We start from the raw sequence: 72,089 nt of genomic DNA, 5'->3' as shown, positions 1-72,089 counted from the left end.
ATGGCTGCCGGGCCCCTCACCCTCAGGGCACCGTCCTGCCTGCCTCCCATGTATATGGCATCTATCTACCCTGACCCATGAGGCAATGGCTGCCGGGCCCCTCACCCTCAGGGCACCGTCCTGCCTGCCTCCCATGTGCATGGCATCTATCTACCCTGACCTGAGGCAATGGCTGCCGGGCCCCTCACCCTCAGGGCACCGTCCTGTCTGCCTCCCATGTGCATGGCATCTATCTACCCTGACCTGAGGCAATGGCTGCCGGGCCCCTCACCCTCAGGGCACCGTCCTGCCTGCCTCCCATGTGCATGGCATCTATCTACCCTGACCTGAGGCAATGGCTGCCGGGCCCCTCACCCTCAGGACACCGTCCTGTCTGCCTCCCATGTGCATGGCATCTCCATCTACCCTGACCTGAGGCAATGGCTGCCGGGCCCCTCACCCTCAGGGCACCGTCCTGCCTGCCTCCCATGTGCATGGCATCTATCTACCCTGACCTGAGGCAATGGCTGCCGGGCCCCTCACCCTCAGGACACCGTCCTGTCTGCCTCCCATGTGCATGGCATCTATCTACCCTGACCTGAGGCAATGGCTGCCGGGCCCCTCACCCTCAGGACACCGTCCTGTCTGCCTCCCATGTGCATGGCATCTCCATCTACCTTGACCTGAGGCAATGGCTGCCGGGCCCCTCACCCTCAGGACACCGTCCTGTCTGCCTCCCATGTATATGGCATCCATCTACCCTGACCCATGAGGCAATGGCTGCCGGGCCCCTCACCCTCAGGGCACCGTCCTGCCTGCCTCCCATGTATATGGCATCTATCTACCCTGACCCATGAGGCAATGGCTGCCGGGCCCCTCACCCTCAGGGCACCGTCCTGCCTGCCTCCCATGTATATGGCATCTATCTACCCTGACCCATGAGGCAATGGCTGCCAGGCCCCTCACCCTCAGGGCACCGTCCTGCCTGCCTCCCATGTATATGGCATCTATCTACCCTGACCCATGAGGCAATGGCTGCCAGGCCCCTCACCCTCAGGGCACCGTCCTGCCTGCCTCCCATGTGCATGGCATCTATCTACCCTGACCCATGAGGCAATGGCTGCCGGGCCCCTCACCCTCAGGACACCGGGCTGTCTGATGCCCTCACACAAGGACCAAGGATACGTTTTCTGGGGGAAGGGTCTCTCCAGCCGCAGTTGCTCTGTCTCGGGCCCCCGGGCTTCACACCTCGGTCCATCCATTCTCGCTCCCAGAATCGCCCCCCTCTGCCCCTGGAGCGGATCCGGCCCAGTGTGTCATGACTGCGCTCCCAGAAGGAAGGCCTGGGGCAGATGTCCCCCATGGACGAGGGCTGCGGGAGGCGGGGAGGCAGCCGGTACTGCTCCTTGGGCCTGTAGACGTGCGGCGTGGGCAGCAGCGGCCGTGATGAAGGACGAGCCCGGTACTGGTGCGGCACTCCGCGGTTACTGGGCCGGTGGCGGACGGGCTTCGGGCTGTCGGGTCTGACGCTGTCATCGCTGATCTCGCCGTCCTCCAGCTCCCCCTCTTCTCTGGGAGAAGCCGAGCGGCCGGCTGGCTGGGTCATGGCTCACAGCTGTCTGAGGCGGCGCACGGAACAGTCGGCTGCTACCGCGACCAGCGAGCTCCCGAGTCCAGGCCAGACTAGCGGAGCTCTCGCGAGATTGCTTCCATCCCCGTGACGTCACTGCTGCGCTGAGCGATGGACTTCCCGGTGGATACCAATACGTCACGTCAGGCTGCAGAAATGAAAGCGAGAACATTCCTGCTCGTCCTCACCCCGCGGCCACAGGCATGGAGGACTTAGGAGAGCAACTTATCACACCTGCCGGCATGGGGGGAGAACTCACACATCAACTGCATACATTATTAAACATCTAGACCTGATGAGATTGGTATACTTACTTTACACATCTATGTCATAATGGTTGTGTAATCCTCACTTAAAGGGACTCTGTCACCCCCAAAATCAAAGGTGAGCTAAGCCCACCGGCATCAGGAGCTTATCTACAACATTCTGTAATGCTGTAGATAAGCCCCCGATGTAACCTGAAAGATGAGAAAAAGAGGTTAGATTATACTCCCCCAGGGGCGGTCCCGCTGCGGTCCGGTCCCGCTGCGGTCCGGTCCGATGGGTGTCGCGATTGGTCCAGCGCCTCCCATCTTCTTACTATGACGTCCTCTTCTTGTCTTCAGGCTGCGGCTCTGGCGCAGGTGTACTTTATCTGCCCTGTTGAGGGCAGAGCAAAGTACTGCAGTGCGCAGGCGCCTGGCCTCTCTGACCTTTCCCGGCGCCTGCGCACTGCAGTACTTTGCTCTGCCCTCAATAGGGCAGATAATGTACGCCAGCACTGGAGCTGCAATGTGAAGACAAGAAGAGGACGTCATAGCAAGAAGATGGGAGGCGCTGGACCAACCGCGACACCCATCGGATCGGACCACAGCGGGACCGCCCCTGGGGGAGTATAATCTAACCTTTTTCTCATCTTTCAGGTTATATCGGGGGCTTATCTACAGCATTACAGAATGCTGTAGATAAGCCCCTGATGCCGGTGGGCTTAGCTCACCGTCGATTTTGGGGGTGACAGGTTCCCTTTAAAGCAGTGTTACTAATCCGCGTGTGACTGAATAGGCTCCGAGCCACGGCCCGGGAATGGCCACTGACCAGTGTGTGACGCTGCTCTATAATACTGCATTCCCGTCATATGTCGGACCCCACCAATCTGACATTGCTGATCCACCCTGACAATCGCTAGTCATGATGATGGACAACTCTGCTAAACCTTTACGTAGGGGTTATGCAGCCATGACATGGCTAGTTGTACATTGTGGTGTGGCCAGAGCCATAGCGGTCTCCACTCTTCCTGTACATAGCCATAGGAGGCTGGGGCTTCTGTGAAGTGAATTGTATATTGTGGTGGTGCCATTTAGTGCTGCAAACAGTTCAGTCAACACAGTGGCATTTGTTTTGTTTTTTTGGATGATTGCAAAAATCAGCGATTCTGCAATTGGCGCCCTTTATTTTTCCATTGCTCCTTGGCTGTTCTTCATAGGAGTACCAAGATGGCAGCTCCAGGCCTTCAGCAGCGATACCTGGTATTTACCAGCAGCCACAGTGGTAATCTGCAGATAAATACTATTTTCCACATGTGGTGATCTACCTGGAAGGAAACTGAAGTCCCCCTGCAGTGTCCTTTGGGTTAGTGAGCAGTCAGTGCTCTGTACCGAGTGCGTCCCTCCATTATCCCTGCTCCATGACTGGCATCCTGCCCTGTACACACACTGTAGAGGTGGATATTCCTCTGGAACCCTCCAGCATTTCAGAGAAATTATCCTCTACAGTCAGACGGCCGTATAACACAGACGACGTTCACATCGCAATGCTCGGACTGGACGGCGGCCCTCCTGATCCGAGCGGGAGTGCTGCATAGAAATACATGCTGTCACGCTGGAGTCAGGAGGGCCGCTGGCCAGTCCGAGCATTGCAATGTGATCGTTGTCTGTGTTATACAGCCGTCTGACTACGCCGTAAAGATCTTGCCAGCGCCGCTGCAGATTGGCACGTCTTTCACTATGGCAGAAACCTGGCAACGACGTACAGCAGCGCTCGGAGGATCCAGCCTAGTCTTGTCTCCGGCTAAAGATATTTAGGCTCTGTGCCCACGAAGAGTCAAAAACGCAGCGGCTTACAGTTCCAGTACAGTGGATGGGATTTATAGTAATCTCAAGCCCCCGCTGCTTCTTATTACTCGGCGTAGACTGACCGGCGGTACGTGTGTCACATCCGCAACATGTCAATTTCCCCAGCGGCTACGATGTTTTCTGTGCAGATTTCCCCCACATCATTGCATTGGGGCAGAAAATCCACAGGTAATAAAGGCATATGCATTTTTAAAAGTTTTTCAGCTGTAGAAGAAATGCCTGTAATCCGCACATGACTGTATCAATAAAGTTTTGCCAATGCCAAATAACAGAAAGTATCAAAAACAAAGCAACTTTATTTGTAAGCATGACATACCAACAAGAGAGGAAAACAGCAGCAACAAAGAGGCAATAATCGGTGCAGACATTCTGGGACATCAAAAGCTCCTTGTGGGAACCTAGCCTTAGGCTACGTTCACACATTGCGTTTTTCCAGTGTTTTTTTTCTGCAGGGAAAACCTGCTCTCTTGGCAGTAAAGATGCTGCTTAGGCCGGTTTCACACGTCAGTGGCTCCGGTACGTGTGGTGACAGTTTCCTCACGTACCGGAGACACTGACTCACGTAGACACATAAAAATAAATGTGTCTCTGCACATGTCAGCGTGTTTTCGTGGACCGTGTGTCCGTGTGCAAAACACGGAGACATGTCAGTGTTCGTGGGAGCGCATGGATCACACGGACCCATTAAAGTCAATGGGTCCGTGTAAACACGTACCGCACATGGATGCTGTTCGTGTGCCATCCGTGTGCCGCCTGAGGACCACACGGACCGTGCAGGAGAGACAGCACTACAGTAAGCGCTGTCTCCAGAGTGTGGTGCTGAAGGCAGCATTCATTTCTTGTCCCCTGCAGCGCTCGTAAGAGAGAAGAGATGAAAAATCCTTTATTTTATTTTTTTGTTAAAAATAAAGTTTAGGGGTCACCTCCTGCCTCCCACCCCCCTTGCGCCCGCCCGCTTGCAGAGAAATACTCACCCAGCTCCCGCGATGCCTTCTCTCAGCGCCGGCAGCTTGTCCTGTGTCAGCCATCACGTGGTACCGCTCATTACAGTGATGCATATTCATCACTGTAATGAGCGGTTCCACGTGACCGCTCACACAGGACAAGCTGCCGGCGCTGAGAGGAGGCATCGCGGGAGCTGGGTATTTCTCTGCAAGCGGGAGGGCGCAAGGGAGGTGGGAGGCGGGATGTGACCCCCAAACTTTATTTTTAATTAAAAAAAAAGGATTTTTCATCTCTTCTCTCTTGTGAGCGCTGCAGGGGACAAGAGATGAATGCCGCCTTCAGCACCACACTCTGGGGACAGCGCTTACTGTAGCCCTGTCTCTCCTGCACGGTCCGTGTGGTCCTCAGGTGGCACACGGCTGCCGCACATGTGCCACACTGATGTGCCACATGAGCACACGGACACGGATAACTCCGGTACCGTTTTCTCCAGTACCAGAATTATCTGGACGTGCGAGACTGGCCTTACAAAAAGTACCGTAGGTTTTACTGCATTTTTGTAGTCTCTTGTGCATGCTGATGGAGTTTAGCGCCCCCCCCCCAAAAAAAAAAAAAAAAAAAAAAATCATGATGCGGCGTCCTCTAGGCTTTTACACCAAAAAAGCAGCAAAACCTTATACCTGCATTTCTGCACTTACTTATTGCTTCCTATGGATGAGAAAAAAAGCTCTGCAAACGTGCTGACGAATGTGACATGCTGCAGTTTTCCAATTCAGTCAGGTAAAAAAAATGTGTGTATGAGATTTCTGAAATCTCAGACTTTGCTGGTACTGTAAAACGCAACTTAAAATTTCCAGCAAAAAGGAAGGAAAAAACGCAGCAAAAACGCAACGTGTGAACATAGCCTAAATGTACAATTCAACCAAGTTTTGATTCTTTCTGCCTGTGGTTTGGGCAACATGAATCAGGTGATAGTGTTGGGTAGAACAATTAATAAAATGTTCACTTCAGTTGCCTACTCCTGGCCTAATGGATATTGATCAGGTGTACACTAAAGAAATAACATATGACACACACAGTCAGATGTAAATTCTCCTAGATCAATCAATGGCTCAGCTCCAAGAGGCTTTATTCCGTCAGGACACAAGTTTATATATCCCCTGTAAGGGGGGCTCGGTTAGCTTTAAAATGGGAGTGATCGGATGCATTCCATTGGTTAGTGGGTTGGGCAATGAGCAAGTCCATGGGAAGATCCATGAGGTCATCAGGGTGGGTTGGTCCATGAGGTCATCAAGGTGGGCGTCACTGTGGGTAGATCCATGAGGTCATCAGGGTGGGCGTCATCTTGGATACAAGCATATGGCTCTGATATAGGAAATGGCAGCCATCTTTTAGTGTCTTACTTTCATCTGAAAAAGCTTATGTAAGGTTAAACAATACACGTTATGGGTCGCTTCTCTCAACCTCTTATGTCTTGAGGTTAATTATGGCTCTCCTCAACAATAGTTCCCTTTAACCACGAAGCTTTTATCGTTTTTGCATTTTCGTTTTTCACTCCCCTTCTTTGCAGAGCCATAACTTTTTTACTTTTCCCTCAATTTGGCCATGTGAAGACTAAGGCTATGTTCACACTTTGCAGATTCCACTGCGGATTTTTCCGCAGCAGAATTACAAAATCCGCAGTGAAAACCCGTCGCGGTTTTTACTGCGGATTTATCGCGGTTTTAACTGCGGTTTCTTCTGCGGATTTTCATCTGCAGTTTTCTATTGGAGCAGGTGAAAATCCGCAGAAAAGAAGTGACATGCTGCGGAATGTAATCCGCAGCGTTTCCGCGCGTTTTTTTCCGCAGCATGTGCACTGTGTTTTTTGTTTCCCATAGGTTTACATTGTTCTGTAAACTCATGGGAAACTGCTGCGGATCCGCAGCGGTCAAATCCGCTGCGGATCCGCAGCAAAATCCGCAAAGTGTGAATATAGCCTTATTTTTTGCGGGACGAGTTGTACTTTTGAACGACACCATTGGTTTTACCATGTCGTGTAACAGAAAATGGGAAAAAAATTCCAAGTGCGGTGAAACTGCAAAAAAGTGCAATCCCACACTTGTTTTTTTTTTGTTAGGTTCACTAAATGCTAAAACTGACCTGCCATTATGATTCTCCAGGTCATTACAAGTTCATAGACACCTAACATGTCTAGGTTATTTTTTATCTAAGTGGTGAAAAAAATTCCAAAGTTTGCTAAAAAAAAATTAATAATTGCGCCATTTTCCGAGACTCGTAGCATCTCCATTTTTCGTAATTTCAGGTTGGGTAAGAGCTTACTTTTTGCGTGCCGATCTGATGTTTTTAATGATACCATTTTGGTGCAGATACGTTCTTTTGATCGCCCGTTATTGCATTTTAAAGGGAATCTGTCACCACTTTTTTGAGATATCAGGTAAAAATATCATTCAATTCAGTGTCCCCTATGCATTATACCAGAACTTGTAACTCCCCACCTATGAACCATAAATACCGTTTTTATTCCTCCCGCGATGTATGTAAATATTCTCGGTCCGGTCCAATTAGTGGAGCTTATTGTCCATCTCTTCTCCCCCTCCTGGCTTGCTGTACGCATTCTTTTCGGGGAATTTCTGCATTCGCTTATAGTTTTGGCGCATGCGCATTCAAATGGCCTCTTGCGCGCATGCAGTATGCTTTGCCCAATAGAGGGCAAAGCCAAAAATCATTATTGCGCATGAGCCAGCATACGCCATGGCTTTCTATGACCCGGAAGTATACAAGTATACTTCCGGGCCACAATGCAATCGCGTATGACCGCGCATGCTCAATAATATTTTTCGGCTTTGCTCACAGTTGGTCAAAGCATACTGCGCACATGCGAGAGGCCATTTGAATGCGCATGCGCCAAAACTATAAGCGAACGCAGAAATTCCCCGAAAAGAATGCGTACAAGCCAGGAAGGGGGAGAGATGGACAATTAGCCCCGACCATCGGACAGACCGAGGATATTTACATACACCGCAGGAGGAATAAAAACGCTATGTTTCAATAGTCTCCATGAGAGGCTAGAAGCTGCCACAACTTGATCAGCTCTGCTACATAGAGGCGATGTTCAGATTGGCTCTATGTAGCAGAATTACAGCCTTGCTATGAGCGCCGACCACTGGGTAGCGCTCACAGCAATCAGGCATCAACAGCCATCGAGGTCTCAAGGAGACCTCTGGTTGTCATGCCGATGCACCAATGACCCCCGATCGTGTGACGGGGTCACCCGTGCACGCTTTCCCGGCCGGATGGCCAGAAGCGCTTGTTAAATGCCGCTGTCAGAGTTTGAGAGGCATTTAACTAGTCAATATGCACGGTTGGATCGCGACTCCACCCGCGCCTATTGCGGGCACATGTCAGCTGTTCAAAACAGCTGACATGTCCCGGATTTGAGGTGGGCTCACCACCAAAGCGGGGGAAACTGACATCAGCCGTACTATCCCGACCGATGTCAGTAAGAGGTTAAATTATTGATGACATGGTAGATTAAAGTAAAAATGTGATCAAAATTCTTTAACCCCTTCAAGACCCAGCCTATTTTGACCTTAAAGACCTTGCCGTTTTTTGCAATTCTGACCAGTGTCCCTTTATGAGGTAATAACTCAGGAACGCTTCAACGGATCCTAGCGGTTCTGAGATTGTTTTTTCGTGACATATTGGGCTTCATGTTAGTGGTAAATTTAGGTCAATAAATTCTGCATTTATTTGTGATAAACACGGAAATTTGGCGAAAATTTTGAAAATTTCGCAATTTTCACATTTTGAATTTTTATTCTGTTAAACCAGAGAGATATGTGACACAAAATAGTTAATAAATAACATTTCCCACATGTTTACTTTACATCAGCACAATTTTGGAAACAAAATTTTTTTTTGTTAGGAAGTTATAAGGGTTAAAATTCGACCAGCGATTTGTCATTTTTACAACGAAATTTACAAAACCATTTTTTTTAGGGACCACCTCACATTTGAAGTCAGTTTGAGGGGTCTATATGGCTGAAAATACCCAAAAGTGACACCATTCTAAAAACTGCACCCCTCAAGGTACTCAAAACCACATTCAAGAAGTTTATTAACCCTTCAGGTGCTTCACAGCAGCAGAAGCAACATGGAAGGAAAAAATGAACATTTAACTTTTTAGTCACAAAAATTATCTTTTAGCAACAATTTTTTTATTTTCCCAATGGTAAAAGGAGAAACTGAACCACGAAAGTTGTTGTCCAATTTGTCCTGAGTACGCTGATACCTCATATGTGGGGGTAAACCACTGTTTTGGCGCACGGCAGGGCTTGGAAGGGAAGGAGCGCCATTTGACTTTTTGAATCAAAAATTGGCTCCACTCTTTAGCGGACACCATGTCACGTTTGGAGAGCCCCCGTGTGCCTAAAAATTGGAGCTCCCCCACAAGTGACCCCATTTTGGAAACTAGACGCCCCAAGGAACTTATCTAGATGCATAGTGAGCACTTTGAACCCCCAGGTGCTTCACAAATTGATCCGTAAAAATGAAAAAGTACTTTTTTTTCACAAAAAAATTCTTTTAGCCTCAATTTTTTCATTTTCACATGGGCAACAGGATAAAATGGATCCTAAAATGTGTTGGGCAATTTCTCCTGAGTACACCAATACCTCACATGTGGAGGTAAACCACTGTTTGGGCACATGGTAAGGCTCGGAAGGGAAGGAGCGCCATTTGACTTTTTGAATGAAAAATTATTTCCATCGTTAGCGGACACCATGTCGCGTTTGGATAGCTCCTGTGTGCCTAAACATTGGCGCTCCCCCACAAGTGACCCCATTTTGGAAACTAGACCCCCCAAGGAACTAATTTAGATGCCTAGTGAGCACTTTAAACCCTCAGGTGCTTCACAAATTGATCTGTAAAAATGAAAAAGTACTTTTTTTTCACAAAAAAATTCTTTTCGCCTCAATTTTTTCATTTTCACATGGGCAGTAGGATAAAATGGATCATAAAATTTGTTGGGCAATTTCTCCCGAGTACGCCGATACCTCATATGTGGGGGTAAACCACTGTTTGGGCACTCGGCAGGGCTCGGAAGAGAAGGCGCGCCATTTGACTTTTTGAATGGAAAATTAGCTCCAATTGTTAGCGGACACCATGTCGCGTTTGGAGAGCCCCTGTGTGCCTAAACATTGGAGCTCCCGCACAAGTGACCCCATTTTGGAAACTAGACCCCCCAAGGAACTTATCTAGATGCATATTGAGCACTTTAAACCCCCAGGTGCTTCACAGAAGTTTATAACGCAGAGCCATGAAAATAAAAAATAATTTTTCTTTCCTCAAAAATGATTTTTTAGCCTGGAATTTCCTATTTTGCCAAGGATAATAGGAGAAATTGGACCCCAAATATTGTTGTCCAGTTTGTCCTGAGTACGCTGATACCCCATATGTGGGGGTAAACCACTGTTTGGGTGCACGGCAGGGCTCGGAAGGGATGGCACGCCATTTGGCTTTTTAAATGGAAAATTAGCTCCAATCATTAGCGGACACCATGTCACGTTTGGAGAGCCCCTGTGTGCCTAAACATTGGAGATCCCCCAGAAATGACACCATTTTAGAAACTAGACCCCCAAAGGAACTAATCTAGATGTGTGGTGAGGACTTTGAACCCCCAAGTGCTTCACAGAAGTTTATAACGCAGAGCCATGAAAATAAAAAAAAAAATTATTTTCTCAAAAATAATCTTTTAGCCTGCAATTTTTTATTTTCCCAAGGGTAACAGGAGAAATTTGACCCCAAAAGTTGTTGTCCAGTTTCTCCTGAGTACGCTGATACCCCACATGTGGGGGTAAATCACTGTTTGGGCACATGCCGGGGCTCGGAAGTGAAGTAGTGACGTTTTGAAATGCAGACTTTGATGGAATGCTCTGTGGGCGTCACGTTGCGTTTGCAGAGCCCCTGATGTGGCTTAACAGTAGAAACCCCCCACAAGTGACCCCATTTTGGAAACTAGACCCCCAAAGGAACTTATCTAGATGTGTGGTGAGCACTTTGAACCCCCAAGTGCTTCATAGAAGTTTATAATGCAGAGCCGTGAAAATAATAAATACGTTTTCTTTCCTCAAAAATAATTATTTAGCCCAGAGTTTTTTAATTTTCCCAAGGGTAACAGGAGAAATTTGACCCCAATATTTGTTGTCCAGTTTCTCCTGAGTACGGTGATACCCCATATGTGGGGGTAAACTACTGTTTGGGCACATGCCGGGGCTTGGAATTGAAGTAGTGACGTTTTGAAATGCAGACTTTGATGGAATGCTCTGCGGGCGTCACGTTGCGTTTGCAGAGCCCCTGATGTGCCTAAACAGTAGAAACCCCCCACAAGTGACCCCATTTTGGAAACTAGACCCTGAAAGGAACTTATCTAGATGTGTGGTGAGCACTTTGAACCCCCAAGTGCTTCATAGAAGTTTATAATGCAGAGCCGTGAAAATAATAAATACGTTTTCTTTCCTCAAAAATAATTATTTAGCCCAGAATTTTTTATTTTCCCAAGGGTTACAGGAGAAATTGGACCCCAAAAGTTGTTGTCCAGTTTCTCCTGAGTACGCTGATACCCCATATGTGGGGGTAAACCACTGTTTGGGCGCACGTCGGGGCTCAGAAGGGAAGTAGTGACTTTTGAAATGCAGACTTTGATGGAATGGTCTGCGGGTGTCACGTTGCGTTTGCAGAGCCCCTGGTGTGCCTAAACAGTAGAAACCCCCCACAAGTGACCCCATTTTAGAAACTAGACCCCCCAAGGAACTTATCTAGATATGTGGTGAGCACTTTGAACCCCCAAGTGCTTCACAGACGTTTACAACACAGAGCCGTGAAAATAAAAAATCATTTTTCTTTCCTCAAAAATTATGTTTTAGCAAGCATTTTTTTAGATTCACAAGGGTAACAGGAGAAATTGGACCCCAGTAATTGTTGCGCAGTTTGTCCTGAGTATGCTGGTACCCCATATGTGGGGGTAAACCACTGTTTGGGCACACGTCAGGGCTCGGAAGTGAGGGAGCACCATTTGACTTTTTGAATACGAGATTGGCTGGAATCAATGGTGGCGCCATGTTGCGTTTGGAGACCCCTGATGTGCCTAAACAGTGGTAACCCCTCAATTCTACCTCCAACACTAACCCCAACACACCCCTAACCCTAATCCCAACTGTAGCCATAATCCTAATCACAACCCTAACCCCAACACACCCCTAACCCCAACACTAACCCCAACACACCCCTAACCCTAACCACAACCCTAATTCCAACCCTAACCCTAAGGCTATGTGCCCACGTTGCGGATTCGTGTGAGATATTTCCGCACCATTTTTGAAAAATCTGCGGGTAAAAGGCACTGTGTTTTACTGCGGATTTTCCGCGGATTTCCAGTGTTTTTTGTGCGGATTTCACCTGCGGATTCCTATTGAGGAACAGGTGTAAAACGCTGCGGAATCCGCACAAAGAATTCACATGCTGCGGAAAATACAACGCAGCGTTCCCGCGCGGTATTTTCCGCATCACGGGCACAGCGGATTTGGTTTTTCATATGTTTACATGGTACTGTAAACCTGATGGAACACTGCTGCGAATCCGCAGCCAAATCCGCACCGTGTGCACATAGCCTAATTCTAAAGGTATGTGCACACGCTGCGGAAAACGCTGCGGATCCGCAGCAGTTTCCCATGAGTGTACAGTTCAATGTAAACCTATGGGAAACAAAAATCGCTGTACACATGCTGCGGAAAAACTGCACGGAAACGCAGCGGTTTACATTCCGCAGCATGTCACTTCTTTGTGCGGATTCCGCAGCGGTTTTACAACTGCTCCAATAGAAAATCGCAATTGTAAAACCGCAGTGAAATGCGCAGAAAAAACGCGGTAAATCCGCCATAAATCCGCAGCGGTTTAGCACTGCGGATTTATCAAATCCGCAGCGGAAAAATCCGCAGAGGACCAGAATACGTGTGCACATTCCTAACCCTAACCCTAGCCCTAACCCTAGCCCTAACCCTAACCCTACCCCTAACCCTACCCCTACCCCTAACCCTAACCCTACCCCTAACCCTACCCCTAACCCTACCCCTAACCCTAACCCTACCCCTAACCCTAACCCTATTCTAACATTAGTGGAAAAAAAAAAATTTCTTTATTTTTTTATTGTCCCTACCTATGGGGGTGACAAAGGGGGGGGTCATTTATTATTTTTTTTATTTTGATCACTGAGATAGATTATATCTCAGTGATCAAAATGCACTTTGGAACGAATCTGCCGGCCGGCAGATTCGGCGGGCGCACTGCACATGCGCCCGCCATTTTGGAAGATGGCGGCGCCCGGGAGAAGACGGACGGGACCACGGCTGGATCGGTAAGTATGATAGGGTGGGGGGGGACCACGGGGGGGGGGATCGGAGCACGGGGGGGGGGAATCGGAGCGCGGGAGGGGTGGAACGGAGCGCGGGGGGCGTGGAACGGAGCACGGGGGGGCTGGAACGGAGCACGGGGGGGTGGAACGGAGCACGGGGGGGGTGGATCGGAGTGCAGGGGGGGTGATTGGAGCACGGGGGGGTGATTGGAGCACGGGGGGAGCGGACACGAGCACGGGGGGGAGCGGAGCACAGGGCGGAGGGGAGCCGGAGCAGTGTACCGGCCAGATCGGGGGGGTGGGGGGGCGATCGGAGGGGTGGGGTGGGGGCACACTAGTATTTCCAGCCATGGCCGATGATATTTCAGCATCGGCCATGGCTGGATTGTAATATTTCACCCGTTATAATGGGTGAAATATTACAAATCGCTCTGATTGGCAGTTTCACTTTCAACAGCCAATCAGAGCGATCGTAGCCACGAGGGGGTGAAGCCACCCCCCCTGGGCTAAACTACCACTCCCCCTGTCCCTGCAGATCGGGTGAAATGGGAGTTAACCCTTTCACCTTATCTGCAGGGACGCGATCTTTCCATGACGCCGCATAGGCGTCATGGGTCGGATTGGCACCGACTTTCATGACGCCTACGTGGCGTCAAAGGTCGGGAAGGGGTTAAAAAAGCAACTTAAGGGTATGTTCACACTGGGCGTTTTTGCTACTTTTTTATGCTAATTTTCAGCTGCTTTTTACAGCACCAGCAAAACCATGAGATTTCAGAAATCTCATTCACACTCATTGTTTTTTTTTGTCATCAGGATTCTGTGCTTTGCTGCTTTTTTTTTTTTTTTACACAGAGCATATCACTTCAGCGTGTTTGCAGCGTTTTTCAACCATTGACGCAGGTTGACTTTTTTGCAGCGTATTTGCTGCTGAAAAGTCAAGGAGCAGGATGTGACCTCACACCCAGCTCTGCTACATCTAGATGGCAGGTTGCATGATGCGACCATACAGCCCTTCATCCAGCAGAAACACTGAGCAGCGGACTCAAACCCCATTCACTTGAATGGGGGGCTCGACAATACAGTGTTTGACAAGCTGTCATGCATGACAGCACGGCTTGTGATTGGCAGTGAAACCATCCCCACCTGTCAGAGAGCCACAGTTCCCACGCTGTATAAAGTTTACCTCCGGTCACTGATGTCAGCTGATGGGACTACAGCTTCTATCAGCCTACACCTGCTGCCGCTAATAACAGTGAGAGCAGGAGTGACTGGTGGGTGTATTCATCAACCACTCCTGCACTGTAAAAAAAAAAAAAAAACAGCCAGGCAAAACTCACAGCTTGGGGCTACAACCCTCAGCTGTCAGTTAGCTAAGTTGGTTATCAAAAATAAGGGGATCCCCACCGTTTTTTAAAGGGAACCTGTCACCCCGAAATTCGCGGGTGAGGTAAGCCCACCGGCATCAGGGGCTTATCTGCAGCATTCTGTAATGCTGTAGATAAGCCCCCGATGTTACCTAAAAGAGGAGAAAAAGACGTTAGATTATACTCACCCAGGGGCGGTCCCGCTGCTGGTCAGGTCAAACGGGCGTCTCCGGTCCGCTGCGGCGCCTCCTATCTTCATTACAAGACGTTCTCTTCTGATCTTCAGCCACGGCTCCGGCGCAGGCGTACTTTGCTCTGCCCTGTTGAGGGCAGAGGATAGTACTGCAGTGCGCAGGCGCCGGAAAAGTCAGAGGCCCGGCGCCTGCGCACTGCAGTACTTTGTCTGCCCTCAACAGGGCAGAGCAAAGTACGCCTGCGCCGGAGCCGTGGCTGAAGATCAGAAGAGGACGTCTTGTAATGAAGATAGGAGGCGCCGCAGCGTACCGGAGACGCCCATCCGACCTGACCAGCAGCGGGACCGCCCCTGGGTGAGTATAATATAATGTCTTTTTCTCCTCTTTTAGGATACATCGGGGGCTTATCTACAGCATTACAGAATGCTGTAGATAAGCCCCTGATGCCGGTGGGCTTACCTCACCCGCGAATTTCGGGGTGACAGGTTCCCTTTAAATATTTAAATAATTTAAAAAAAACGGTGTGGGGTTCCCCCCATTTTTGACAAGCAGCCTCGCTAAAGCAGACAGCTGGGGCTGGTATTCTCAGGCTGGTAAGGGTCCATGGATATTGACCCCCCAGCCTAAAAATAGCAGCCTGTTGCTGCCCAGAAAAGGCACATCTATTGCCTGGCTCTTCCCACTTGCCCTGTAGCGGTGGCAAGTGGGGTTCATACTGTAGTTGTAGGGTTGATGTCACTTTTGTATTGTCAGGTGTCATCAACCCCACGGTTTAGTAATGGAGAGGCGTCTAGAAGACACCTATCCATTACTAATCCTATAGTTACATGGTAAATAAAAACACAGCCAGAATAAAGATCTTTATTTCAAATAAAACAAGTTTTTTTTTGTTTAAAAATAACCAACACAGTTATACTCACCAAACGCCTAATTCCACTGAAGCCCTCGTCTCCTGTAATAAAACTAAAATACAAAACGACATCACTCACTTGTCCGTCATTGTGTCCCACGCCGTAAGCTATGTCTGGAGATAAATAGTTTTCAACCTGGACAATGCCAAGATGTGACCGTCCGTGCTGAGAACTGTGGTGAATTACAACTGCGGTGAACTCGCCTCTGCACTGTTTGACTTTCTCACTGTGCTAGCGGGGATCTCACCAAGGTCACTGCAGTTAAGCCCGGCTGGGAACGGAGCCTCAGTGACTGGAGGTAACCGCGAAGACGTCACCGCTAGTCACTGAGGCTGCGCTTTCTCAGCCTGGATGGTCGCATGTTGGCACCGTCCAGGTTGAAAACTATTAATCCCCCAGACATGGATTATGGCATGGGACAGAACGATGGACAGGTTAGGGATATGTATTTTTATTTTAATTCTCTTGGAGGAGACAATGGCATCGGTAGAATAGGCGAGGTCATAAGTATGGTTTAATTAAGATTATTAAAGGAGTCTGTGTCATTCTTTCAATTAAAGGACTGTTTTCTGGGTGTTTGTTTTTATTCGATAACGACTATGGTGTTAGTAAGGGGGCGTCTTATTGACACCTCTCCATTACTAAGCTCGGGGCTTGATGTCACCTTACAATACAAAGGTGACATCAACCCCCCCCAACTATAACCCCACTTGCCACCGCTACAAGGAAAGTGGGAAGAGCACTTTCCGCTACAGGGAAAGTGGCAAGTGCAGCATTGGTGCATCTTAGAGATACGCCATTTCTGGGGCAGCTGAGAGTTTGTTTTTAGCCTTGGGGGGGCAGTATTCATGGCCCCTTCCTAGGCTATTAATATCAGCCTGCAGCTGACTGCATAGCCTTTGCTGGTCATTAATTATACGGGACCCTATGTCATTTTTTTAGGGTCCCCCTATTTTAATAGCCAGTAAAGGCTAATTATACAGCTGTGAGCTGATATTAATAGCCTGGGAAGCTCCATGGGTATTACCCCCTTCCCAGGCTATAAACATCTGCCCCCAGCCGTTGGCTTTCCCTCTGCTGGTTACAAAAATTGCAGGGGAGCCCTTGCCATTTTTTTCTGAAAAAATAATCTTTTATTAATTAACCCCTTCACGACATGCGCCGTACTAGTACAGCGCATGCCGTGTCACCCCCTTTGATGTGGGCTCCGGCGGTGAGCCCACATCAAAGTCGCGACATGTCAGCTGTTTTGTACAGCTGACATGTGCGCGCAATAGCGGCGGGTGAAATCGCTATTCACCCGCCGCTATTAACCTGTTAAATGCCGCTGTCAAACACAGACAGCGGCATTTAACTACCGCATCCGGCCGGGCGGCCGGAAATGACGTCATCGCCGACCCTCGTCACATGAACGGGGGTCGGCGATGCATCAGGAAGGTAACCATAGAGGTCCTTGAGACCTCTATGGTTACTGATGCAGGCCTGCTGTGAGCGCCACCCTGTGGTCGGCGCTCACAGCACACCTGCATTTCAGCTACATAGCAGCGATCTGATGATCGCTGTTATGTAGCCGAGCCGATCAAGTGGTGCCAGCTTCTAGCCTCCCATGGAGGCTATTGAAGCATGGCACAAGTAAAAAAAAATGTTTTTAAAAATATGAAAAAAATATAAAAAATATAAAAGTTTAAATCACTCCCCTTTCGCCCCATCCTAAATAAAACAATAAAAAAAAAATCAAACATACACATATTTGGTATCGCCGTGTTCAGAATCGCCCAATCTATCAATTAAAAAAAAACATTAACCTGATCGCTAAACGGCGTAGCGAGAAAAAAATCCGAAACGCCAGAATTACGTTTTTTTGGTCGCCGCGACATTGCATTAAAATGCAATAACGGACGATCAAAAGAACGTATCTGCGCAAAAATGGTATCATTAAAAACGTCAGCTCGGCACGCAAAAAATAAGCCCTCACCCGACCCCAGATCACGAAAAATGGAGACGCTACGGGTATCGGAAAATGGCACTTTTTTTTTTTTTTTTTAGCAAAGTTTGGAATTTTTTTTCACTACTTAGATAAAAAATAACCTAGTCATGTTAGGTGTCTATGAACTCGTAATGACCTAGGGAATCATAATGGCAGGTTAGTTTTAGCATTTAGTGAACCTAGCAAAAAAGCCAAACAAAAAACAAGTGTGGGATTGCACTTTTTTTGCAATTTCACCGCACTTGGAATTTTTTTCCCGTTTTTTAGTAAAAGACATGGTAAAACCAATGGTGTCGTTCAAAAGTACAACTTGTCCCGCAAAAAATAAGCCCTCACATGACCATATTGACGGAAAAATAAAAAAGTTATGGCTCAGGGAAGGAGGGAAGTGAAAAACGAAAACGCAAAAATGAAAAAGGGCCGCGACTTGAAGGGGTTAAATACATGCCCAGTAATTTGCACACACACTGTGCTAATTGTACTTGTCACTGACATCTGTATAACTATCTATTCTATTTATATATACTGTATGTAATCCATCTCTTCTATCCTGTTGGCTCCTGCAGTGATATTTCAGAAGCCGGGAGATGAATTACCGTCTTTTCTTCTATCTATGTAATACAAATACATATGTATGTGTGTGTGTTACTGACATCTATATACTCTTTGTGTATACTTCCTGTCTGGTGCCGGTACCCAAGACTTCTTCTCCTGCAACCCTAAATGACTATCGTCCTGTAGCCTTAACATCTCACGCTATGAAGGCCTTGGACAGATTAGTGCTTGCTCACTTAAGACCAAGGGTCAATGCTTTTATCGATCCCCTTCAGTTTGCCTACCGACATAGATTGGGGGTGGATGATGCTATCCTTTCTCTGTTACATAGGGTACATTCATTTCTGGAGATTGACGGAACCACGGTGCGAGCGATGTTCTTCGATTTCTCGAGTGCATTTAACTCCCTGCAGCCACTTTTACTACACAAAAAGATGACTGATATGAAGGTGGAGGAGGGGATGAGAAATTGGATAACTGACTACCTATCAGATCGGCCACAGTTTGTACAGATGGGAGCAGTGGTGTCAAGCAGATTACTGAGCAGTGTAGGTGCCCCCCAGGGAACGGTGCTTGCGCCATTTCTATTCACACTGTATACTTCAGACTTTCAGTATAAATCTGAACTTTGCCACCTTCAAAAATTTTCGGATGACTCCGTGGTTGTGGGATGCATTAGGGGAGATCCGGGGGATGTGGAATACAGAAGGGTGGTGTCGAATTTCGTGGATTGGTGCAATGGTAACTATCTACAACTAAAGGTACCGTCACACTAAGCGACGCTGCAGCGATACCGACAACGATCCGGATCGCTGCAGCGTCGCTGTTTGGTCGCTGGAGAGCTGTCACACAGACCGCTCTCCAGCGACCAACGATGCCGGTAAGCAGGGTAAACATCGGGTTACTAAGCGCAGGGCCGCGCTTAGTAACCCGATGTTTACCCTGGATACCGTCCTAAAAGTAAAAAAACAAACGCTTCATACTTACCTACCGCTTTCTGTCCCCGGCGCTCTGCTTCTCTGCTCTGGCTGTGAGCACAGCGGCCGGAAAGCAGAGCGGTGACGTCACCGCTCTGCTTTCCGGCCACTGTGCTCACAGCCAGAGCAGAGAAGCACAGCACCGGGGACAGACAGCGGTAGGTAAGTATGAAGCGTTTGTTTTTTTTACTTTAACGATGGTAACCAGGGTAAATATTGGGTTACTAAGCGCGGCCCTGCGCTTAGTAACCCGATGTTTACCCTGGTTACCAGCAAAGACATCGCTGAATCGGCGTCACACACACCGATTCAGCGATGTCAGCGGGAGAGCCAGCGACGAAACAAAGTTCTGGACTTTCTTCCCCGACCAGCGATATCACAGCAGGGGCCTGATCGCTGCTGCCTGTCACACTGAACGATATCGCTAGCCAGGACGCTGCAACGTCACGGATCGCTAGCGATATCGTCTAGTGTGACGGTACCTTAAATGTTAAGAAAACCAAGGAGTTGGTGGCCAACTGTAGCAGGATAAAGATGGAATGCTTACCGATCACTATTGCTGGTCAGGAGGTCGAGCAGGTGGAGAGTTACAAATATTTGGGGGTCCATTTGGATAGCAAACTGGACTGGAGATGCCACTCAGAGTTTGTCTACAAGAAGGGGATGAGCAGATTGTATTTCCTAAGGAAACTGAGGTCTTTTAAAGGGAACCTGTCACCCCGTTTTTTGAGATTGAGCTATAAATACTGTTAAATAGGGCCTGCGCTGTGTGTTCCTATAGTGTATGTAGTGTACCCCGATTCCCCACCTATGCTGAGATATAACTTACCAAAGTCGCCGTTTTCGCCTGTCAATCAGGCTGGTCAGGTCGGGAGGGCGTGGTGACATCGCTGGTTCTTCCTCAGCTTTACGTTGGTGGCGTAGTGGTGAACAAGCAGCGCGCGATCTGCGCTGTAATCCCTTGCATCGGTGGGGGCGGCCATCTTCCTGGGGCCGCGCGTGCGCAGATCGAGTGCTCTGCTGCACGGGGCTTCAGGAAAATGGCCGCGGGATGCCGCGCGTGCGCATTAGAGATCGCGGCGGCCATTTTCCCAAAGCCGAGTTTGCATCTCGGCTTTGGGAAAATGGCCGCCGCGATCTCTAATGCGCACGCGCGGCATCCCGCGGCCATTTTCCTGAAGCCCCGTGCAGCAGAGCACTCGATCTGCGCACGCGCGGCCCCAGGAAGATGGCCGCCCCCACCGATGCAAGTGATTACAGCGCAGATCGCGCGCTGCTTGTTCACCACTACGCCACTACGCCACCAACGTAAAGCTGAGGAAGAACCACCGATGTCACCACGCCCTCCCGACCTGACCAGCCTGATTGACAGGCGAAAACGGCGACTTTGGTAAGTTATATCTCAGCATAGGTGGGGAATCAGGGTACACTACATACACTATAGGAACACACAGCGCAGGCCCTATTTAACAGTATTTATAGTTCAATCTCAAAAAACGGGGTGACAGGTTCCCTTTAATGTGTGCAGCAAAATGTTAGAAATGTTCTACCAATCTGTGGTGGCAAGTGCCATCTTTTTTGCAATCATGTGCTGGGGTAGTAGTGTGCGGGCCTCTGATGCTAATAAGCTGAATAAGATTATTAAGAAGGCAAGTTCTGCTGTGGGCTGCAATCTGGACTCTTTTGGGGAGGTAGTGGAGAGAAGAACTCTGAAAAAGTGTATGGCTATTATGAACAATAATGCACATCCACTATATGAGCTATTCATGAGACAGAAGAGCACCTTCAGTAACCGGCTAATACTTCTGAGGTGTAAGAAGGAAAACTATAGGAAATCGTTTGTGCCAACTGCCATGGGAATGTACAACAATAACATGAGGGTTAGGCCATGTTCACACAGTGCGTTTTTTACTGCGGAACCGCAGCGGTATTGCCGCTGCGGTTCCGCAGCAGTTTTCCATGCAGGGTACATAACAATGTAACCCTATGGAAAACAGTCACTGCTGTGCACATGGTCCGTAATTTCGTTTAAAAAGCCGCGCAGAATAGCTGCGGCAAAAAAGAAGGAGCATGTCACTTCTTTTTCCTGAACCGCAGCGGTTCTGCACCCATAGACCTCCATTGTGAGGTCAAAATCGCAGTAAAACCCACAGATCAAAAATATATCTGCGGGTTTTACTGCGATTTGATGTGCAGAACCGCTGCAGCAGGAAGTGCGGGGGAGCGGGCGGAAGTGCGTGGGCGGAGTGTGGCTGCCCCCCCGTGCTCCGATCCCGCCCCCCCGTGCTCCGTTGCCCCCCCCCCCCCGTGCTCCGATGCCCCCCCCCAGTGCTCCGATGCCCCCCCCGTGCCCTAATCTCCCCCCCTTATACTTACCCGGCGTCCCGGTGTCCGTCCGGCCGTCTTCTCCCTGGGCGCTGCCATCTTGCAAAATGGCGGGCGCATGCGCAGTGCGCCCGCCGAATCTGCCGGCCGGCAGATTCGCTCCAAAGTGCATTTTGATCACTGAGATATAACCTATCTCAGTGATCAAAATAAAAAAATAGTAAATGACACCCCCCCCCCCACTTTGTCACCCCCATTGGTAGGGACAATAAAAAAAATTAAGAATTTTTTTTTTTTTTTTCACTAAGGTTAGAATAGGGGTAGGGGTAGGGTTAGGGGTAGGGTTAGGGGTAGGGTTAGGGTATTTTCAGCCATTTTAGCCCTAAAAAGCTTCCTAGGAAACACACAGTCTCTGCATAGAAAACTGCATAAAAAAAGGATAAAAAAAACGCATCAAAAAACGCATCAAAAAAGGACAAAAAAAGGACCTGCGTTTTCTGCCAAGAGCTGCAGTTTTTTAAAAAAACTGTCCTGAAAAAAAAAGGATGGAAATCCTGAACGTGTGAACATACCCTTAAACCACCAAGGTGAATGTCTACTTATTTCTCTACATTTCAGTTCACTCGTTGTGTATATCCTATTCTAATGTATAATGTTCTTCTGTCAACTCCACTGTCATGTCAACTATGTAATTCCTTTATGATTTTTATGATTTAAGTTGTGCTGCTGTGCTACCATAATTTCCCACGGGATCAATAAAGTGTATCGTATCGTATCGTATATCCCTAAGGCTACTTTCACACTAGCGTTAACTGCAAACCGTCACAAAAACGTCTTTTTGCTGAAAAAACGGATGCGTCAAAAAAGTGCAAAATGTATGCAACGCATACAGCATTTCGACGGATCCGTCTATTTGGGGATGTCTGGCCAATTAGCTAAAAAAATCCTGTTTCTGAGCATGCTCAGTAGAAAAAAACGTGTTGCAGCGCTGCATTGCGTCGTACGACGTGTCTCGACGCATCCGTCGCTCATAGACTTTCATTGTAGCCAAAGACGCATGCCGATGGATGCGCCGAGACACGTTTTTTTGTCGGAGCCAAAAAACGTTGTAATCTACGTTTTTCCAGACGACGTGTCGCCTAATTTCGACGCATCCGTCGAAAGACGTATACCGACGTATGCAAATCCGTCGCAATGCGTCGCCAATACAAGTCTATGGGGAAAAAACGCATCCAGCAAAATATTTTGCTGGATGCGTTTTTCTGCAAAACGACGCATTTTAACGTATTGCAGTTAACGCTAGTGTGAAAGTAGCCTAACCTGGCAGTGTGATTTTACTGGACGCGGCACATGAATTACCGGCTCTGTAAAGGATCTCGAGGTACGGTTCTACAGGAAGTATAGTTTTCCCTCTGGAGGTACTCCACTTTATTAGCATGCACAAAGTGACACAAGTTAGCCCCCAAACCGCAAACAAAAAACTGCGTTTTTTGCCGCAGCTTCTTCCCTGCCAAGAAACCAGGCTTTGCTGCAGAATAATACACGCACCAGAAAACGCCCTGTGTGAACCTACCCTTATATATCGGCTTTTTTTTTTTTAATGTGCTTTATTTTCACCAACATGCACAGAGCTTGACTGTGAGAGCCACAGATACCGCACGAATCACGCATTCCATCCGCAGGCTTCCAGCAGCCTCTCTCTGACCCTGTAGTGTGCACAGAGCTCTCTGAAGGCAGAAGCCGCCTGTTCCTACGGTTACGGAGAGAGCACCGGACACGGTGTCACCACCGTAGTGGATGGAGATGAATCCCGGCGAGCACGTGACCGGTACACCGCGTGCACTCTCCGTCCTCACGTTCCCGGCCCGCACTGTGCTGCTGAGGGGCGGAAGTGTCGGCCTGCTCCGCCTGCTGTGACCGCTAGGTGGCCGGAAGTGTTCCGGTCAGCGTGAGAGCCGGGGAGCGCCGATTCCGCTAGTATACACCACATGTGTGACGAGCAGACATGGCGGCTGTTACCGGGGCCTGGACGTGTCCTCAGCGCACACTGCGAGTCACGGTGAGACACATTGGGAGGAGTAGTTATCTGCCCGGTGACTGAGGGCTCATAGCTCAGCTTGGCAGGTGTCAGGCTGCAGGTGGTGACCTTACACCTGGACATGGGGCCCTGTGTGAGAGCTCCCGCCGCCATACTCCCCGGTCTGATGGCTGGCTGACCCCCCATCACTGCCAGGCTGACCACCCATCACTGCCAGGCTGACCACCCATCACTGCCAGGCTGACCACCCATCACTGCCAGGCTGACCACCCATCACTGCCAGGCTGACCACCCATCACTGCCAGGCTGACCACCCATCACTGCCAGGCTGACCACCCATCACTGCCAGGCTGACCACCCATCACTGCCAGGCTGACCACCCATCACAGCCAGGCTGACCACCCATCACTGCCAGGCTGACCACCCATCACTGCCAGGCTGACCACCCATCACTGCCAGGCTGACCACCCATCACTGCCAGGCTGACCACCCATCACTGCCAGGCTGACCACCCATCACTGCCAGGCTGACCACCCATCACTGCCAGGCTGACCACCCATCACTGCCAGGCTCTCCTGCAGATCGGACCTGGCTGCTCTGGACAATGGCCGTGGATTACTATAATAATCATATAAAGCACAGTGATCTGTTCCATCAGTCATCTAAGAGGAAGCCCCCCGGATCTATGTATTATTATGGGGGCTGTTTTTAAAAGAGGATTTTTTTTAGATCAGAAAGTAAAACATAAGCGAGACGGACCCTATTCTTGTCAATGGGGCTCCTCTACTTTCTTCTGCAGAACTGATGGAAAATATCACTTATTGTTTGCGTCTAAAGCCGTGTTCACACTGTGTTTCACCCTCTCGTCAGTGGCTTTCATCTGAAACCCTGGAGCGTGACGCGGGTGTGTGCACCAACAAGCCATTGTTAATGAATCAGATGGAATCACAGTGTGCTCGGTTGTACATAGGTTTCATCCATATCCGCCTAGTTGAGGCGAGTACCAAGAGGTAGTCGGCTGTATCTCGGCACCGCCTCATGTCGGTGTGTGCGGCTATAAGTTATGTATGAGAGCACACTGTGACTGCAGCGTTACAGATAATGGCCCCCCTTTAGCACATACACCCAAATCCCATTTTGCAGGTACTCATGCGCTTGCCCTGACAGAGCCGTAGATCATAGGCCAAAACGCCATGTGAACATAGCCTAAAGCAGAGCAGACGGCCATAATGTATGAACGGCTGCGCCACCTTACCCTTCTCTCTGGACGTTTGAATGGTGGCGGATTCCGACGTGTGTGAGCATATCCATATTTAAAGAGACAGTCTTGTAAAAACAAGCTTTTCCTGGAAAGAAGCTGCCAGTAACCATGTTTGCCATGTGTTGTCACTGCTGCGTGTAAGGCCTCTATGACACTTCCGTCTGTCATAATGCGTCATTTTGTGAAAAAAACAGATCCTGCGATTTTGCCCGCAGGATGCGTTTTTTCCTCATAGACTTGTATTAGCGACGGATGGCCACACGTTTCATCCGTCGTGCACTGGATCCGTAGTAAAATTGCTGTCCGTCGGGCAGAGAACACGTTCAGAGGATTGTTTTTTCTGCACTTTCGCTGACTGAAAAGCAGGAATCCAGCGACGGGTCCCGTCTTTTCAAACGGAGCATGCGCGGAAGGGAAATTCTCTCTCACTCTCTCTCTCTTCTTACTATTGATGCTGCCTATGCAGCATCAATAGTAAAAAGATATAATGTTAAAAAAAAAAATCGCAATATTCTAACCTTCTGGCGTCCCGCACAGCGTTACCAATTCTCGCGATGCTCCCGGCAGCTGGCGTTCCCAGTAATGCCTTGCGAAATGACCCGATGACGTCGCGGTCTCTCGAGACCTTTATGTCATCAAAGGTCATTGTAGCGCAAGGCATTACTGGGAACGCCAGCTGCTGGGAGCATCGGTAATGCTGCACGAGATGCCGAAAGGTGAGAATATTGCGATTTTTTTTTTTTTTTTTTTTTTTTTTTTAAATTTTTTTATTTTTAACATGGGTTGTGTTGTGTATGTGTTTTTTTGCAGCGGAAAACCGCTTCGAAGATGCATATACAACAGGTGCACATAGCCTCGACGGGTCCGTCAGAAAAACAGGCCCAGTGCACCTGTTTTTTACAATCTGCACATGCATTTTGCTGCATTTTTGGTGCTAAAACCTGATGAAGCTGAATCAGATTATTTTTTTTATGCGCTAAACTTTATCAACATGCAGAATGTACCCTGACAAAATCACAGTAAAAAAAAAAACACACCAAAAACATATTAAAAAACAGCAAAGACTAAGCAAAACCTGCTTTTTTTTGTAAGCGGCTTAAACTTTGCATAAAATAACGCAACATATGAACATAGCCTTAGGGTATGTGCACCCGTTCAGGTTTTTTTGCAGTTTTTTTCGTGATAAAAACTAATTAAAAACGCATACATTATGCATCCTATCATTTAGAATGCATTCTGCAATTTTTGTGCACATGATGCATCTTTTTCCGCGAAAAAAACGCATCGCGGTAAAAAAAAACAGCATGTTCATTAATTTTGTGTGTTTTGTCACATTTTTCCCGCTATTCTATGCATTTGGAAAATAACGCAAAAAAGCATCAAAAACGCGCAAAAAAAACGCATGCGGATTTCTGGCAGAAATGTCCGTTTTTTTTCAGGAAAATTTCTGCCAAGAATCCTGACGTGTGCACATAGCCTTATGGTTTCCTTAAGTTTTGAGGGCGAGTATAGTTCAGATTGGCGAAGTATTCTTGCCGCAAGAACTATTTTGGATCTGTTGGTCACGTTTCAGCTCCGTCAATTGTCTGACAGATTCCGTGCCCACCATGTGGTATGAGAGAGCCGTGATGCCAGTATACACTGTTTTCTAGCACAGTTTCCCCTCCTTTGCCGTCTGTTTCCTCTGAATCGTGTGATTTCTGTTAGTGGCGGTGATGAGCGTGGAGCAATTAGTGATGCCTTATCCACCAGTGGTTACACAACACATTCGGGCAGATTATGCCATCTGTATAGTGCCCGCTCATTCTGCTGCTGAGTAAAGTCCAGTCAGAGGGGTTTTCAAGGACTTAAGGTCAGTGGGGTCTTACTTTCGGCATGCTGCCCAGCTGTTTGAGGGGCAGTGTCCCTCCAGCGGGTGATACCTCTGCTTTTTTTTCCTGGGCAGACTTTGAGCTTGCTGTTATTTTCACTACAACTGATGGGGGCTATAGGTGGATTGTGCGGGGTTTGCTGCCCCAGTCGTTGTGGGAATGCTGCAGTTTCCATCAGTGCTGCATACCCCATATACCAGGTCTGTGGTGTTGGTTACATCTGCACTGCGGACTAACACCGGCTTTTTTACCTCTCTTTTTAGGCTTGTTGAGCTGCAGGTATGCTGTTTATTCGAGACGACATTTATAAGGAATACGCAAACATGATGATGAATATTTTCATTCTGTCCATGATCCTTTGCATATCCCTGTCCTTCTGGATTATATCAATTACTGCCAGTACATATTATGGTAAGCTCCCTGACGCGGGATCGGCTTTCTAGCTTGGTTATTTCCCCATTTCCGCTTCCTCGTTCTGCAGCAGTAATGTCTGTGGCCAGTACTTACTATTGCCATGACACGGCCGCAGCCATTGCAGACCATAGTGACATTGTCATCCATACCAGAGGCCTGATATCCTGATATCATCAGTTCTATTTAGGGGATTTGTCTGAACCTCAGACCATCCCCTTAAAGGGACCCTGTCAGCAGGATTGTGCTCATTAATCTAGTGTCAGGTTGGCGCTGTTATACTGATTAAAAGATGGTGCTGGCGGTGCCTGTGCAGTAGCATCTGTCGGATGGCAGGTAGATACTACTGCACAGGCGCCACCACCGGCACCATTTTTTTTTCTCTTATCAATATGGCGGCGCCTGCGCAGTAGCATCGATCACATTCCGTATAATGCTGCTATGCAGCTTCCAGCGCCATTTTGATGAAGATAAATTTCTTGAGGAACAAAAAAATGACAAAATCAAATGAATATATGGATATTATAGATCCGATCATGCTAGAGCGCAGGCGCCGCCGCCTGCATGATGTCATTTTTTTTTTCTTCAAACAATAAGATATGCAGTATGTAAAATAGGAGAGGCAGGTCAGTGAGGGATCAGTGACCTGTCATAAGCCATCAGTATGAATTCCTAAGCAGAGCACCACATGAAGACCCCCACAGGCCACCCGGGGGCGCGGGCATATGATTAACACAAAACTGGAAATAAAGATTAAACAACAACCACAAGACTGACCAGGTATCATTGTAATCAGTATAACAGCGCCAACCTGACACTGTAGGTTACTGTGCACAATCCTGCTGACAGGGTCCCTTTAAATAATTTTTTATTAGGGTAGGACTAATTTTATTATATATTAGAGACGAAGCACTAAACCTGCGAAGCTCGTCCACCAGGTATGGACAAATGGAAAAATGCAATGATTTCATTGCATCATCATACAGACTATATATATATATATATATATATATATATATATATATATATATGTATATGTATATATATATATATATATATATATATATATATATATATATGTATATATATATGTATATATATATGTATGTATATGTGTATATATATATATATATATATATATATATGTATATATATATATATATATGTATATATATATATATATATGTATATATATATATGTATATATATATATATATATATATATGTATGTATATATATATATGTATGTATATATATATGTATGTATATATATATATATATATATGTATGTATATATATATGTATGTATATATATATATATATATATGTATGTATATATATATATATATATGTATGTATATATATATATATATGTATGTATATATATATATATGTATGTATATATATATATATGTATGTATATATATATATATATGTATGTATATATATATATATATATAGTCATGGCCAAAAGTAATAACACCCCTGCAATTCTGTCAGATAATACTCATTTTCTTCCTGAAAATGATTGCAATCACAAATTCTTTGGTATTATCTTCATTTAATTTGTCTTAAATGAAAAAACACAAAAAGAATTGTCCTAAAGCCAAATTGGATATAATTCCACACCAAACATAAAAAAGGGAGTGGACAAAAGTATTGGCACTGTTCGAAAAATCATGTTACTTCTCTAATTTGTGTAATTAACAGCACCTGTAACTTACCTGTGGCACCTAACAGGTGTTGGCAATAACTAAATCACACTTGCAGCCAGTTGACATGGATTAAAGTTGACTCAACCTCTGTCCTGTGTCCTTGTGTGTACCACATTGAGCATGGAGAAAAGAAAGAAGACCAAAGAACTGTCTGAGGACTTAAGAAACCAAATTGTGAGGATGGATGATCAATCTCAAGGCTACAAGTCCATCTCCAAAGACCTGAATGTTCCTGTCTCTACCGTGCGCAGTGTCAAGAAGTTTAAAGCCCATGGCACTGTGGCTAACCTCCCTAGATGTGGACAGAAAAGAAAAATTGACAAGAGATTTCAACGCAAGATTGTATGGATGTTGGATAAAGAACCTCGACTAATATCCAAACAAGTTCAAGCTGCCCTGCAGTCCGAGGGTACAACAGTGTCAACCCGTACTATCCGTCAGCATCTGAATGAAAAGGGACTGTATGGTAGGAGACCCAGGAAGACCCCACTTCTTACCCCGAGACACAAAAAAGCCAGGCTGGAGTTTGCCAAAACTTACCTGAAAAAGCCTAAAACTTTTTGGAAGAATGTTCTCTGGTCAGATGAGACAAAAGTAGAGCTTTTTGGGCAAAGGCATCAACATAGAGTTTACAGGAGAAAAAAAGAGGCATTCAAAGAAAAGAACACGGTCCCCACAGTCAAACATGGCGGAGGTTCCCTGATGTTTTGGGGTTGCTTTGCTGCCTCTGGCACTGGACTGCTTGACCGTGTGCATGGCTTATGAAGTCTGAAGACTACCAACAAATTTTGCAGCATAATTTAGGGCCTAGTGTGAGAAAGCTGGGTCTCCCTCACAGGTCATGGGTCTTCCAGCAGGACAATGACCCAAAACACACTTCACAAAGCACTAGAAAATGGTTTGAGAGAAAGCACTGGAGACTTCTAAGGTGGCCAGCAATGAGTCCAGACCTGAATCCCATAGAACACCTGTGGAGAGATCTAAAAATGGTAGTTTGGAGAAGGCACCCTTCAAATATCAGGGACCTGGAGCAGTTTGCCAAAGAAGAATGGTCTAAAATTCCAGCAGAACATTGTAAGAAACTCATTGATGGTTACCGGAAGCGGTTGGTTACAGTTATTTTGGCTAAAGGTTGTGCAACCAAGTATTAGGCTGAGGGTGCCAATACTTTTGTCTGGCCCATTTTTGGAGTTTTGTGTGAAATGATCAATGTTTTGCTTTTTGCTTCATTCTCTTTTGTGTTTTTTCATTTAAGACAAATTAAATGAAGATAATAATACCAAATAATTTGTGTTTGCGATCATTTTCAGGAAGAAACTGAGTATTATCTGACAGAATTGCAGGGGTGTCAATACTTTTGGCCATGACTGTATATATATAGATGTATAGATATATGTATAGATATGTGTATGTGTATATACAGTGGGGCAAAAAAGTATTTAGTCAGTCAGCAATAGTGCAAGTTCCACCACTTAAAAAGATGAGAGGCGTCTGTAATTTACATCATAGGTAGACCTCAACTTTGGGAGACAAACTGAGAAAAAAAAATCCAGAAAATCACATTGTCTGTTTTTTTAACATTTTATTTGCATATTATGGTGGAAAATAAGTATTTGGTCAGAAACAAACAATCAAGCTTTCAGGCTCTCACAGACCTGTAACTTCTTCTTTAAGAGTCTCCTCTTTCCTCCACTCATTACCTGTAGTAATGGCACCTGTTTAAACTTGTTATCAGTATAAAAAGACACCTGTGCACACCCTCAAACAGTCTGACTCCAAACTCCACTATGGTGAAGACCAAAGAGCTGTCAAAGGACACCAGAAACAAAATTGTAGCCCTGCACCAGGCTGGGAAGACTGAATCTGCAATAGCCAACCAGCTTGGAGTGAAGAAATCAACAGTGGGAGCAATAATTAGAAAATGGAAGACATACAAGACCACTGATAATCTCCCTCGATCTGGGGCTCCACGCAAAATCCCACCCCGTGGGGTCAGAATGATCACAAGAACGGTGAGCAAAAATCCCAGAACCACGCGGGGGGACCTAGTGAATGACCTTCTGAGAGCTGGGACCAATGTAACAAGGCCTACCATAAGTAACACACTACGCCACCATGGACTCAGATTCTGCAGTGCCAGACGTGTCCCACTGCTTAAGCCAGTACATGTCCGGGCCCGTCTGAAGTTTGCTAGAGAGCATTTGGATGATCCAGAGGAGTTTTGGGAGAATGTCCTATGGTCTGATGAAACCAAACTGGAACTGTTTGGTAGAAACACAACTTGTCGTGTTTGGAGGAAAAAGAATACTGAGTTGCATCCATCAAACACCATACCTACTGTAAAGCATGGTGGTGGAAACATCATGCTTTGGGGCTGTTTCTCTGCAAAGGGGCCAGGACGACTGATCCGGGTACATGAAATAATGAATGGGGCCATGTATCGTGAGATTTTGAGTGCAAACCTCCTTCCATCAGCAAGGGCATTGAAGATGAAACGTGGCTGGGTCTTTCAACATGACAATGATCCAAAGCACACCGCCAGAGCAACGAAGGAGTGGCTTCGTAAGAAGCATTTCAAGGTCCTGGAGTGGCCTAGCCAGTCTCCAGATCTCAACCCTATAGAAAACCTTTGGAGGGAGTTGAAAGTCCGTGTTGCCAAGCGAAAAGCCAAAAACATCACTGCTCTAGAGGAGATCTGCATGGAGGAATGGGCCAACATACCAACAACAGTGTGTGGCAACCTTGTGAAGACTTACAGAAAATGTTTGACCTCTGTCATTGCCAACAAAGGATATATTACAAAGTTTTGAGATGAAATTTTGTTTCTGACCAAATACTTATTTTCCACCATAATATGCAAATAAAATGTTAAAAAAACAGACAATGTGATTTTCTGGATTTTTTTTTCTCAGTTTGTCTCCCATAGTTGAGGTCTACCTATGATGTAAATTACAGACGCCTCTCATCTTTTTAAGTGGTGGAACTTGCACTATTGCTGACTGACTAAATACTTTTTTGCCCCACTGTATATATATATATATATATATATATATATATATATTATGTGTGCTTAAAAGTCAGAAAACCAGTAATATGAAATGACTTTCTGAACTTGTTCTCCTAGGCACTCTGCGGCCCATATCTCCTTGGCGTTGGCTGCTTTCTGTAATAATTCCAATTGTTATCGTTTCCCATGGCATAAAGAAGAAGAGCTTGGATAGCAGTGGTGCTCTAGGAGGTATGTTTTCCATATTTTCTGCGTCATGTTCTAGATACAGTGCACTTGGCTTTTTTTTTTTTTGGACTTGGACAACCCCTTCTTATAGGACTTGACCGGTCCAAATGAAAGGATTCATCGGTTTCTGAGCTGGGACCTTCCGGTACCTATGCGTTATACATACCCCCAGCCAGCCCCATACACTTGTAAGTACACTTCCAGTCCCAGCTGGACTGACAAATCCTCACAGTTAACACTGTGTGAGCTGGGGGGAATTCATATGTCTGCAGTTGCACAGAGTAACTGCAGACTTCTCGATTTGCATTGTACAACCCCTTTAAACAAAATTGGGCCCCATTGAAAATAAAAACAGCTTATACTCACCTCCCAGACTAGTGCCATTCCAGTGACGCTGGTTGTGCATCTTCTAGCACTCGCACGACATTATGCCACATGAAAGCTGCAGCCAGTCATCTACCACTAATAGGCGGCAGTGGTCTCACCCGCCGCTATTAACTAGTTAAATGCCACTGTCAAACGCTCCCAGCGACATTTAACTACCGTTTCCGGCCATCGGGTCGGAAATGAGCGCATCTCTGACCCCCGTCAGATGATCAGGGCCGGATTGCTATGAGTGCCACCCTGTGGCAAGAATTCAAAAATGCAGGAATTCAGCTACATAGGAGCGATCTGAGCTTCCCTCCTATGTAGTTGAGCTGATCGAGTTGTGCCAGCTTCTAGCCTCCCATGGAGGCTATTGAAACATGGCAAAAGTAAAAAAAAAAAAAAGTTCTAAAAAATATAAAAGTTCAAATCACCCCCCTTTCACCCCATTCAAAATAAAACAAAAAAATCAAATATACACATATTTGGTATCGCCGCCTTCAGAATCGCCCAATCTATCAATAAAAAAAAGGATTAACGGGCGATCAAAAGAAAGTATCTGCATCAAAATAGTATAATTAAAAACATCAGCTCGGCACGCAAAAAAATAAGCCCTCACCCGACCCCAGATGACGAAAAATGGAGATGCTACGAGTATCGTAAAATGGCGCAATTTTTTTTTGTTTTTCAAAGTTTGGATTTTTTTTTTTTCACCACTTAGATAAAAAAGAACCTAACATGTTTGGTGTCTGTGAACTCGTAATGACCTGGAGAATCATATTAGCAAGTCAGTTTTAGCATTTAGTGAACCTAGTAAAAAAGCCAAACAAAAAAACAAGTGTGGGATTGCACTTTTTTTGCAATTTCACCGCACTTGAATTTTTTTCCCGTTTTCTAGTACACAACATGCTAAAACCAATGATGTTGTTCAAAAGTACAGCTCATCCCGCAAAAAAATAAGCCCTCACACGGCCATATTGACAGAAAATTAAAAAAGTTATGGCTCTGGGAAGGAGGGGAGCGAAAAACGAAAATACCCCGGGTCATGAAGGGTTAAGAATTGTACTTCTTTATGGTTCCTCCCTCATCAGTGAAGGCATTGGATACGATATAGGTTGTACTCTATGTCTGTCTGCTGTGTATGTGTATTGGGGCCTCCCGACTCTCCCCAAAGAGATAATGTTGGGAAATATAAGGTAGGGGTCATTTACATTCATAATTGACCCTTCAATTCTCCGGCAGAGGCGCTTTCTTTTTTATCAAATCTGAAAACACATGAATGCTCTACCGAGCGTAACAGTCACGTGTTGTTCAGGAGAGAGGTCTTCTGGCAAAGAAAGCTCACATGTACACTACCGTTCAAAAGTTTAGGGTCACCCAGAGAATTTTGTATTTTCCATGAAAACTTATACTTTTATTAATCAAACTAGATGGTAGCCCGATTCTAACGTATTCTAGAATATGTATGTAGTTTATTTATGAAGATTTTAGAATAATACATTGAATACCCAGGATTCGGCCGGCCGTGACCAATTAACGAAGCGTGGTTCAAATCCCGTGCCAATTCGCAGCCGGACTGCGCCTGTCACTGATTGTTCGCGGCGGGCCACGTAGTATATTGCACAGCCCACGCAGTATATTGCACAGCCCACGTAGTATATTATTATTTATTTATATAGCACCATTAATTCCATGGTGCTGTACATGAGAAAGGGGTTACATACATGGTTATAGATAGTTTAAGGTGACAGACTGGTACAGAGCGGAGAGGACCCTGTCCTTGCGGACTTACATTCTATGGGATATTGCACAGCCCACGCAGTATATTGCACAGCCCACGCAGTATATTGCACAGCCCACGCAGTATATTGCACAGCCTATTGCACAGCCCACGTAGTATATTATTATTTATTTATATAGCACCATTTAGGCTACGTTCACATTTGCGTTGTGCGCCGCTGCGTCGGCGACGCAACGCACAACGCAAATAAAAACGCACGCAAAAACGCTGCGTTTTGCGACGCATGCGTCCTTTTTTGCCGAAATTTGGATGCAAGAAAAATGCAACGTGTTGCGTTTTCTGCGCCCGACGCTTGCGGCAAAAAAAACGCATGCGTCGCACAACGCAGCACAACGCATGTCCATGCGTCCCCCATGTTAAATATAGGGGCGCATGCGTCGCCCGACGCAAACACGCAAAACGCTAATGTGAACGTAGCCCAATTCCATGGTGCTGTACATGAGAAAGGGGTTACATACAGGGTTATAGATAGTTTACAGTGACAGACTGGTGCAGAGCGGAGAGGACCCTGTCCTTGCGGACTTACATTCTATGGGATATTGCACAGCCCACGCAGGATATTGCACAGCCCACGCAGTATATTGCACAGCCCACGCAGTATATTGCACAGCCCACGCAGTATATTGCACAGCCCACGCAGTATATTGCACAGCCCACGCAGTATATTGCACAGCCCACGCAGTATATTGCACAGCCCACGCAGTATATTGCACAGCCCACGCAGTATATTGCACAGCCCACGCAGTATATTGCACAGCCCACGCAGTATATTGCACAGCCCACGCAGTATATTGCCCAGCCCACGCAGTATATTGCCCAGCCCACGCAGTATATTGCCCAGCCCACGCAGTATATTGCCCAGCCCACGCAGTATATGGCCCAGCCCACGCAGTATATTGCACAGCCCTCGCAGTATATTGCACAGCCCACGCAGTATATTGCACAGCCCACGCAGTATATTGCACAGCCCACGCAGTATATTGCACAGCCCACGCAGTATATTGCACAGCCCACGCAGTATATTGCACAGCCCACGCAGTATATTGCAATGTGGGCATCATATCCCTGACCGCTACGTCATCATCTCGCGAGATCGCAATGCATGGAGCGGTCACCGGAACGTCGCGAGCAGCAGGAAAGGCCTGTTGTGGATCCGAGGGGCCGACGGACAGTGAGTATATAACGATTTTTTATTTTTTTTAAATATCGGGTTACTAAGCGCAGGGCCGTGCTTAGTAACCCGATATTTACCCTGGTTACCATTGTAAAAGTTAAAAAAAAAAACAGTACATACTCACATTCCGATGTCTGTCACGTCCCCCGGCGTCAGCTTCCCTGCACTGACTGTCAGCGTCGGCCGTAAAGCAGAGCACAGCGGTGACGTCACCACTGTGCTCTGCTTTACGGCCGGCCGGCGCTGACAGTCAGTGCAGGGAAGCTGACGCCGGGGGACGTGACAGACATCGGAATGTGAGTATGTACTGTGTTTTTGTTTTTTTTTTTACTTTTACAATGGTAACTAGGGTAAATATCGGGTTACTAAGTGCGGCCCTGCACTTAGTAACCCGATGTTTACCCTGGTTACCCGGGGACTTCGGCATCGTTGAAGATAGTTTCAACGATGCTGAAGTCTTTCCCCGGATCGTTGGTCGCTGGAGAGAGCTGACTGTGTGACAGCTCCCCAGTGACCACACAACGACTTACCAACGATCACGGCCAGGTCGTATCGCTGGTCGTGATCGTTGGTAAATCGTTTAGTGTAACGGTACCTTAAGGATTCTCTCTTTAAGCTCAGTGTTTGTTTATTTAAATGTCTATGTATCACACCTTGCCTGTGCTCTCCACTGTATATAATTGGGTTTCTTCAAATATTTTGGTATACCAGCCTGATGAAGAGGCTATATAAATGGAGAGAGAGAGAGAGAGAAAAAAATAGAGAAAAAAAAACAACCAGCACTCCTAATGTGAACACGTGCAAGCTGCATCATATAGGTAAAGAACACAGCAGCACAGCAGCACATGTACATGAATCTAGGCCATGTGAAGACACAGACAAATATTCAATATGAATACTTCTCAAAAATATTTTTCATAAATTTTTCATAAAACTTAGTTATAGATAAAATGAGGATTCTTAGCGCATAAATTGGCCAATTCATGTGTGCCCATCAACCACGGCAAGGTGATCTCCCTCTGACTGATGGGTCCTACACTACCATATATATATAGATAGATACACACACACACACACACTCACACTCTTGTGGCCAAAAGTATTGACACCCCTGCAATTCTGTCAGATAATACTCAGTTTCTTCCTGAAAATGATTGCAATCACAAATTCTTTGGTATTCTTATCATTTAATTTGTCTTAAATGAAAAAAACACAAAAGAGAATGAAGCAAAAAGCAAAACAATGATCATTTCACACAAAACTCCAAAAATGGGCCAGACAAAAGTATTGGCACCCTGAGCCTAATACTTGGTTGCACAACCTTTAGCCAAAATAACTGCGATGATCCGCTTCCGGTAACCATCAATGAGTTTCTTACAATGCTCTGCTGGAATTTTAGACCATTCTTCTTTGGCAAACTGCTCCAGGTCCCTGATATTTGAAGGGTGCCTTCTCCAAACTACCATTTTTAGATCTCTCCACGGGTGTTCTATGGATTCAGGTCTGGACTCATTGCTGGCCACCTTAGAAGTCTCCAGTGCTTTCTCTCAAACCATTTTCTAGTGCTTTTTGAAGTGTGTTTTGGGTCATTGTCCTGCTGGAAGACCCATGGACTCTGAGGGAGACCCAGCTTTCTCACACTGGGCCCTACATTATGCTGCAAAATGTGTTGGTAGTCTTCAGACTTCATAATGCCATGCACACGGTCAAGCAGTCCAGTGCTAGAGGTAGCAAAGCAACCCCAAAACATCAGGGAACCTCCGCCATGTTTGACTGTGGGGACCGTGTTCTTTTCTTTGAATGCCTCTTTTTTTCTCCTGTAAACTCTATGTTGATGCCTTTGCCCAAAAAGCTCTACTTTTGTCTCATCTGACCAGAGAACATTCTTCCAAAATGTTTTAGGCTTTTTCAGGTAAGTTTTGGCAAACTCCAGCCTGGCTTTTTTATGTCTTAGGGTAAGAAGTGGGGTCTTCCTGGGTCTCCTACCATACAATCCCTTTTCATTCAGACGCCGACGGATAGTACGGGTTGACACTGTTGTACCCTCGGACTGCAGGGCAGCTTGAACTTGTTTAGATGTTAGTCGAGGACTCGAGGTTCTTTATCCAACATCCGCACAATCTTGCGTTGAAATCTCTTGTCAATTTTTCTTTTCCGTCCACATCTAGGGAGGTTAGCCACAGTGCCATGGGCTTTAAACTTCTTGATGACACTGCGCATGGTAGACACAGGAACATTCAGGTCTTTGGAGATGGACTTGTAGCCTTGAGATTGCTCATGCTTCCTCACAATTTGGTTTCTCAAGTCCTCAGACAGTTCTTTGGTCTTCTTTCTTTTCTCCATGCTCAATGTGGTACACACAAGGACATAGGACAGAGGTTGAGGCAACTTTAATCCATGTCAACTGGCTGCAAGTGTGATTTAGTTATTGCCAACACCTGTTAGGTGCCACAGGTAAGTTACAGGTGCTGTTAATTACACAAATTAGAGAAGCATCACATGATTTTTCGAACAGTGCCAATACTTTTGTCCACTCCCTTTTTTATGTTTGGTGTGGAATTATATCCAATTTGGCTTTAGGACAATTCTTTTTGTGTTTTATCATTGTAGACAAATTAAATGAAGATAATACCAAAGAATTTGTGATTGAAATCATTTTCAGCAGGAAGAAACCGAGTATTATCTGACAGGATTGCAGGGGTGTCAATACTTTTGCCCACAAATAAAAAAAAAAAAAATATATATATATATATACAGTGGGGCAAAAAAGTATTTAGTCAGTCAGCAATAGTGCAAGTTCCACCACTTAAAAAGATGAGAGGCGTCTGTAATTTACATCATAAGTAGACCTCAACTATGGGAGACAAACTGAGAAAAAAAAATCCAGGAAATCACATTGTCTGTTTTTTTAACATTTTATTTGCATATTATGGTGGAAAATAAGTATTTGGTCAGAAACAAAATTTCATCTCAATACTTTGTAATATATCCTTTGTTGCCAATGACAGAGGTCAAACGTTTTCTGTAAGTCTTCACAAGGTTGCCACACACTGTTGTTGGTATGTTGGCCCATTCCTCCATGCAGATCTCCTCTAGAGCAGTGATGTTTTTGGCTTTTCGCTTGGCAACACGGACTTTCAACTCCCTCCAAAGGTTTTCTATAGGGTTGAGATCTGGAGACTGGCTAGGCCACTCCAGGACCTTGAAATGCTTCTTACGAAGCCACTCCTTCGTTGCCCTGGCGGTGTGCTTTGGATCATTGTCATGTTGAAAGACCCAGCCACGTTTCATCTTCAATGCCCTTGCTGATGGAAGGAGGTTTGCACTCAAAATCTCACGATACATGGCCCCATTCATTCTTTCATGTACCCGGATCAGTCGTCCTGGCCCCTTTGCAGAGAAACAGCCCCAAAGCATGATGTTTCCACCACCATGCTTTACAGTAGATATGGTGTTTGATGGATGCAACTCAGTATTCTTTTTCCTGCAAACACGACAAGTTGTGTTTCTACCAAACAGTTCCAGTTTGGTTTCATCAGACCATAGGACATTCTCCCAAAACTCCTCTGGATCATCCAAATGCTCTCTAGCAAACTTCAGACGGGCCCGGACATGTACTGGCTTAAGCAGTGGGACACGTCTGGCACTGCAGGATCTGAGTCCATGGTGGCGTAGTGTGTTACTTATGGTAGGCCTTGTTACATTGGTCCCAGCTCTCTGCAGTTCATTCACTAGGTCCCCCCGCGTGGTTCTGGGATTTTGCTCACCGTTCTTGTGATCATTCTGACCCCACGGGGTGGGATTTTGCGTGGAGCCCCAGATCGAGGGAGATTATCAGTGGTCTTGTATGTCTTCCATTTTCTAATTATTGCTCCCACTGTTGATTTCTTCACACCAAGCTGGTTGGCTATTGCAGATTCAGTCTTCCCAGCCTGGTGCAGGGCTACAATTTTGTTTCTGGTGTCCTTTGACAGCTCTTTGGTCTTCACCATAGTGGAGTTTGGAGTCAGACTGTTTGAGGGTGTGCACAGGTGTCTTTTTATACTGATAACAAGTTTAAACAGGTGCCATTACTACAGGTAATGAATGGAGGAAAGAGGAGACTCTTAAAGAAGAAGTTACAGGTCTGTGAGAGCCAGAAATCTTGATTGTTTGTTTCTGACCAAATACTTATTTTCCACCATAATATGCAAAAAAAAATGATAAAAAAGCAAACAATGTGATTTTCTGGATTTTTTTTTCTCAGTTTGTCTCCCATAGTTGAGGTCTACCTATGATGTAAATTACAGACGCCTCTCATCTTTTTAAGTGGTGGAACTTGTACTATTGCTGACTGACTAAATACTTTTTTGCCCCACTGTGTGTGTGTATATATATATATATATATATATATATATATATATATATATATATATATATTATACTGTATGTATATGTGTTGTAATCACACGTACATGTGCTCAGACCCATAGGTTTGAATGGGTCTGGGTGTGTAATGATGTGTAATGGCAGCCTTGCATTGTATTTCCAGGCATTTGTTGACTATGTTTTCATACATCCAACTCTCTTGGGCTTGGTGCATAGAATCTATTATTCTGTGTTGTTTTTCTTTACAGGGCTGCTGGTCGGTTTTCTCCTGACAGTCGCTAACTACAGCTTTTTCTCAGCCCTTCTTATGTTCTTTTTTACATCATCAAAACTCACAAAATGGAAAGGAGAGGCCAAGAAAAAGTTTGACTCTGAATACAAAGAAGGTAACCTAAAACATCCTTGTGGTAGAAATCATTAGTTCCCCTTTCCAAGATAATCTGCTGCTCTGGCACACTATGCCTGGTCGTTTATTATATAGTAGACACTTTATGTGCCAGATTGTCAGAAGACAGGGCTGATGCATGGGGATATCAGTGAAAAAGTGACGTAGTGTTGAGATACCTCTTATTGAAGATTACATGATGTGTCAGATAAGTTTTTGTCCTCCATGGTGGCTTTAGCTTCTTGTGTTTTCTAATCTTTTTCTTCTTTCAATAAGAGAACTCTTGACCTGCACTAACCTCCTGGTGAGCTTTTATTTATGCTCAGCAGCCCATCTGCGCATCCAGAGCCTCAAAGAAATAACGCCAGGTTACAGGTGTAGTCTCACCTATGGACATCTATTATTATTTATTGATATAGCACCATTAATTCCATGGTGCTGTACATGAGAAAGGGTTATAGATATCGTTTACAGTAAACAAATTTACAATGACAGACTTGTACATTCATAATTACAGGATATACAATAAACATTGAGTCATTTATGGCGCATTCAATGGGGGTGTCCTTATTTTCTTGTCTGCCCTGTGATTTTTTTGCAATGTGCAGTCCTGTTCATAGTTATTGGCACCTATGAAGATTAATTACATAATGTGGAAAAACGCTTGAAAAAAAAAATCAAGTGAAAGTTCGTTTTGTATAGAACATGCGTGTTAAATACAAAAGAGCAAATGATAATCAATAATTTTAAACAGTAAACAATGGGACCTAAAAATAGAATAACGCACACCAGTGACTTGCGTCATGTGATCGCGGGTCACCAGTGGTCGGCCATCTTAGCAAGTCAGCAATTCTACTACATAGAGGCGATCTGACCATCGCCTCTATGTAGCAGAGCCGATCAGGATATGGCAGCTTCTAGTCTCTTATGGAGACTATTGAAGCATGCCAAAAGTAAAAAAAAAAAAAAATGTGTAAAAAAAAAAAAAAAATATATATATATATAAGTTCAAATCACCCCCCTTTCGCCCCATTCAAAATAAAACATTAAAAATAAAATCAAACATACACCTGTTTGGTATCGCCGCGTTCAGAATCGCCCGATCTGTCAGTAAAAAAAAGGATAAACCTGATTGCTAAGCGGAGTAACGAGAAAAAAGTCAAAATGACAGAATTACTTTTTCTTTTTTGTCGCCGCGACATTGCGTTAAAATGCAATAACGGCCGATCAAAAGATCGTATCTGCACCAAAATAGTATCAATAAAAATGTCAGCTCGGCACACAAAAAATAAGCTCTCACCTAATCTGAGGTCACAAAAAATAGAGACGCTACAGGTATCGGAAAATTGCGCAATTTTTAAAAAACAATTTAAGCAAAAGTTTGGAATTTTTTTTCGCCACTTAGATAAAAAAAGAACCTACACATGTTTGGTGTATATGAACTTGTAATGACCTGGAGAATCAGAATCGCCGTTTAAGCATTTAGTGAACCTAGCAAAATAGCCAAACAAAAAATAAGTGTGGGTTGGACTTTTTTTGCAATTTCACCACACTTGGACTTTTTTTCCTGTTTTTTTTTTAGTACACAATATGGTAAAACCAATGGTGTCGTAAAAATGTACAACTCATCCCGCAAAAAATAAGCCCTCACATGGCCATATTGACAGAAAAATAAAAAAGTTATGGCTCTGGTAAGGAGGGGAGCTAAAAACAACGCCGCCGCCACCCCCCCCCCCAAAAAAAAAATTCGGTCATGAAGGGGTTAAAAGCCTCGTGGTAGATTCTGTTCCTTGGCTACAATGGTGAAGACTCGGGAGCAGAACTGCTATTATTTGCAAGCTTAAGACTTCCAAACGGTCTAAGTCCATCTCCAACGACCTTGGTATCCCAGTGTCAACAGTGCACAGTGTTGTTAAGAAGTTTGCCGAGTATGGTACAGTCAAGAACCTCCCTGGATGTGGGGGAACTAGAAAAATTGACAAGAGAGGTCTTTGAAGGTTGGTACGAATGGTGGAAAAAACACCACGTCAAACATTCAAAGACCTGAAGGCCAACCTGGAACAGTCTGGTGTCATGGTTTCAACAAGTAGCATACGCCGCACCCTAAACCAAGCAGAGCTTATGGACAAAAGCCAAGGAAAAAAACATTGCTTAAGAAAAGACATAAAGAAGAATGACTGATCTTTGCCAAAGAGTACCCTGACAAACCACAATCCTTCTGGGAAAATGTTCTGTGTACAGATGAAACAAAAATAGATATTTTTGGCAATGCTAAGCAACAGTTTGTTTACAGATGGTGCAATGAAGCTTATAAGGAAAAGAACACCCTACCAACGGTAAAGCATTGTGGAGGATCCATAATTCTGTGGGGTTGCTTTGCTGCATCTGGTACTGGAGTCCTTGAACCCAGATCACAGGAATCATGAAATCAGAGAATAATCAAGATTTTAGAGCGAAATGTCCTACCCAGTGCAAGAAAACTTGGTTTGAGTCGTAGATCATGGGTCCTCCAGCAAGACAGTGACCCAAAACGCACATCCAAAAGTACACAGGAATGGTTGAAAAAGAAAAAATGGACTGTTTTAAAATGGCCAGGAATGAGTCCTGACATCAATCCTATAGAAAATCTTTGGGGTGAGCTGAAATCTGCCATTGGGAAAAAGAACCCTGCAAACATGTAAGAGCTGAAACAAACTGCAAAGGAAGAGTGCGAGAAAATACCAGCTGAGAAGTGCAAGAAGCTTATAGATGGCTACAAGAAATGTTTGGAGTTAGTCATCAATGCCACAGGCTATGCAACCAAGTATGTATTAATTAGGGGTGCCTTTTTTGCTGCACCTGCTATTTATTCGGTTTCTTCTTTGAAATTGCAAAATGTAATTTGAAAAACAATGTTTTATTGTTATATTACTTTGGACCACTAATTAAAGAATCCTGAGGATATAAGTTTGGTACATTTCCATTTATTTCTGAACATATTGCACAGTCTATAAAAATAAATTAAGCGGTGCCAATAATGGTGAGCAGCTCTGTATATGTTCGAGGGGTGAGGCCCAGAAATGAGACCCACACTAATGAGACAATTATTGCAGCACAGTGGTTCAGCGGTTAGGAGTTTAGCAAAACTGCAACTTGTTCCACAGAAAATCAAGTCTTCGCATGGCTATGTTGACAGAATAAAAAAAAGTTATGGCTCTTGGAAGAAGGGGAGGAAAAATATAGGCACAAAAATTTTCCATAGCGGGAAGGGGTTAATGTTGCCTGCCTTTCATGTGATTTAAGGGTGAAAATATCCTGCTGTCTGAAGAAAAATGTTCCACCAGTTGTTAGGGCTCCAAACATAGGAAATGGCAGCAAATCACTTGCAGAAGGGTCTCACTGGTTTAGGTCAAATTTCATGACGTGGAACGTGCTTGCTAAAATTTAACTTTACATAGAGGATTATATTCATGACTGTTTTGATTTGTTTTGTTTTGGTTTTTTTCAGGTGGACAAAGGAACTGGGTGCAGGTGTTTTGTAACGGGGGTGTACCAGCAGAGTTGGCTTTGCTGTACATGGTGGAAAATGGTCCTGGAGAGATGCCAATTGACTTTTCCAAAGAGTACACTGCCTCATGGATGTGTCTATCACTCCTCGGGGCCCTTGCTTGCTCAGCTGGAGATACATGGGCTTCAGAGATTGCTCCAGTCCTTAGCAAAAGTTCTCCTCGATTAATAACCACTTGGGAGAAGGTCCCTGTGGGTAAGAATAAAGTTGTGTATATGAATGTATATAACGATCATATTTTCTGAATTATGGGACTCGCTTTACTATAGGGCACACCCATTGATAAGGACGTGATAGGGATCTTCCCATTTAGATCTGATACATGATGCTATTGAAAGTGCGATCACATCCTCATAGTGGGGTCCCACTATGTATAGTAGTATTTAGCGTAAAAAGCACCCAAAGAAGGTATAGCAATGAAGAAGAGATGAGCTCAGAATGTAGGATTTAGCTATTGCTTGGAAAGCAGAAATGGATTTTTTCAGATTCAGAGACAGGCAGTTGTCTGGATATTCAGAAGAGCCTTTTAGGAAGTACCGTATAGTCATATCCAAAAAACAGCATCCGCTACACAAACTTAGTGAGGCGTTGATTGAAGAGAGATTTTTTTTTTCTTCATTTGACAAATAAGTAAGACACGGGATGAATTCCCAGGCTGTAGAATATATTGAGGAAAGTCCTGCAAGTGTCAACATTATCTGAAACAAACCCATTAAGATAAATGGAACCAATGGAGTCCTATGCCATATACATAAGATTGTCAGTATTTGCTTACCACTGTAGTCTCCAAGAGATCTTACTTGTTGGGGCAATTTAAGGCCCCTTTCACACTTCAGTTTTTTGCTGTCAATCACAATCCGTTGGCTCGGCGGATCCGTCGCAGATTGTGAAAAACTGATGCGACGGATTGTTTTTCGACAGATCCGACTAGCAGATTTGGCTAATTGGATCGGAGCATGCTCAGTTTAAAAAAAAAAAAAAAAGACTGAATATGTTGTCAAAGGCTTCCACACTAGCAAGCGACGGACCCGTCGCCGTCCATTTTTTCTACATAGACAAAAAAACTTTATTATGTCTGTCGTCTCCAGCCGCTGGACAAACCATTTTCGACGGAACCGGCGACCGACAAATGAAACGTGAGGCAATCCATCGCTAATACAAGTCTATGAGAAAAAAAGGATCCAACGGCATCAGTCGCTGGGTCCGTTTTTTTCAAAATTCGACGGATTGCGACTGATGGCAAAAACTGATGTGTGAAAGGGGCCCAATAAGACAGAATAGAATGGTAAAAATTGCAGTCTGGTGATTTACTAACATCCTCAAGCTCCAAGGATGGGTTCTGCAGTCTGAAGCTAATATGCATATAGTTCCCAGCTTCCCTTCCTGCCCTGAATTGGTCAGGCAGAGAGAGCGAGAGCTGTAATTCTATCAATTGCTGCACAGATCTCTTCAAGACAGAATCAGATCACACCCAGCTTCTCCTGCTGCCCTGCACTGCTCCTGCAGATCACCCTTTAACAGCGGGCTTTAAAGAGAACCCATCAAGTCAGGATTCCCTACCTAAGTAAGGGTCAGGTGTTATGATTAGCATCTGCACTGTGAAACAGGGATGTGTGAGTCCATCTACGATTGCACTGTTAATATTAGCACCCGTATCATATTTGGGTAAGAGGAAGCGGTGAAAGGAGCAAATTACATGATAATCGCACAGCCCCTTACTTTGTTCCAGTCATCAGGGCGTGGCGCACTCGCCACTGCTCTCCAGTCGTCAGGGTGTGGCGCACTCGCCACTGCTCTCCGGTCGTCAGGGCATGGGGCACTTGCCACTGCTCTCCAGTTGTCAGGGCATGGGGCACTTGCCACTGCTCTCCAGTTGTCAGGGCATGGGGCACTTGCCACTGCTCTCCAGTTGTCAGGGCGTGGTGCACTCGCCACTGCTCTCCAGTCGTCAGGGTGTGGCGCACTCGCCACTGCTCTCTAGTTGTCAGGGTGTGGCGCACTCGCCACTGCTCTCCAGTCGTCAGGGCGTGGCGCACTCGCCACTGCTCTCTAGTTGTCAGGGCGTGGCGCACTCGCCACTGCTCTCTAGTTGTCAGGGCGTGGCGCACTCGCCACTGCTCTCTAGTTGTCAGGGCGTGGCGCACTCGCCACTGCTCTCTAGTTGTCAGGGCGTGGCGCACTCGCCACTGCTCTCTAGTTGTAAGGGTGTGGCGCACTCGCCACTGCTCTCTAGTTGTCAGGGTGTGGCGCACTCGCCACTGCTCTCTAGTTGTCAGGGTGTGGCGCACTCGCCACTGCTCTCCAGTCGTCAGGGCGTGGCGCACTCGCCACTGCTCTCTAGTTGTCAGGGCGTGGCGCACTCGCCACTGCTCTCTAGTTGTCAGGGCGTGGCGCACTCGCCACTGCTCTCTAGTTGTCAGGGTGTGGCGCACTCGCCACTGCTCTCTAGTTGTCAGGGCGTGGCGCACTCGCCACTGCTCTCTAGTTGTCAGGGCGTGGCGCACTCGCCACTGCTCTCTAGTTGTCAGGGCGTGGCGCACTCGCCACTGCTCTCTAGTTGTAAGGGTGTGGCGCACTCGCCACTGCTCTCTAGTTGTCAGGGTGTGGCGCACTCGCCACTGCTCTCTAGTTGTCAGGGTGTGGCGCACTCGCCACTGCTCTCCAGTCGTCAGGGTGTGGCGCACTCGCCACCACTCTACAGTCATGCCAACACATTCACAGGCTGAATTTGACAATCGAGTGGACATGACTGGCGCGGTCCAATTATAATTTAGTTTTTTTCACTGCTACCTATTACAGTGACCTAATCTGAATGCTAATTATAACTAGATTCATACATCAATTTTTCACAGTCCAAGGCTGTTGAGTTTGGGACCATCGACTGGCATCCAGTCCGTGAACTGCAGTTTGTACACACTGTGAAATATAGGTGTGTGATTCCAGCCTAACTCTGAGTAGTGTTTGTGTCTGCGTTGACCTCATTAGAAGTTAATGACTACAATAACAGGAAGGTGTACCTCTTTATAGGCTGACATTGTCAGGTTGTAAGGGGTATACCTCATTTCAATGGATAACGCTGACTCCTGGTTGTCAGTTTATTTGTAGGCAGAATAGCAGATGAATGCCACCAGATTGTTACAGAAAAAGGGGCTCCACAATTGGTATTTCAGGTGTATACTAAAACATGCCAGAGCTGAAGCAGCCACCATGTGAGAGTTGTCCAGGATCCGAAGAAAGCTGCATAAGAGAAGTAATTCATAAACTCGAATAACTGAACTGTTAATCCCCCACCACTCTAGTGTCGCTGCTCAGGTAGTTCCCACAGTGATCATTCGTGTGACCGCTGAAGCCAATCACTGGTCTCGGTGGTCACATGCTGTATGAGTACTGAGTTCAGTGATTGAGTGCAGTGGTCATGTAAATGCTATACATGATGTCTTCATTCCAGGAGATGAACAACTAAGCAGTCTATAGAACAATGAATTGCCTAGTTCTTCAGATCTGGTGTAATGGTTGGGACCCTAGTAGTGCAGCCGCCGGGGATTTAACAGGCCAGATATAGCGTGTAATTGTGTAACATTTGCTGCCTGCTGGACATCCTCATTACACATGCTCTGTCAATCGTCATTCTACATACAGCATTAATTGGGTTTTGTTTTTATTCTAGGCACAAATGGTGGCGTCACAATTATAGGCCTCTTTGCCAGTCTTCTGGGTGGCTTATGTGTCGGCATGGCCTATTTTGTCTCTCAGCTTTTGTTTGTGAATGATTTAGAGATTGCTGCCCCCCAGTGGCCAGTTATTCTGTATGGTGCAATGGCCGGCCTGATTGGCTCCATACTAGACTCTTATCTTGGAGCTATAATGCAGTACACTGGTGAGTTTATCATTTCCCTTTTATTTAGCTCTATAGCAGTTGTAGAGTACAAACCATTAGTTAAAGCCACAACGCAGGACCTAATCCCTCAGATCTTATTGTTAGTAAGCAGTGGTCCCGATTGACTTCTCATGGGGTGGAGAAATGGCTCTGTGAGCATGGCCTAGGTTGGTCACTGAGCTCCAGCCACTAGGGCTATTTTCAATTTCATCAGAATAACACCAGATCTTGTGTAGTTGACACGGTACACAGTGTAGATTTTTTCTTTTTGTTTAAAAGCTCCACTCCAGCGTGTTTTTCACTCCCCTGTCTCATACTAGGATTCCACTGCCTTCATCCTTTTTCAGCGTCATTCTCATTAGTCTCTGGAGAAAAGTGACCTGCCGGCAGCTCCAGTGTTTTATGGAGCCCGACACATGTCACTTTTCAATACATCTCTACGAGAGCCTTGTTCTGGCTGTCATAGACTTGCATTGAGCTGTTGTGACGTAGCTACTGACTTGCAGCCAATCAGACGTTCTGGGCACAAGATGGCGCCCCCAGACCAGAGCGGCATGAAGCCGGTGGAAGGTGAGTACAGTAATGAGGACAGGGGTCTTAAGTTTCAAGCGCCATTCCAGCGCTGAAAAACCCCACTGGAGTGGTGCTTTAACTACAGAAAAATATATATTTAGCAATACACTTAGTTATTCACAATAACATGTAATTAGCATGTATCGGTAATATGGAACCAACATTTTATGTTCTGCTTCACAGTATAGTAATAATAATCTTTATTTTTATATAGCGCTAACATATTCCACAGCGCTTTACAGACATTATCATCGTTGTCCCCAATGGGGCTCACAATCTAAATATATACTTTTGTTGGATTGACCTTTCCCCGGTACCATATTAAGAATAAGCATCTGTATACATAGGTTGTTCTGCAAATCAATGGTTTTGGTACTACCTTGCAAGGAACCTTAGAGTTCTTATGAAGGGTTCTGAAAATGAGTAGGCATGTTTCTAGTCTGTAACTGTAGGGATGGTAATAGGAAGCTGTCCGGAAATCACAGGCAGCATGAATGAGAGCCTAGTGTGTTTTTCTCTGAAATTCTCTGTCTGTTTTCGAGAAACCATAGTGTGAAAAGCCAGGCAAAGACTAGAGCGATAGACTATCTAGTCCAGTGCGGCCCCCTAGTTGGTTTCTCCCTTCTTCCCCTCCCGATCCAGATGATTGACTGGTCTCTCAAGTATGTACACAGTCACTCATCCAGAATCGGATTCATGCTGCTTGTGGTTCAAGCCACATGATTCTAGTGATTTTTGATGATTTGAAGTACAACTGTGCACTTGATAGATCAAAGGGTGGGTGAAATCTCATTAAAGGGGTTGTGCATTGCTGGACTGCTTGTTAACTTCAGGGTCCCGTAGAAAATAAAAACAATATATACTCCCCTCCCACAGCAACGCCGTTCCAGCAATGCTATTTTCTCTGAGTCATTAAACATTGCTGTGTCACATAACCTCTGCCGCCTAATTTGTCTAAGTGAATGTCCACTCTGATGGAAATATTTATAAGCCGCTGCCACTGATTAGCCTGCAGTGGTCAGTCGACATCAATGATTAGTGACCCACCAGGAAAATTGTCTTTCATGGCCAGCGTGAACATGCTCCTACACGTTGCAGGTATACCAACTTGTGTTATTTTCTTTGGGGTTTGTATTACCGTAGGTTCTTGCACTCAGCCATTATTCATATTGAGATAATTTTTGACACATGGTAAGGTTTTATTACTAGATGTTAGGAACTTCCCGATTGACAACACATTGGCGCCGGTGGGGTGGCATTTACCTTTGTTAAAAAAAGAAAAAAAGTGTTCGGGTACTTAGCAGTGTTAATTATGTGCACTATTGCTTTTTACTTATAGCAGAGTATATGTTCATTTTTGTTTCTATCTTAGGTTATATGTCTGTTTAATAGCCAGTATGAATATGTTGTGTATTGTTATTTATTTATTATTATAGCGCCATTTATTCCATGGCGCTTTACATGTGAGGAGGGGTATACATAATAAAAACAAGTACAATAATCTTAATACAAGTCATGACTGGTACAGGAGGTGAGAGGACCCTGCCCGCGAGGGCTCACAGTCTACAAGGGATGGGTGAGGATACAGTTGGCGAGGGTAATGTTCCTACACATTGCATGTATACCAACTTATACTCTGGCTCATTTGTTTCGGTTTTACCGACCAGGAATAGCAGCAGTGTCCTTTCTGGAATGGTACCACTGCAGGATGCGAGTATAGATGTAATTAGCAGTGTCCTTTCTGGAATGGTACCACTGCAGGATGCGAGTATAGATGTAATTAGCAGTGTCCTTTCTGGAATGGTACCACTGCAGGATGCGAGTATAGATGTAATTAGCAGTGTCATTTCTGGAATGGTACCACTGCAGGATGCGAGTATAGATGTGATTAGCAGTGTCCTTTCTGGAATGGTACCACTGCAGGATGCGAGTATAGATGTAATTAGCAGTGTCCTTTCTGGGATGGTACCACTACAGGATGCGAGTATAGATGTAATTGGCAGTGTCATTTCTGGAATGGTACCACTGCAGGATGCGAGTATAGATATAATTAGCAGTGCCATTTCTGGAATGGTACCACTACATGATGCGAGTATAGATGTAATTAGCAGTGTCCTTTCTGGAATGGTACCACTACATGATGCGAGTATAGATGTAATTAGCAGTGTCCTTTCTGGAATGGTACCACTACATGATGCGAGTATAGATGTAATTAGCAGTGTCCTTTCTGGAATGGTACCACTACATGATGCGAGTATAGATGTAATTAGCAGTGTCCTTTCTGGAATGGTACCACTACATGATGCGAGTATCGATGTAATTAGCAGTGTCCTCTCTGGAATGGTACCACTACAGGATGGGAGTATAGATGTAATTAGCAGTGTCCTTTCTGGAATGGTACCACTGCAGGATGCGAGTATAGATGTAATTAGCAGTGTCCTTTCTGGAATGGTACCACTGCAGGATGCGAGTATAGATGTGATTAGCAGTGCCATTTCTGGAATGGTACCACTACATGATGCGAGTATCGATGTAATTAGCAGTGTCCTCTCTGGAATGGTACCACTACAGGATGGGAGTATAGATGTAATTAGCAGTGTCCTTTCTGGAATGGTACCACTGCAGGATGCGAGTATAGATGTAATTAGCAGTGTCCTTTCTGGAATGGTACCACTGCAGGATGCGAGTATAGATGTAATTAGCAGTGTCCTTTCTGGAATGGTACCACTGCAGGATGCGAGTATAGATGTAATTAGCAGTGTCCTTTCTGGAATGGTACCACTGCAGGATGCGAGTATAGATGTAATTAGCAGTGTCCTTTCTGGAATGGTACCACTGCAGGATGCGAGTATAGATGTGATTAGCAGTGTCATTTCTGGAATGGTACCACTGCAGGATGCGAGTATAGATGTGATTAGCAGTGTCATTTCTGGAATGGTACCACTGCAGGATGCGAGTATAGATGTAATTAGCAGTGCCATTTCTGGGATGGTACCACTACAGGATGCGAGTATAGATGTAATTGGCAGTGTCATTTCTGGAATGGTACCACTGCAGGTTGCGAGTATAGATATAATTAGCAGTGCCATTTCTGGAATGGTACCACTACATGATGCGAGTATAGATGTAATTAGCAGTGTCCTTTCTGGAATGGTACCACTACATGATGCGAGTATAGATGTAATTAGCAGTGTCCTTTCTGGAATGGTACCACTACATGATGCGAGTATAGATGTAATTAGCAGTGTCCTTTCTGGAATGGTACCACTACATGATGCGAGTATAGATGTAATTAGCAGTGTCCTTTCTGGAATGGTACCACTGCAGGATGCGAGTATAAATGTAATTAGCATTGTCCTTTCTGGAATGGTACCACTGCAGGATGCGAGTATAGATGTAATTAGCAGTGTCCTTTCTGGAATGGTACCACTACAGGATGCGAGTATAGATGTAATTAGCAGTGTCCTTTCTGGAATGGTACCACTGCAGGATGCGAGTATAGATGTAATTAGCAGTGTCCTTTCTGGAATGGTACCACTGCAGGATGCGAGTATAGATGTAATTAGCAGTGTCCTTTCTGGAATGGTACCACTGCAGGATGCGAGTATGGATGTAATTAGCAGTGTCCTTTCTGGAATGGTACCACTGCAGGATGCGAGTATAGATGTAATTAGCAGTGTCCTTTCTGGAATGGTACCACTGCAGGATGCGAGTATAAATGTAATTAGCAGTGTCCTTTCTGGAATGGTACCACTGCAGGATGCGAGTATAGATGTAATTTGCAGTGTCCTTTCTGGAATGGTACCACTACAGGATGCGAGTATAGATGTAATTAGCAGTGTCCTTTCTGGAATGGTACCACTGCAGGATGTGAGTATAGATGTAATTAGCAGTGTCCTTTCTGGAATGGTACCACTACATGATGCGAGTATCGATGTAATTAGCAGTGTCCTCTCTGGAATGGTACCACTACAGGATGGGAGTATAGATGTAATTAGCAGTGTCCTTTCTGGAATGGTACCACTGCAGGATGCGAGTATAGATGTAATTAGCAGTGTCCTTTCTGGAATGGTACCACTGCAGGATGCGAGTATAGATGTAATTAGCAGTGTCCTTTCTGGAATGGTACCACTGCAGGATGCGAGTATAGATGTAATTAGCAGTGTCCTTTCTGGAATGGTACCACTGCAGGATGCGAGTATAGATGTAATTAGCAGTGTCCTTTCTGGAATGGTACCACTGCAGGATGCGAGTATAGATGTGATTAGCAGTGTCATTTCTGGAATGGTACCACTGCAGGATGCGAGTATAGATGTGATTAGCAGTGTCATTTCTGGAATGGTACCACTGCAGGATGCGAGTATAGATGTAATTAGCAGTGCCATTTCTGGGATGGTACCACTACAGGATGCGAGTATAGATGTAATTGGCAGTGTCATTTCTGGAATGGTACCACTGCAGGTTGCGAGTATAGATATAATTAGCAGTGCCATTTCTGGAATGGTACCACTACATGATGCGAGTATAGATGTAATTAGCAGTGTCCTTTCTGGAATGGTACCACTACATGATGCGAGTATAGATGTAATTAGCAGTGTCCTTTCTGGAATGGTACCACTACATGATGCGAGTATAGATGTAATTAGCAGTGTCCTTTCTGGAATGGTACCACTACATGATGCGAGTATAGATGTAATTAGCAGTGTCCTTTCTGGAATGGTACCACTGCAGGATGCGAGTATAAATGTAATTAGCATTGTCCTTTCTGGAATGGTACCACTGCAGGATGCGAGTATAGATGTAATTAGCAGTGTCCTTTCTGGAATGGTACCACTACAGGATGCGAGTATAGATGTAATTAGCAGTGTCCTTTCTGGAATGGTACCACTGCAGGATGCGAGTATAGATGTAATTAGCAGTGTCCTTTCTGGAATGGTACCACTGCAGGATGCGAGTATAGATGTAATTAGCAGTGTCCTTTCTGGAATGGTACCACTGCAGGATGCGAGTATGGATGTAATTAGCAGTGTCCTTTCTGGAATGGTACCACTGCAGGATGCGAGTATAGATGTAATTAGCAGTGTCCTTTCTGGAATGGTACCACTGCAGGATGCGAGTATAAATGTAATTAGCAGTGTCCTTTCTGGAATGGTACCACTGCAGGATGCGAGTATAGATGTAATTTGCAGTGTCCTTTCTGGAATGGTACCACTACAGGATGCGAGTATAGATGTAATTAGCAGTGTCCTTTCTGGAATGGTACCACTGCAGGATGTGAGTATAGATGTAATTAGCAGTGTCCTTTCTGGAATGGTACCACTACAGGATGCGAGTATCGATGTAATTAGCAGTGTCCTTTCTGGAATGGTACCACTACAGGATGCGAGTATAGATGTAATTAGCAGTGTCCTTTCTGGAATGGTACCACTACAGGATGCGAGTATAGATGTAATTAGCAGTGTCCTTTCTGGAATGGTACCACTGCAGGATGTGAGTATAAATGTAATTAGCAGTGTCCTTTCTGGAATGGTACCACTGCAGGATGCGAGTATAGATGTAATTAGCAGTGCCCTTTCTGGAATGGTACCACTGCAGGATGCGAGTATAAATGTAATTAGCAGTGTCCTTTCTGGAATGGTACCACTGCAGGATGCGAGTATAGATGTAATTAGCAGTGTCCTTTCTGGAATGGTACCACTGCAGGATGCGAGTATAGATGTAATTAGCAGTGTCCTTTCTGGAATGGTACCACTACAGGATGCGAGTATAGATGTAATTAGCAGTGTCCTTTCTGGAATGGTACCACTGCAGGATGTGAGTATAAATGTAATTAGCAGTGCCATTTCTGGGATGGTACCACTGCAGGATGCGAGTATGGATGTAATTTTATGTTGTCTCTGGCCCTGACCTGATTAGAGTTGCACAGTAGAGTACAAGCCCTTTAACATCATTCCGGAGTAAATCTTCAGAATACGGCTGCATGCAGCAGAAGGCCAAATCCTCCGAGAGGGGTGAATAAGCACAGGCACATTTGATGTACATGATTTTGGTTGGCAGGTGCGTGTAGCTTTTGGGCCCATGTGGCACTGCAGAGTGCAGTCGTACGCTTAGGCCAGTTTTGCAGCAGTATTTGTAAAAAAAAAAAAAAAGTTTGAACAGAAAGATTTGTATAACTACTGTGTTTTGGAGCCTCTCGTAACTTAGCTGATCCGTTTGATCTCCTACCTAGTTGATCACCATTTACACAATGATTTTGACCCATAACAATGATTTTTTGTGTTCATGTATTTTTTTCTAACATATATATTCTTATAGGTTTTGATGAAACCACTGGGAAGATTGTCAACCATCCAACAATTGGTGCAAAATTGATATCCGGGAAGCCCATACTAGATAACAACGCCGTAAACCTATTCTCATCAATCCTTATAGCGATTTTGCTACCTGGAGCTGCTTGGGGGTTTTGGCCTAGAACATAGATTATTGCAAAATGACAAGTGCACAAACAAACTGGAAAGTTGTCAACTATATGCTTGCCCAATGGGCCGAATATACATGAGATCACTATATGATTTTGAACAATTACTGCTAATGAACACTATATAGGAGTACTAGTACATCTACACTCTCTGGTATCACTTCATGTCTGCACATGACACAATGTACGGATGTTTGACCCTCACAGTGTGGCGTAGCCTGACACAACCATTGTGTATAAAGGGTGATTTGTTTTAAAGTTTTAGGCTTGGAATAATAAAATTGACAAGTTTAATAGATATGATTATACCTACACGTCAGCAGGTTTCTCATGGTTTTGAGAATTGTAAAATTGTCTTTTTTGTCTTTTTTTTTTTTTTTTTTTTTTTAATTCAATTGCTAATTTTAAAGTGTTATGTGGACCAAAACTTTTTTTTATCTATATATAAACCTGAGCTGTTTGAGTCCCTATACGCATGTTGGCCATTTCTAAAGATCTGTGTACTCAGAAAACTCTTAGGGGTTACTCCCATATTAAGTGTTGATCATTGGGGGTGATTTCTGATACTCCCACTGGTTCTGAGAATGAAAGGGGCGCAGCTCTGGTTTACCTTTGTGCCCACTTCATTGTTTTTCCATGAAATGGGCCACTCTGACCACGTGTTGGAAAATAAAACTGCACTATATACTGCATTGAAGCAAATGGTGCTGGCTGTAGTTCTTGGCAATATGTAACTAAAGGGAGTATTCGGTCTCAAGAAATAATGTGAACAGATTTCCTCCCTTTCAATTGAGCCTAGGCTAGTCTAAAGCTATATTCAGACAGGTGATGCCAATCTCAGACCAGTCACGTCTGTGTGGGGCTCCGTCCACTCCTTCACATCCCAGACGAGTACAAGAGATGCCACACACAAGGGTTAAAGGGTAGATCTCAAGTTTAAACCCTGTCCTTCATCCATGGGACAGGATCACTTTTCAATTGTTGGGAGTTCCACTGCTGTGCCCCCCACCAATTGTGAGAACCGGGGCTCTCAACTGCCCCAGCTGGATGGAGTGGGAGTCGATTATGCACACTAGCGCTCCTGTCATTCTTAATGGGAACGCCGAAGATAGATGTGTAGCTGTCAGCCCGTCTATCAGAATGAATAGAGAGGCAATGCGCATGATCAACCTGTGCTCCATTCAGCCTCAACTCTTCAGAGTCTCAGATCTTTTGGGGGTCAAGGCAGATGGCCTCCAAGCAGTCGCAAAGTTGTGACGTGTCCCATGGATAAGAGATAACATTCAAACTTAAGAACCTCTTTAACTCATTAATTGGAGGCTATTAATATCTCTGGACAGTGGAAAAATTGGGCTGCATCTCTAGTAGAAATTTAGTGGCACAGACTATCTTTGATATTTGCCTTACAAACACTGGATACATTTCTTCTTGTGACGTATTATTTTTTTTGTAATTCCTTACACTAGGTTTCTTTAACCCAAGGGCATATTGCAGGCCATGCTTTGTGTTTCGGAGGAACAGATAAACTCTTTCTTCTGGGTCTGTCGGTGTTACACGGACATCGATTTACTCTTTTTCTTTATAAAGCCTAGGATTTTTGCTCCGGCTAGGTCTACAGATATGGATGTGCATATATAAGTACACTATCGTATGTCTGGGTAGATGTCTTTCTTATAGATGAAAGAGTGTTCACTACAGAAGAAATCTCTGCACGTCTCTGTTAGATGCCATTTCAACCAGACAGAAAACATCCTTTCTCCACACTGCTGGCTGCGTTCACGGTCTAGAAAGCGATGACTAAACAACATCAATTTAAAGCTTTTAGAAGTCATTCATTTTCTTTGGTTACGACTTTGTAAAATCATCTGTAAACTATCCATTACAGTACTTGGGCCTGAAGTCGTACTCGGACGTATATGAAGCGCACACAGACCGTCTGCGGCTCTGACAACCTGAATTCAAGAGCTCTTATATGCTTATGAGGTTGACGAGTTCTGGAGACTCATGGCCAATCTGTGCTTCACTGACAGGTCATTGTCATTAAAACCACAATAGATATTTAGATGTTCTTCAGTATGGTATTCTGTTCCACAATGAAGATGGTTATGTTCTCCCTTAGAGTTATTCCAGTCTGCAAATGATCACCCATCCACTGGTAGGTGATAATTGTTAGATCAGTCTGGGTCCCACAATTAGGATGCCTTCCATTCGCCCGAACAGTGGCTTTTCTGTGCCTCTTTCTCCCAAGACCGAAGCCAAGGTGGACTTGTGCAAAGATGGCCAAGTGCTACACTGAGCTATCATGATCACTCCTGTTTACAGTGAGTTACGCGGCAGAGCAACATGCACGGCTAGTCGCTTCCTTCAACTGCTCCAGGTCCCATGCTTACAAACAGAGGAGAAAAGGGGACATTTGGGAAGATTCATTCTAACAATGATGGTCTCTGTAGGGGATACAGGTTTGCACACTTCAATACCTCTTTAAAATGCTTGTTCCTATGGAGGTTGTGTAAGATGGTCAGCCTCTTACCGCCACTGCTGCTTATTTCGGGAAGAGGAATAATAGAACTGGACCAAAAAAATATGTAATGCCATGAGGGTTATTAGAGAAGACATCATGTCCTCATAGACATTACTGATGTGTGACCACTTTAATGGGGAAATCCAAGAAAACTTTATATTTTTAGATACCATACATGCTTATGAGAAGATTACATTATTGGTGTATTCAAATACAAAAAAGAAAGTTACCATCTATCCACAGAATAGATGATAACTTGTTGATTAGTGAGACCGCAATGTCCTTGACCTTCACTCATCACCAAAACGGGGCACTGTTATCCCCACAAGAATGGAGCAGGCGTGCACATGTTAAACTGCCACTCTTAATTCATTCTGCTGAATACTGCGCTCAGCATTTTCCGGCATTCCCCATATGGCATGAATGGAGTGGCTTCTGAGCATGCACACATATCTCGCCAATGGGAATAGAAGCACTCCGTTCTGGCAATCGGTGTGGGTCCCTGCAGTCGGACACTCACCAATCTGTTACCAAATGCTCTGTAGATGGGTGATAAGTTTTCTCAATCAGAATAGACCTTAAATGATGTCCAGATCACCTACTCTTTAAGAATCAATAAAGTCTTTTGACTCTGTCTACAGCGTTTTGATGCACCACTCTATAATTTGTTGTTGTTTTTTTAACCCATCTGCTTTACATTGATACTGTAGTGTTCTTTTTTAATTTATATAATGCTGTATTCACTTAGGCACCACCAAATCTGCTGTTATATAAATCCACAATGAGTGTCAATCACATTTCTGCAACAGGATGAGTCTGTATCATGCAAGTTAGCACCACTTCTCTGTTCGCATTCTTCAATCTGCTCTACATTCTGTTTCTAGGTCAATAAATGTATTCATGTTTTGAAGGATAATTTTGAATAAAGAAGTATAATTTAAGGGTTTTTTTTATCTACGAGTTCTGCTTTCTTACAATACCTATGTGACTATCATTAAAGAGGTTGTCCCATCTGAGACATTTACCGTATGCCTTATTTCTAGGACAGCGAGTGCACTGATGCGCAGTCAGATCTTCAATTCTGATGGCACACACCAGGGCCCAAATCTCAATAGATTTGTGGCATATCCTATTGTTATGCTATAAATTGCCCAAATGGTAAATTCCCTGTTAGCAGTATCTGTATTTCACAAAAAATGGGTCATGGGTAGTTTGTGCTGCATAGTAAATAAGTTTTTATTACCCATTAAAGTCCTTTCTGTTCCAAGTTCCTTCCCTCTGCTGCTTCCCAGAGTTTTTTTTGTTGACAAGAGCATAGCCGAGATGCCTCTTGTACAATGGTCGGACGCGGTCTTCCTTGGCAAGACTGCTGAGCTCAATGGTCACTTGTAGATGTGACATCAGCGCTGCAGCCCTGTCACAAAAGACCTCCAGGAACAGCTGGGATTTCACAACAGGGTAGCAGGGTCTTCAATGGCTAATACTTATTTTGCAATTTTATAGTAGTAGCAACTTGTGGCCCTTTAATATTACAAACATCCCTTTTAATGACAACCTAATAATGAATGAAAGTATTACAGGCAATGTCCCATTAACCTTTGTCTTCCATCGAACAGGGTCTCTAACCTCCTTACATACTTGATACAATGAAAGCATCAACTAAAGGTTAACAGTGATGAGCGAATGTGTTCGGATAAGGTGTTTTAGGATAAGGTGTGATGCGAGCATGCCCGGGTGCTGAGTGGCTTCGGCGTGCATGAATAATATGTTTGAGTCCCCGCTGCTGCATGCCTCGACGCTATCGAATGGTTTTTTTTTTGTTTTGATTTTTTTACTTTCAGGGTGAATTGGAGTCACATAGAATGCTGTCACATGGGGCTGTAAGGTGGTGACCGCAGGTCATATTAGAAAATAGTGATAACTGGTTCCCTTTAAAGAGATCGTGTCAGCATGATTTGACAAGTTAGATAGCTGTAATGATAGAAAGAATAAATTAATACCTTTGGTGAAAATATCCACTTTATGTTGCTTCTCTAATCAGCATTTGAAGTTTTCTGTAATGAGCTTTCGATGAACAGGGGCTGAACTGTTCACTGGCCCCTCTATCGGTCCCCTGTGTTTGAATAATAGGTCAGTGACCTGCCTCGTGTTTTTAATTCTGCATCGGCACCATCTTTGCTGTGGTAGGCGCATGCACAGATTGAGATCTCAGCTCATTGTCATCACTAAAAGATGTAATTGTGCTGAGATCTTGTCAAAAGGGTATGTCCCTATGATGTGTTAGACTACACACTTAAAACCTAGCAACAGTCACAGATAAATCCACCAACCGCCTTCTCCAACAGCAGTCACAAACCTCCAGCCATGCAGCAAAAGCCTGTTCTGACAATGAGTGCTAGCCAGGGCCCAGATTATATAGGAGATGGGAGCTGCTATCAGTGAACAGCTGAGAGCCTTAATGCAGGAAAGCTCAACTGAGATTAACCGTTGCACTGCCAAAAGAAATTTACACTGTTTAATAAGAAGGCGAAGTGCTTCTAATCAGTGCAGGAGTAGGAGAAATCAGACAGTCTTCTGGCTCCTCTCTGTCACAGTAAACCCATGACATGCATTTTCATCAGTGTTTGTTCCACTCTTGGTTTGGCTTACAATCAGAGGAAAATTATAATAAAAAAAACACGTCACCATTTCTGCATTTTTCACCCACTCCTAATTTTGGCTTACAAATACTGATGTAAAAAAAAACTCACCATATACTCAACGTGTGTATGTGGCCTTAACCCTGCTGTTCTGTTCGGTCTGGGGAGACCTATTTTGAACTTTGGTATTTTTTGGGGTGTTCAAGATGCGGTTCTGAAACTTGTGGTTGATTGACTTAAATGAGGATGGGTCGGTCGGCCACGGGTTTCAGAGCCGCATCTTGAATATTTTAAAGAATATTGAAGTTCAAAGTCGGTCATTTTTGACCAACAGAACAGCAGGGTTAAGGAATGAAATTATGTCTCTGGTGGCTTGGGAACAATTTGTATCTGCATTTCCTGGTAACTTGGTGGGAAGTTGCCCCAAGGAAGAACGAAGTCTGTGGAGTGGTGCAAAGGGAATTGCCATTATGGACATGGCTCCAATCTTTCAATTGTACTCGTTTCTTTCAGACACAAGTACAATTGAAACCCAGACTGCCTGTGCTTCTGGGTCAGGGTGACGTCCGCAGCAGGACCAGGTTGTCTCATCACGCTGCTGACATCACTCCTGTGCTGCATAGGCGGTGTACGTTGGTATGGTAAGCACTCCATTAGAGCTAAAAAAACAAAACGTTTTTGTGGTCAAGGAGTGCTCTAGTCCGATAACCAAAGCCGCATGGACTAGGGATCATCCCACCAAACGCAAATGCTCCTTTTACAGTGTACATAATACTACTCATAACACAGGATGAGGGTAAAACAGTGTGGCAATACTTTATTGAACCACAAAACAGGCAAATAACACAAAGAACAGTCCCAGTGCAGTATCCAAAATGGTGCAAAATCAGAGTCTCACCTTTCCGCTGATTCGCCGACATAAGAGCAGCTGTTACTTAAGAGCATCTGGGGCCCACTACCCCCACCTGTAGCACGCACAGAGAGGAGGTAACGACAAGCTTTGGAAGCTGGCCATTGAGGTACAAGGCCAGGTGATCGGAGGGACACATCTTGGCTTTGCCGAATATCTCCATGGAGCCAGGTGACCGGTGAGTCCAAATCCTGACTACCCCAAACGTATCCATGGTCAGTGGAGCAGATCTGTATTCTTTCAGCCTGGGCTGTGGTCCCCTAAGCTGGCATCCTGTACAATGTCAAATTTGTGTCCCTTGTGATGGAGCCATGATCTGGCAGCTATCCTGTAGAGTGTTCCTGGCTGTGGTTTTATAAAGAGTCTCTGGTTCTTTGGATCTCTGTATCTCTTGGCTGACTTGGATGTCTGGGTGTACGTTGTTACAGAGTTGGATATCCTCTTTTCATAGTTCACAACTGTTCTTCACACATTTATTCACAGGTCAAGGAGAAGGAGTGATAATATGAACTCGCATTGTTTGACTATTTAATCAATTTGCATAGTTTTTACTCCTGTTTTGCAAATCAACAAGCCACAGGAACCACACAACGGTCATTCAACATATAAAGCAAATATCCATTGTTTAATGACTGCATCACTGTCTTGCAAATTTAGCAGACAATAAGTTGTAGGAGCTGATACAAGACGCAAACATTAGCCATTCAAAAATTAATGTTTAAAGGCCCCGTCACACATAGCGAGATCGCTGCTGAGTCACAAGTTTTGTGACGCAACAGCGATCTCAGTAGCGATCTCGCTATGTGTGACACGTAGCAGCGATCAGGCCCCTGCTGTGAGATCGCTGGTCGTGTCGGAATGGCCTGGGCCATTTTTTGATCGTTGAGGTCCCGCTGACATCGCTGAATCGGCGTGTGTGACGCCGATTCAGCGATGTCTTCGCTGGTAACCAGGGTAAACATCGGGTAACTAAGCGCAGGGCCACGCTTAGTGACCCGATGTTTACCCTGGTTACCATCGTTAAAGTAAAAAAAACAAACGCTACATACTTACCTACCGCTGTCTGTCCCCGGTGCTCTGCTTCTCTGGTCTGGCTGTGAGCGCCGGTCAGCCGGAAAGCAGAGCGGTGACGTCACCGCTCTGCTTTCCGGCCGCTGTGCTCACAGCCAGACCAGAGAAGCAGAGCGCCGGGGACAGACAGCGGTAGGTAAGTATGTAGCGTTTGTTTTTTTTTACTTTAACGATGGTAACCAGGGTAAACATCGGGTTACTAAGCGTGGCCCTGCGCTTAGTTACCCGATGTTTACCCTGGTTACCGGGGACCTCGGGATCGTTGGTCGCTGGAGAGCTGTCTGTGTGACAGCTCTCCAGCGACCAAACAGCGACGCTGCAGCGATCCGGATCGTTGTCGGTATCGCTGCAGCGTCGCTACGTGTGACGGGGCCTTAAGACTAATATGACAACAGTGTATGGTTCTTGACCAACTGAAGAACAAAGGCGTAAAATCAAAAGTCAACCTATAGATAATCTAATCCTCCTGGCTTACTGAAAAGAGACCTCTGGTTAATCAAGATAAAATGCTGTGTCACAGTTTTATTATAATGGGGAATCTTGAGAGGGTACAGTATGGGGTTGAGCTTGAGGGGACAGTATGGGGAGAGAGAAAGAATGGTGAGACAGTATGGGGAAGGGGAAATGTGTTAGTAGACAATATGGAAATGAAGGTAGAATGTGAGGAAAAGTGAAGTGGGGGATGTGTGAGAGTATGGGAATGGTGGGGAGGAATGTCTGAGGTGACAGTATAGGTAAGGTGAGGAATGTGAAACGGGACATTCGGTGGGAGAGATGTGTGAGGGGTCAGTAGAAAAGAGCATAAAGGTACCGTCACACTAGATGATATCGCTAGCGATCTGTGACGTTGCAGCGTCCTGGCTAGCAATATCGTCCAGTGTGACAGGCAGCAGCGATCAGGCCCCTGCTGTGATATCTCTGGTCGGGGAAGAAAGTCCAGAACTTTGTTTCGTCGCTGGATCTCCCGCTGACATCGCTGAATCGGCGTGTGTGACGCCGATTCAGCGATGTCTTCGCTGGTAACCAGGGTAAACATCGGGTTACTAAGCGCAGGGCCGCGCTTAGTAACCCGATGTTTACCCTGGTTACCATCGTTAAAGTAAAAAAAACAACCACTACATACTTACCTACCCCTGTCTGTCCCCGGCGCTGTGCTTCTCTGCTCTGGCTGTGAGCACAGCGGCCGGAAAGCAGAGCGGTGACGTCACCGCTCTGCTTTCTGGCTGCCCGGCGCTCACAGCCAGAGCAGAGAAGCACAGCACCGAGGACAGACAGCGGAAGGTAAGTATGTAGTGGTTGTTTTTTTTACTTTAACGATGGTAACCAGGGTAAACATCGGGTTACTAAGCGCGGCCCTGCGCTTAGTAACCCGATGTTTACCCTGGTTACCGGCATCGTTGGTCTCTGGAGAGCTGTCTGTGTGACAGCTCTCCAGCGACCAAACAGCGACGCTGCAGCGATCCGGATCGTTGTCGGTATCGCTGCAGCGTCGCTTAGTGTGACGGTACCTTAAGGGGATAGCATGGTGGGAGAAAATGTAAGGGAAAAGTACTGAGGGGACATTGTGGAGAGACTGGATAGTGTGTGGGGAAGTATACAGAAGGGACAGCATGCTGGGAAGGGGGAAGTGTAATAATCAGGCACAGTATAGGGGTACACGGGTATGGGACAGTATAGGTAAAAGAGGGCAGTGTGAAGGGCATGTTTCACTAGAGGGGCAGTGTGAGTCATTTTTTGCAGAGAGCATAGTGGGGGGCAATCATTTATTCAGAGGCATAGCAAAAGGCAGATATATTTATTCAGGAGCATTATAATCATGCTGTTATTTTTAAGGGCATAGTGTCAGGGCGAGTTGCAGAAGACCAGAGAAGAGGGATGTCTGCATAGATGAGGGTGTCTAAACAAGATGGAGATAAAAAAGAAAGTTTTTACCTATAAGGAACCTGGATGTGAATGCTTATTTGTGATACTGCCTGTATCATATCGGTACATTGGTTCCTGCTTGGTCTGCAATCTGATTTTGGCTGGTAACAACAACTAACAGCATCTGTACTAAGCACTATGTATTCATGTACTAATGGTGGTTCTGGCGATGTATTCATGTGGAGATGTATTCATGTACTGATGGTGGTTCTGGTGATGTATTCTGGTACTGATGGTGGCTCTGATTATGTACAGTTAGGTCCATATATATTTGGACAGAGACAACATTTTTCTAATTTTGGTTATAGACATTACCACAATGAATTTTAAACAAAACAATTCAGATGCAGTTGAGGTTCAGACTTTCAGCTTTCATTTGAGGGTATCCACATTTAAATTGGATGAAGGGTTTAGGAGTTTCAGCTCCTTAACATGTGCCACCCTGCTTTTATAGGGACCAAAAGTAATTGGACAATTGACTCCAAGGCTATTTCATGGACAGGTGTGGGCAATCCCTTCGTTATGTCATTCTCAATTAAGCAGATAAAAGGCCTGGAGTTGATTTTAGGTGTGGTACTTGCATTTGGAAGGTTTTGCTGTGAAGTAAACATGCGGTCAATGGAGCTCTCCATGCAGGTGAAACAAGCTTTCCTTAAGCTGCGAAAACAGAAAAAACCCATCTGAGAAATTGCTACAAGATTAGGAGTGGCAAAATTTACAGTTTGGTACATCCTGAGAAAGAAAAAAAGCACTGGTGAACTCATCAATGCAAAAAGACCTGAGCGCCCACGGAAGACAACAGTGGTGGATGATCGCAGAATAATCTCCATGATGAAGAGAAACCCCTTCACAACAGCCAACCAAGTGAACAACACTCTCCAGGAGGTAGGCGTATCAATATCCAAATCTACCATAAAGAGAAGACTGCATGAAAGTAAATACAGAGGGTTAACTGCACGGTGCAAGCCACTCATAAGCATCAAGAATAAAAAGGCTAGACTGGACTTTGCTAAAAACATCTAAAAAAGCCAGCACAGTTCTGGAAGAACATTCTTTGGACAGATGAAGCCAAGATCAACCTCTACCAGAATGATGGAAAGAGAAAAGTATGGCGAAGGCGTGGTACAGCGCATGATCCAAAGCATACCACATCATCTGTAAAACACGGCGGAGGCAGTGTGATGGCTTGGGCATGCATGGCTGCCAGTGGCACTGGGTCACTAGTATTTATTGATGATGTGACACAGGACAGAAGCAGCAGAATGAATTTTGAGGTCTTCAGAGACATACTGTGTGCTCAGATCCAGCCAAATGCAGCCAAACTGATTGGTCGCCGTCTCATACTACAGATGGACAATGACCCAAAACATAAAGCCAAAGCAACCCAGGAGTGTATTAAAGCAAAAAAGTGGAATATTCTGGAATGGCCAAGTCAGTCACCTGATCTCAACCCAATTGAGCATGCATTTCATTTGTTAAAGACTAAACTTCAGACAGAAAGGCCCACAAACAAACAGCAACTGAAAACCACTGCAGTGAAGGCCTGGCAGAGCATCAAAAAGGAGTAAACACAGCATCTGGTGATGTCCATGAGTTCAAGACTTCAGGCCGTCATTGCCAACAAAGGGTTTTCAACCAAGTACTAAAAATGAACATTTTATTTAAAATTATTGAATCTGTCCAATTACTTTTGGTCCCTTTAAAAACAGGGTGGCATATGTTAAGGAGCTGAAACTCCTAAACCCTTCATCCAATTCTAATGTGGATACCCTCAAATGAAAGCTGAAAGTCTGAACTTCAACTGCATCTGAATTGTTTTGCTTAAAATTCATTGTGGTAATGTCTATAACCAAAATTAGAAAAATGTTGTCTCTGTCCAAATATATATGGACCTAACTGTATTTCTGTACTGATGGGGGTTGTGATGATGTATTACTGTACTGAGGGGTTTTAGCATGTATTCTTATACTGATGGTGGTTCTGTTGATGTACAATGAGGAAAATGAGCATTTGATACACTGTTAATTTTGCAAATCAAATACGTATTTCTTATAATAAAATGCAAATTATGTAAAAATCATACAATATGATTTTCTTAATTTTTTTAAGATTCGGTCTCACAGTTGAAGTGTACCTTTGATAAAAATTACAGACCACTCCATTCTTTGTAGGTGGAAAAACTTGCAAAATCAGCAGTGTATCAAATACTTATTTTCCCCTATGTATTTACCGTATGTACTGTGGTGAGTTGTGTTGCTGTAAGACTGTATTGTTGTGGGATCTAACAGCATATTTATGTACTGCTGGTTGTTCTGGTGATGTATTTCTGTACTGGTGATGTATTTCTGTACTGATGGTGTTTCTGGTGATGTATTCCTGTACAAATGGTGGTTTTAGTGGTGTATTTCTTTACTGATGAGGGTTGTGATGCTGCACTTCTGTACTGATTGGGGTTCTAGTGATGTATTTCTGTACTGAGGGTACTTCTGGTGATATATTTGTGTGCTGTTATTAGTTCTGATACTGTACAAATGTAGCAATCCATTAATTGTGCTCTTCCCTCTCCTAGTGTATCCTCACCCACCCCCTGCAGACTGTGAGCCCTCGCGGGCAGGGTCCTCCCTCCTTATGTACTCGTGTGCCTTGTTATCTGCTCATGGTTAATGTAATTGTCTATATTTGCCCCGTATTCACATGTAAAGCGCCATGGAATAAATGGCGCTATAAAAATGTATAATAATAATAATAATAATTGTGAGATTACGTGTCAGCAGATTTTAGTTATGTAAACTAAGATCAGAATGATGTAAGGGCAGAGAACCTGATTCCAGCAATGTATGACTTACTGGATAGCTTGGTGTAGTTTGGATAAGATCCCTGTTTTCTTTGTTGTAGATATAGCAGCAATTAGATTGCTGAACTGTGTATCACCCCGCCCTTACCACTGATTGGCAATTACCTGTGTGAGGAGGAGATGGGGGGGAGGGACGAAAAAAAGTCTGCGTTTTTAGGGGCACCGGCCCTTTAAAAGCACAGGCCACGTACGTGCAGGTGCGCGCACGCAGCGTTCATTACTTGCACATTCACGATGGATACTGGCAAGTGTGCGCCCGGCGTATGACGTCAGTGTCATGCGACGGACGCACACATTCACCGCCGTCCTCTGGTATGTCGGTGGCCATGTTAGTATGTGCACGCCGACCTGCAGAGAGGAGGACGCCACTGCCGGGAGCACAGGCAGGTAACAGGAATGGTTTTTTTTCTCTCATACGGCGGGGGGGGGGGGGGAAGGGGGCCAGGATGGATATATATTGGGGGAAGGGGGCCAGGATGGATATACATAGGGGGAAGGGGGCCAGGATGGATATACATAGGGGGAAGAGGGCCAGGATGGATATACATAGGGGGAAGGGGGCCAGGATGGATACACATACAGGGGGAAGGGCCAGGATGGCTACACATACTGGGGGAAGGGGTCCAGGATGGCTACACATACTGTGGGGAAGGTGGGCCAGGATGGATACACATATGGGGGGAAGGGGGTCAGGATGGATACAAATACAGGGGGGAAAGGAGCCAGGATGGAAATACACATGGGGGGAAGGGGGTCAGGATGGATATACATATGGGGGAAGGGGGCCAGGATGGATACACATACGAAGGGAAGGAGGCCAGGATGGATACACATACGGGGGTCAGGATAGATATACATAGGGGGGAAGGGGGCCAGGATGGATATACATACGAAGGAAGGAGGCATGGATGGATATACATACGGGGGAAGGGGCCAGGATGCATATACATATGGTGGAAGGGGCCAGGATGGATATACATACGGGGGAAGGGGCCAGGATGGATACACATACTGGGGGAGGTGGGCCAGGATGGATATACATACGGGGGAAGGGGCCAGGATGGATACACATACTGGGGGAGGTGGGCCAGGATGGATATACATACGGGGGGAAGGGGGCCAGGATGGAAATACACATGGGGGGAAGGGTGTCAGGATGGATATACATACGGGGGAAGGGGCCAGGATGGATACACATACTGGGGGAGGTGGGCCAGGATGGATATACATACGGGGGAAGGGGCCAGGATGGATACACATACTGGGGGAGGTGGGCCAGGATGGATATACATACGGGGGGAAGGGGGCCAGGATGGAAATACACATGGGGGGAAGGGTGTCAGGATGGATATACATACGGGGGAAGGGGGCCAGGATGGATACACATACGAGGGGAAGGGGGCCAGGATGGATACACATACGGGGGTCAGGATAGATATACATAGGGGGAAGGGGGCCAGGATGGATATACATACGGGGGAAGGAGGCATGGATGGATATACATACGGGGGAAGGGGCCAGGATGGATATACATATGGTGGAAGGGGCCAGGATGGATATACATACAGGGGAAGGGCCCAGGATGGATACACATACGGGGGAAGGGGCCAGGATGGATCCACATACGGAGGGAATCCAGAATGGATACACATACGGGGGTCCAGGATGGATACACATACAGGGGGGCCAGGGGCAGGACGAGGCCCAGATGGATACACATAGGGGGCCAGGATGGATACATATGGGGGCAAGACAAGGGGCCGGATGGATACATATGGGGGACAGGACAAGAGGCTGGATGGATACATATGGGCCAGGATGGATATATGGGGTGCAGGACAAGGGACCAGGATGGATACATATAGAGGGCCAGGATGGAGATATGGGGTGCCAGGATAAGGGACCAGGGTAGATATATGGGGTGCCAGGGTGGATATGGGGGGCGGACAAGAGACCAAGATAGATATATGGGGGAGCCAGGATGCATATATATTGGGGGCCAGGATGGATTTATGGGGAGCCAGAATGCATGTATATGGAGGCCAAGATGGATTTATGGAGGAGGGGGGCAGGACAATGGACCAGGATGCATGTATATGGGGGAGGGGCAGGATGGATATATGGTGGGGGGGCAGTACAAGACACCAGGAAACATATGGAGGAGGGGCAGGCTGTATATATATATATATATATATATATATATGTGTTGGAGACAGGATTAGGGACCAGGAAGGATATATGGTGGGGCAGGACAAGGGACACATGAGGGCCGGATGGATATCTGGGGGCCAGGCTGGACAAGGGACATAGGGGGCCAGGCAGGGGCATATTATAAAATAAAGGGAGCCAGGCTGGGTGAGATTATTAAATAAAGGGGGCCAGGATGAGGGACTTAGTTACTTCTTGGGGGCCAGAATGAGGAACATGCTATATCAGTTTATGGTAACAAGTAATTTCTTTAGGGGCATTATTACTGCTGCAATATAATTTGCTTTTTAGGAAACGGTTTTCCATGGAGGGAACAAAAGGGAGGTCCTGTTACTGTGCAGAACGGTACTATGTCGCTTTTCTTCTTCATCTGACATAGTGTAGAAGTCAGGGAAAAAGTGGGGAAAGTGTTCTGGAAGCGATAAACTATTGATGACTTATTTTTTGCAGAGACCGAGTCCTGGCTGAAAGATCTGTGCTGGTTAAAGAAGAAAAGCAAAGATGAAGGACTTCAGTTACAGACATCACTGGTGAGATCTGTGTATAATGTCATTAGTGATCACTGTATTATCTGTACACTGACATTACTGTATATACAAAGCTCCTGTGTATAATGTCACTAATGATTACAGTATTATCTGTACGCTGACACTATATACAGAGCTCCTGTGTATAATGTCACTAGTGATCGCTGTATTACCTAAACACTGACACTATATACAGAGCTCCTGTGTATAATGTCACTGGTGGTAATAACAGTGTTGTTAGTATTGTGGTTTGTATTCAAAATCAGTATTGCAGTATTCGGTCACTATGTGGTGGTAATTTGTGGTCTGGTCACAGTGTGGCAGTATTTATCCTTGTATGTGGTATTATTTGATCCCTATATGCTGATATGTCATATCATTCGGACTATGTGGTGGTAATTTGTCTGGTCATGGTGTGGTGGTATTTGTCCCTTGTCCCTTGTATGTAGTATTATTCGGTCACTATGTGGTCTGGTCATAGTGTGGTTATGTTTGTTCCTGTATGTGGTAGTATTTGTCATAGTATAGGGCATTGTGTTGTATATGGCAGTCATTTGTTCTCTCTGATATTAACCCCTTTACCCCCAAGGGTGGTTTGCACGTTAATGACCGGGCCAATTTTTACAATTCTGACCACTTTCCCTTTATGAGGTTATAACTTTGGAACGCTTCAACGGATCCCAGTGATTCTGACATTGTTTTCTCGTGACATATTGTACTTCATGATAGTGGTAAAATTTCTTTGATATTACCTGCGTTTATTTGTGAAAAAAAACGGAAATTTAGTGAAAATTTTGAAAATGTTGCAATTTTCCAACTTTGAATTTTTATGCAATTAAATCACAGAGATATGTCACACAAAATACTTAACAAGTAACATTTCCCACATGTCTACTTTACATCAGCACCATTTTGGAACCAAAATTTTGTTTTAGGGAGTTATAAGGGTTAAAAGTTGACCAGCAATTTCTCATTTTTACACCATTTGTTTTAGGGACCACATCTCATTTGAAGTCATTTTGAGGGGTCTATATGATAGAAAATACCCAAGTGTGACACCATTCTAAAAACTGCACCCCTCAAGGTGCTCAAAACCACATTCAAGAAGTTTATTAACCCTTCAGGTGTTTCACAGGAATTTTTGGAATGTTTAAATAAAAATGAACATTTAACTTTTTTTTTCACAAAAAAATTCCTTCAGCTCCAATTTGTTTTATTTTACCAAGGGTAACAGGAGAAAATGGACCCCAAAAGTTGTTGTACAATTTGTCCTGAGTACACCGATACCCCATATGTGGGGGTAAACCACTGTTTAAGCACATGACAGAGCTCGGAAGCAGTAGTAGACCCCCTAAGGAACTTATCTAGAGGTGTGGTGAGCACTTTGACCCACCAAGTGCTTCACAGAAGTTTATAATGCAGAACCGTAAAAATAAAAAATTATATTTTTTCACAAAAATTTTCTTTTCGCCCCACATTTTTTATTTTCCCAAGGGTAAGAGAAGAAATTGGACCGCAAAACTTGTACAATTTGTCCTGAGTACGCTGATACCCCATATGTGGGGGTAAACCACTGTTTGGGCGCATGGGAGAGCTCGGAAGGGAAGGAGCGCCGTTTGACTTTTCAAGGCAAAATTGACAGGAATTGAGATGGGACGCCATGTTGCATTTGGAGAGCCACTGATGTGCCTAAACATTGAAACCCCCCACAAGTGACACCATTTTGGAAAGTAGACCCCCTAAGGAACTTATCTAGATGTGTGGTGAGCACTTTGACCCACCAAGGGCTTCACAGAAGTTTATAATGCAGAGCCGTAAAAATAAAACAAAAATTTTTCCCCAAAAAATTATTTTTTAGCCCCCAGTTTTGTATTTTCCCGAGGGTAGCAGGAGAAATAGAACCCCAAAAGTTGTTGGCCAATTTGTCTTGAGTACACTGATACCACTGTTTGGGTGCATGGGAGAGCTCGGAAGGGAAGGAGCGCCATTTGGAAAGCAGACTTGGATGGAATGGTCTGCAGGTGTCACATTGCGTTTGCAGAGCCCCTAATGTACCTAAACAGTAGAAACCCCCACAAGTGACCCCATATTGGAAACTAGACCCCCCAAGGAACTTATCTAGATGTGTTGTGTGAACTTTGAACCCCCAAGTGTTTTACTACAGTTTATAATGCAGAGCCGTGAAAATAAAAATCTTTTTTTTTTCCACAAAAATTAATTTTTAGTCCCCAGTTTTGTATTTTCCCAAGGGTAACAGGAGAAATTGGACCCCGAAAGTTGTTGTCCAATGTGTCCTAAGTACGCTGATACCCCATATGTTGGGGTAAACCCCTGTTTGGGCACATGGGAGAGCTCGGAAGGGAAGGAGCACTGTTTTACTTTTTCAACACAGAATTAGCTGGAATTGAGGTCGGACGCCATGTCGCATTTGGAGAGCCCCTGATGTGCCTAAACAGTGGAAACCCCCCAATTATAACTGAAACCCTAATCCAAACACACCCCTAACCCTAATCTCAACGGTAACCCTAACCACACATCTAACCCTGACACACCCCTAACCCTAATCCCAACCCTATTCCCAACCGTAAATGTAATCCTAACCCTAACTTTAACCCCAACCCTAACTGTAGTCTTAACCCTAGCCCCAACCCTAACCCTAGCCCTAGCCCTAGCCCCAACCCTAGCCCTAACCCTAATGGGAAAATGGAAATAAATACATTTTTTAAAATGTTTTAATTTTTCCCTAACTAAGGGGGTGATAAAGGGGGGTTTGATTTACTTTTAGCGGGTTTTTTAGCGGATTTTTATGATTGGCAGCCGTCACACAGTGGCACTTTGGTCGCTAGGACGGCACGATCCGTGACGTTCCAGTGATATAATTACGATCTCGCTGTGTCTGACACGCTACTGCGATCAGGGACCCCGCTGACAATCGTACGTCGTAGCAG

General features: G+C 45.1%; 2 protein-coding genes across 4 annotated transcripts in view; one reads left to right on the top strand and one right to left on the bottom strand.

The window, feature by feature from the left end:
* Positions 1-1,671, bottom strand: part of ZFC3H1 (zinc finger C3H1-type containing) — a 95,823-nt gene extending 94,152 nt beyond the window's left edge. For both annotated transcript variants that reach the window (XM_069764600.1, XM_069764601.1), the window contains exon 1: positions 1,165-1,671. In XM_069764600.1, the coding sequence (XP_069620701.1) occupies positions 1,165-1,585 (421 nt within the window). In that variant the 5' untranslated portion in view covers positions 1,586-1,671. The remainder of the gene's footprint in view (positions 1-1,164) is intronic.
* A 21,351-nt stretch (positions 1,672-23,022) lies between these two features.
* On the top strand, positions 23,023-57,955 carry TMEM19 (transmembrane protein 19). Of its 2 annotated transcripts, none has more exons than XM_069764598.1 (7): positions 23,023-23,447; positions 26,822-26,969; positions 31,809-31,922; positions 39,877-40,014; positions 43,501-43,755; positions 47,228-47,437; positions 54,326-57,955. In XM_069764598.1, the coding sequence occupies exons 2-7, from the start codon at positions 26,840-26,842 to the stop codon at positions 54,487-54,489; spliced, it is 1,011 nt and encodes a 336-aa protein (XP_069620699.1). In that variant the 5' UTR covers positions 23,023-23,447; positions 26,822-26,839; the 3' UTR covers positions 54,490-57,955. The 2 variants fall into 2 exon arrangements, with proteins under 2 accessions (XP_069620699.1, XP_069620700.1); XM_069764599.1 differs by lacking the exon at positions 23,023-23,447 and adding an exon at positions 26,459-26,539.
* The last annotated feature ends 14,134 nt before the right edge of the window (positions 57,956-72,089 follow it).

The sequence above is a fragment of the Ranitomeya imitator genome, chromosome 4 (assembly GCF_032444005.1).
Source record: "Ranitomeya imitator isolate aRanImi1 chromosome 4, aRanImi1.pri, whole genome shotgun sequence".
Taxonomy (NCBI): Eukaryota; Metazoa; Chordata; class Amphibia; order Anura; family Dendrobatidae; genus Ranitomeya; species Ranitomeya imitator.
Note: the sequence above shows the minus strand (reverse complement) of the source record. Positions and strands in the feature narration are given on the sequence as shown.

Bases quoted from the DNA above. Each gene is read 5' to 3' on its own strand.
- TMEM19 (XM_069764598.1), top strand. From the start codon at position 26,840: ATGCTGTTTATTCGAGACGACATTTATAAGGAATACGCAAACATGATG. The intron at 31,923-39,876 runs GTATGTTTTCCA...TTTTCTTTACAG, and splicing joins TAGCAGTGGTGCTCTAGGAG to GGCTGCTGGTCGGTTTTCTC. The intron at 40,015-43,500 runs GTAACCTAAAAC...GGTTTTTTTCAG, and splicing joins TGACTCTGAATACAAAGAAG to GTGGACAAAGGAACTGGGTG.